The sequence below is a fragment of the Dipodomys merriami genome, unplaced genomic scaffold, assembly GCF_024711535.1.
Source record: "Dipodomys merriami isolate MVZ:Mamm:240054 unplaced genomic scaffold, mDipMer1.0.p SCAF_26, whole genome shotgun sequence".
In the NCBI taxonomy this organism is placed as follows: Eukaryota; Metazoa; Chordata; class Mammalia; order Rodentia; family Heteromyidae; genus Dipodomys; species Dipodomys merriami.
Window position 1 is genome coordinate 3,515,762 of NW_027204048.1, and position 72,089 is coordinate 3,587,850.

At 40.4% G+C, this 72,089-nt stretch overlaps 1 protein-coding gene and 1 pseudogene across 1 annotated transcript; one reads left to right on the top strand and one right to left on the bottom strand.

The window, feature by feature from the left end:
- Nucleotides 1-17,506: 17,506 nt before the first annotated feature.
- On the top strand, nt 17,507-44,166 carry LOC138836792 (spermatogenesis-associated protein 31D1-like). Its single transcript, XM_070035427.1, has 11 exons — nt 17,507-17,712; nt 18,421-18,457; nt 19,032-19,092; nt 19,356-23,388; nt 26,614-26,751; nt 29,605-29,716; nt 31,791-31,862; nt 38,578-38,648; nt 38,854-38,885; nt 40,183-40,249; nt 40,733-44,166. Exons 1-11 carry the CDS (start codon nt 17,515-17,517, stop codon nt 43,901-43,903), a joined length of 7,992 nt encoding a protein of 2,663 aa, XP_069891528.1. The 5' UTR covers nt 17,507-17,514; the 3' UTR covers nt 43,904-44,166.
- On the bottom strand, nt 26,047-26,936 carry LOC138836879 (proteasome activator complex subunit 3-like; annotated as a pseudogene).
- Nucleotides 44,167-72,089: the final 27,923 nt, after the last annotated feature.

Sequence of the window (72,089 nt, forward strand, 5' to 3'; positions counted from 1 at the left end):
CTCTGGGCCTGGGCTCTGTCCCTGCGCTCTTCAGCTCAAGGCGAGCGCTCTACCACTTGAGCCACAGCGCCTTTTCTGTTTTTTTTTCTAAGTGGTTTATTGGAGATAAGAATCTCAGGGAGTTTTCCTGCCAGGGCTGGCTTTGAACCTTGATCCTTAGATCTCAGCCTCCTGAGTAGTTAGGATTATAGGTGTGAGCCACCTGCGCTGGCTTTGCATTTCTTTTATGACCAGAAATACTGAGCATTTCTTCATGTGTCTGTTGGCCATTCTTTTTTTTTTTATAATTTTATTTTAGAAAATTTTATTTTATTTGTGAACATACTGTACAGAGGGGTTACAATTACATGGGCAGGATAATGCATACATTTCTTACCAAGCATTGCAGCCTCCTCCTTTGTTTACCCTTCACCTCCCTTCCCAGCCTCCCCCCTCCCCCCCACCCAATCATACCCCCCTCCCCCCCCCCCACACCGACATTGTAAAGCTGGTTTTGACATGACATTTTGTACTCATTGTTGCAACAGGTCCACCTGAATCCTTAAACGACTTGTTTGTCCCCATCTCCTCCACATGTTATACTGACATCAAATATAGTGAAAGCGGGGGTTACACTGTGGGGGAGGGACATACAAAGCAACAAAGAAATAATCTTATAAATGCGTTAGAGACACATGCATGAAAGAAACGAAAACATTAAAATACATATTTAAGGGTTCATTTTCCTAACATCACATTATCTGACCTTTTCTGCTTGACTCATACCTATACTAGATATTGCAAATAAGGGAAACCATGGGACCTATGTTTCTTTGGGCCTGGCTTACTTCACTTAATATAATTTTTTCCAAGCCTTTCCATTTCCTAACAAATGGGGAAATGTCATTCTTTCTGATGGAGGCATAGAATTCCATTGTGTATATATACCACATTTTCTTGATCCATTCATCTACTGAGGGGCATCTGGGTTGGTTCCATATCTTAGCTATGGTAAATAATCTGTTGGCCATTCTTATTTCCTCTTCAAAGAAGTCTCTCTTTAAGTCTTTAGCCCACTTATTGATGGGGTGGTTGTTTCTTTGAGGATTTGTTTTTGGAGGATTTAGTTTTTTGAGTTCTAAGTATAGTTTAGATATGAGACCCTTGTCTGTTGTGGGCTAGTGAAGATCTTCTCCCAATCCGCTTTCTATTGACCTTGCTATGTCCTTTGCTGTGCAGAAGTTCTGCAGTTTAATGCAATCTCATTTGTCCAACCTTTCTTTGATTTGTTGTGTTTCTTGGTCTCTATCAAGAAAATTTCAGCTTGTGCCAAGAGCCCTAGAGTTTCTCCTATTCCTTCATGTAATCTTTTCTGGGTGTCTGCTTTTCCCCTGAAGTCTTTGATCCATTTGGAGTTGATTCTGGTGCAGGGTGATATATAAGGATCTAACTTTAGTTTTCTACAGGTGTTTAACCAATTTTTCCAGCACCAGTTACTGAAGAGGCTTTTTTTTTTTTTTTTTTTTTTTGGCCGGTTGTGGGGCTTCAACTCTGGGCATGGGCACTCTCCCTGCACTCTTCAGCTCAAGGCAAGCACTCTAGTGTTTGAGCTACAGTGCCACTTCCGGTTTTCAAGTGGTTTATTGGAGATACGAGTCTCATGGACTTCCTGCCAGGGCTGGCTTTGAACTGCTACCCTCAGATCTCAGCCTCCTGAGTAGCTGGGATTACAGGTGTGAGCCACCAGCACCCAGCTCTGAAGAGGCTTTCTATACCCTATTTTTTTGTTCCCTTATCAAAGATTAGGTGGCTATAGTTGTGCAGGTTTGTTTATGGGTCTTCAGTTCTATTCCATTGGTCCCCAAGTCGGATCTTGTGTCAGTACCAAGTTGTTTTGATTAGTATAGCTTTGTAATAGAGTTTGGTATTAATATTCCTCCAGTACTGTTCTTTCTGCTAATGATGGGTATTGCATTGAATTTGTGATAGCCTTTGGCAGTTTTGCCATTTTCACAATGTTAATCCTCCCAATTCAGGAGCTTGGGAAGTTTTTCCACTTCCTTAACTCTACTTTAATTTCCTTCTTCAGGTTTTTAAAGTTTTCATCATAGAGGTCCTTCACTTTTTAGTTAATTCCTAGACATTTTTTCAGGGAGGCTATTACAAAGGGAGTTGCTTTCCTGATTTCAGCTGCACTGTTCTTCATATTGGCATACAGAAAAGCCATTGATTTTTTTTTTTTTTTTTTGGGTCCGGTCGTGGGGCCTGAACTCTGGGCCTGGGCGCTGTCCCTCAGCTCTTCAGCTCAAGGCTAGCGCTCTACCACTTGAGCCACAGCGCCACTTCCGGCTTTTTTCTTTTTGCTTATGTGGTGCTGAGGAATCGAACCCAGGGCCTCGAGCATGCAAGGCAAGCGCTCTACCACTGAGCCACCTTCCCAGCCCCAAGCCATTGATTTTTGAGGGTTAATTTTATTTCATTTTATTTTATTTTCAGTCATGGGGCCTGAACTCTGGGTCTGGGCACTGTTCCTCAGCTCTTCAGCTCAAGGGTAGTGCTCTACCACTTGAGCCACAGCGCCACTTCCAGCTTTTTCTGCTTATGTGGTGATGAGGAATCCAACCCAGGGTCTCACGTATGAAAGGCAAGTAACTCTACCACTGAGCCACCTTCCCAGCCCTGAGGGTTAATTTTAAACCCTGCTACTTTGCCAAAGTTTCGAGTCAGCTTGAGTAACTTGGGAGTGGAGTCCATGGGGTTCTTTAAGTACAAGATCATGTCATCTGCAAAGAGAGAGTTTTATTTCATCTTTCCCTATTTGGATCCCCTCTGTTTGCATCTTGCCTTATTGCTCTAGCTAGACATTCTACCACTCAATTCAAGAGGAGTGGAGAGAGCAGACACCCTTGTTTCATTCCTGAATTTAGAGGAAATGGCTTTAGCTTTTTGCCATTAAGTATAATGCTAGCTGTAGTTTTGTTATACACAACCTTTATTATATTGAAGAATGTTCCATGATTCCTAGTTTCTCCAGAGCTTTCATCATAAAGGGGTGTTGGATCTTGTCAAATGCTTTTTTTGGCATCTATTGAGATAACCATGTGGTTCTTGTCCTTGCTTTTGTTGATGTGATGAATTATATTAATTTACTTGTGTATATTGAACCAGCTTTGCATCCCTGGAATGAATCCTGTTTGATCATAGTGTATGATTTTTTTTGAATTGTTATACTCAATTGGCCAGAATTTTATTGAGAAGTTTTGCATTGATGGGTCTATAGTTCTCTTTCTTTGATGAATACCTATCTAGCTTTGGAATGAGGGTTATGCTGGTTTCCTAGAATGAGTTTAGTAGTGAACTTCCACTTTCTATTTCATTGAAAACTTGGAGGACTATTGTTGTGAGTTCTGCTTTGAAGGCTTTGTTGAATTCAGCAGTGAACCCATCTGGTCCTGGGCTTTTCTTGGTGGGAGGTCTTTTAATTGCTGTTTCTATTTCAAGGCTTGATATGGGTCTATTTAGTTGGTTTAAATCTTCTTGGTTTAGTTTGGGCATATCAATATTTGTTAGAAATTCTTCCATTTCTTCCAGATTCTCAAATTTGTTAGCATAAAGTTTTGAGAAGTATTCCTTTTTTTAATTTATTTTATTTTATTTTATTTATTTTATTTTATTTTATTTTATTTGAGAACATACTGTACAGAGGGGCTACAATTACATGGGCAGGATAATGCATACATTTCTTACCAAGCATTGCAGCCTCCTCCTTTGTTTACCCTTCACCTCCCTTCCCAGCCTCCCCCCTCCCCCCCACCCAATCATACCCCCCTCCCCCCCCCATACCGACATTGTAAAGCTTGCTTTGACATGACATTTTGTAATTCTCCTTGTTGCAACAGGTCCACCTGAATCCTTAAACGACTTGTTTGTCCCCATCTCCTCCACATGTTATACTGACATCAAATAAAGTGAAAGCGGGGGTTACACTGTGGGGGAGGGACATACAAAGCAACAAAGAAATAATCTTATAAATGCGTTAGAAACACATGCATGAAAGAAACGAAAACATTAAAATACATATTTAAGGGTTCGTTTTCCTAACATCACATTATCTGACCTTTTCGGCTTGACTCATACCTATACTAGATATTGCAAATAAGGGAAACCATGGGACCTATGTTTCTTTGGGCCTGGCTTACTTCACTTAATATAATTTTTTCCAAGCCTTTCCATTTCCTAACAAATGGGGAAATGTCATTCTTTCTGATGGAGGCATAGAATTCCATTGTGTATATATACCACATTTTCTTGATCCATTCATCTACTGAGGGGCATCTGGGTTGGTTCCATATCTTAGCTATGGTAAATAATGCTGCAATAAACATAGTTGTGCTGGTAGCTTTAGTGTGGTCTTGTTTGTATGCATTTGGGTAAGTGCCCAAAAGTGGGATTGCTGGATCATAGGGGAGATCTATGTGAAGTCTTTTGAGGAACCTCCATACTGCTTTCCAAAGTGGTTGAACAAGTTTACATTCCCACCAACAATGAAGTAAGGTTCCTTTCTGTCCACATCCCCTCCAGCATCTGTTGTTGTTAGAGTTCTTGATTTTTGCTATTCTAACTGGAGTGAGGTGATATCTCAATGTTGTTTTGATTTGCATTTCTTTTATGGCTAGGGATGTTGAACATTTCTTCATGTGTCTATTGGCCATCCTTCTTTCTTCTTCAGAGAAGCTTCTCTTTAAGTCTTTCGCCCACTTATTTATTGGGCAGTTGTTTCTTTGAGGATTTGTTGTTGGGTGGTTTAATTTTTTGAGTTCCAAGTATATTTTAGATATGAGACCCTTGTCCGTTGTATGGCTAGTAAAGATCTTCTCCCAATCGGTGGGCTTTCTATTGATCTTGCTAGCTATGTCATTTGCCCTGCAGAAGCTCTGCAACCTTATGCAATCCCATTTGTCCAACCTTTCTTTGATTTGTTGTGTTTGCGGGTCTCTATTCAGAAAATTTCGGCCTGAGCCAAGGAGACCTAGGGTTTCTCCTATTCCATGAAGTATTCCCTTATAATGTTCTGAATCTCGGTTGTTTCTGTGGTGATGTTTCCATTCTCATATATGACTTTACTTGGGTGTGTGCTCTTCCTTTTTTGGTAAGATTTGCTAAGGGTCTGTCAATTTTGTTAATTTTTTTTCGAAGAACCAACTCTTTGTTGATTCTTTCTATGGTTTTTTTGGACTCTAATTCATTTAATTTTAATTTTTTGTTTCCATCTACTAGATTGGGGTTTGGCTTATTGCTCTTTTTCAAGGAGTTTCAGGAATATCATTAAATTATTGGTTTGGGATCTTTCTAATTTGTTGATGTAGGAACTCAGAGCTTTAAATTTTCCTCTGAATACTGCATTTACTGTGTCCCAGAGGAGCTGGTAATTTGTATGTTCATTTTTGTTAAATATCATGAATATTTGAGTTTCCCTTTTAATCACCCACTGGTGGTTTCAACAGTGTGTTATGCAGTCTCCATGTGTTACAGGATTTTTTTTGTGGCTTTTGGTGTTGAGCCCTTGTGGTCTGAGAAAATGCAGGGAACAAATTCAATGTTTATGAATTTGGACAGATTTGCTTTGTGACCTAAAATGTCTATTTTGGAGAATGTTCCATATACTGCTGAGAAGAATATGTATTCTGATGCTATTGGGTGAAATATTCTGTAGATGTCTGTTAAATCTAGTTGGTCTATGAAGTTATTTAGATCTGTGGTTTCTTTGTTGAGTTTTTGCCAGGTTGATCTATCCAGTGGGGAGAGAGGTATGTTAAAGTCCCCAACAATCAATGTCTTTGACTCTATGTGTGATTTAGGGAAAGTAGTATTTCTTGAATAAATTTGGGTGCTCTATTTGCTGCATAGATATTTAGAATTTTCATATCCTCCTGTAAGAAAGATCCCTTTATTATTATAAAAGTATTTTTTTCAAAAAGAAAACAAATTGAAAAAAAATTAAATTTAAATTTAAAAAAATCTTCAATTTGTTTGGGAGATCTTGTGTCTTCCCCCACCCCATGTCTGCTATCCAGTCTTGATGAAGCCTTTGATTTCCTTGTGGTGGTCAGTTTTCCTTGTGGCTTAGTTGGCTTCTCAAATCAGTGTTTGAGAGGGTAGAAAAAAGTTCTTCCTTACAAACTGGGGTGTCTTTGTGTCCCTCTTCCCAGCCTAACTTAGTGGGAGAGGAGATTTGTATTGTGTGGTAGCACAGGAGGAGGTAGCTGCTTTCTGTAGGTTGGAGTCTCTGCAAGTAAGCTTGAGTGTGTGTGGGATTGTGGCATGTCTGGAATCAGTGGGTTTTCCCAGAGGAACTAGCGCTTGAGACTCACTTTTGGCTCAGCTTAGAGCCACTCTCAGTTTTTATGGCCTATCCAGTTTTTTTTTTTTTTCCAGTGATATTTTACAGACTTTTGGTTTTGTGATTCCTGCAGCCAGTTAAGCTACAGGTTGAGCTGCTATATGACTGGATTGTCTTTGTTTGATACAGAGGGGTGGGGCCACCTCTCTTGTGCCTGCCCTAGTAGTTGTTCCTCCCTGGGAGGAACTTCCTCTTCCTGGGTGGGTCTACCTTCTCCTCTCACTGGTCAGATTCCTTTGCCCTGTTGAAAAGTAGTGCCGCAGCTGCTGCTTCTTAGGCCTGTGTTCCCTACTAGCTGCTGTGGCTGGCTCTATGGTAGTATCAAACATGGTGTTCTTTTTAGGTGTTGGGAGAGTTTCTTGCCAGAAACTGTTCTCTGGGTGGGAGTGAGGATGGCTGTTGTGGGTACTCACACTTTCCTTGATGTTTTGGACCAGCTAAGATCTGCATCCATCTGTGGCCAGCAGGATATGTTTTTCCACTCTTAGTCATCCAGTTCCTGCTGCAAGTATGTGAAAAGCCGTGTGCACTCTGACTGGTGCCTTTATCCTGGCTCTCTCTGGCTGCCACCATGGTCATGGCTACTGACACTTCAAATCTGTCTTCTTAAGCAGGCTGTCTGTAACTTTCCCCTCTGACAAGATTCCCTAAAATTATGGCTCACTGGTGTGACTCTCTTTGTGGCTCTCTAAGGCTCTGGAATCTTGGAGAGAGCCATATAGACTCTGTTGTCCCTCTGCCATTTTCCTTCTACCTCTATGTTTTTTCTTGTCTATGCATCTTGTGTGTATGTGTGTGTGTGTGTGTGTGTGTGTGTGTGTGTGTGTGTGTGTGTGTGAGAGAGAGAGAGAGAGAGAGAGAGAGAGAGAGAGAGAATGAGAGAGAGAGAGAGAGAGAACATGAATGTGTACTAGAACTGAGGCTTGAACTCAGAACTTAGGTGCTATCTCTTGTCACTCCAGGTTGGTGCTCTATCATTTATCATTTATACCTTCACTTTCAGCTTTTTGCTGGTAAACTGAAAATAAGATTTTCTTGGATTTGTCTGTCTGGGCTGGTTTGAACCATGAGCAAATATCAATCTACTGAGTAGCTGGGCTTACAGGCATGAGTCACCCATGCCTATACTCATCACCATCAAACACTCAGATAACCATGAAAACTAAGTAAGTTCTCCCCAATCCTAGTACTTACTCTGGGTACTTTGGCTGTATGAAACAAGATCTGGTTCTAAATACTAGCCCTATCACTTCCTGGCTAAGAAGCTTAGATGTGGTATTCTGAGTAATTTTGTTCATGTCAGTCTTTTCATCTACAAAATGAGGATAAGCAATATCTGTCTCTGAAAGTGGTAGTGAGGAGCTGGATAATAGGCACACATACCTGTATTCCTAGCTTCTCAGAAAGCTGAGATCTGAAGATTGTAGATTGAAGCCAGCAGAGGTAGAATTTATCTCCAATTAAGTACCAAAAAGTCAAAAGCGTAGCTGTGATACAAGAGCATCCGCCTTAAGTGAAAAAAGCTAAAGGACCTGAGTTCAAACCTGTTTCAACATACAAAAAAAGGTGGTGGTGAGAGTAAAATGAACAAAAGAACATTAAGAAACTACACATAAACATCGATACATTCATTCTCCCTGCCTGCTCAATATTTTATCCTTTCTCTTTCTAAAGATCACTCTCATCTTCCCCTGGATATGTAAATCTGTTTTTCCCATTGGAAAACCAGAAGTGCCTGACAACCTGTATCACTTTGCCTTATAGAAACTTCCAGGAGAGGTCACAGGTGTTCTAGGTTAAAAGTTTGCCAAAATATGGTCACCAGGTCATTGTTAGAAGAAATATTCCAAAAAAAAAGAAGAAATATTCCATAAGAATAAATGTGAGAAATACTGCATATTATAACCTTAATCTGACATACACATTAATTTGCCAAAATATCTAAACAAGTATCTCAATAGACAAGTACATTTACCCAAGTGCTGTGCGCAGTTACTTAACAGTACATCCCTTTCTTATGGAAAACAACTTTTATTATCTCAAATAACATATTGTGATCTACTTATTTGGTCATTTCTCAGTCCTCTAACTTCTAGTTAGCAATAAAACTTGTTGAAATTTGGAACTGAAAGAAGTGCATTTTTGGCTAATATAAAAGACTAATTTTGCTTATGATATGCTATGCATGTAAGAAAACAGAAGTCAGCTCTATGAACAAATTATTAAAATTCATGAATGCATACATTACTAGAGACCAAAGATTGTCCCATTCTGGTGAGCAGAGATTTCCCTATGTCTCCAAGAGGGGCTGTGAAAATATTATAGGTGTTGATTTTATGGTCATGTGGTCATAGTGTAGAGGGGTCCAACCTCAGTCTCATAATGCCTCCTGAAGTAGGCAGATACAGTTTGTGAGGCCCCTCAGAACCTGGCCAATGCCCAGCCTTGTCTGTCCAGAAAGATTCCAGGTCTCTACATCAATCCTGAAATCCCACAAGATCATCCAGTAACAGATAAGGCTCACAGGACTGAGCACTGTACACATATTATTTTTCATAAAAAGTGTTGCTTTCCAAGAGTGGGTTCTTTATTCTGAACCTTAACTGTGAAGAAGTTGTTGGGGCTAAGAGCTACTTTCATGTAAAGCCCTTGGCTCTTCTATTCACCTATTCCTCCTAAAAAGCCATTTCTGTCTCCATGCAATTCCACTTTCAGGACATGCTTAAACTAACCAGGTGAAACAAAATTAACTAGATTCCATATCAAGCGCTACTCCTCTGGAATGATTTGGAACAAAAGACAAGGCTGTCCCCTAGTGGAAAACTGTCAAATAGCATGAACACTCCCAAGGAACTGAATTGGGAAGGACATTTCCACTTTAAATGCCACCCATACATCACCTTGACAATAAAATTTAAAATAAATAAATACCACTCATTCTATCCCTTCAGCCACTGGAGAGAGAATAAAGACTGAAAAGCATGGATCGCATTTACTGGTGTCAGCTGCTGCTTGCATTGTGGAACTGAGTAAAACAAATAATTAGATCTAGGGCCTAGTCAGAACCTTCAAGATCTATAAAGGAACCTCCAGGACTTATAAAGACCCTCTTGTTAAATCCAGATTTTCTGGTCAGAATCTATTTTGAGTTGGGAGGCCTAAAGTTGGAAACTGGAGTGGCTCTGAGTTTCTAACTAGGGTGATTCTGATCACCTGACAAATTTGCATATTCTTGGGATGTAAAGCCCATCCAATTTTTCCTTCCCTGGATCCCAAGTGAGGCTCTAGAGCTTATGAATTAAGTGACCAGGGAGAAGACTCTATGCCAGATGCTCCTTCCTGTAGCCTCTGCTAGTCCGAGTTTCCCCCCAGCCATGGCCCCCACCATCCTCAACCCCTTCTTCCACAGTAATCTGGGCTTCCTTGATTCCCCCAACCCTAATATCACTCTCTGTGTCCTCCAAGTACTGGCAAGGGCCACCTACCTTCTCTAGTATTCACTGTCCATTTTGGAATGGTGAATTCTCCATCAGAACTGTCAGGCCAAAAGGATCTTTACTGATGGTATTATAATGTCTTTTCTTATTAGTTTGAATACTGTTAGCATTCATTATTTTATTTTGTTGGTCATGGTACTCAAACTCAATGCCTAGGTGCTGCCCCTCAGTTTTGTGTTTTTGTTTTTTTTCTTTGCTCAAGGCTAGCAGCTCCACTTCCAGTTTTTAGGTGGTTAACTGGAGATAAAAGTCTCGCAACTTTTCTTCCCAGGCTGGCTTTGAACTGCAATCCTCAGATCTCAGCCTCCTGAGTAGCTAGGATTATTGGCATGAGCTACCAGAGCCCAGCTTAGCATTCCTTATTTTAAAAAGAAGCTTTAAATGCTTTTTTGGTTTGGCTATTTTTGAGTGGAGGGGAATATAGGTGACAAGTCTTTCTAGTGCTTTTTCTTAACCTTTCATCTTCAGATTCAAATGCTTTGGACAGAGAGGCCCTTCCTGGGAGAAGCCATGGCATCATCTACTTGTTTAGCATTTGATCTGCACATGCTCCTTAGGTGGGAACTATGACAGTCAGGTATGCAGCTTATGTAACTGGTCGAATGGAGGTGGTTGCCAGGCCATGCACTTTCTGGCCCTCTCTCGACTGTCCAGTCCTGCCTTTCTCCCCAAGGGTCAGTGCCTCAGCTTAGCCCAGACAAAGAAGAATGGTAAGAATGCAAAGTTGTGTGCTCAGATGAGTGAACATGGTGCTCAGACTTCCAAGAATTGTACGGAATAACCTTAGAACAGATTAATCAGAGAATCACCTGAATACAGCTTTTATGTTTCTCATTCCTCCACCCAAAGCCAGTGCTCTTTGGATGCATTTGACCTAATGATCAACAGGAAATCTCTTGAGAAAATACTACTAGGTAGTTTTAAAGGATAATCAATGTCATATGAACAATTCCAACACTAAATAAAAATAAATAAACCATCTATTTTGTACAATGTACTTATGCATTTGTATTTATGCACTTTGACAAATGATTTCTGAAGGTATCATGTTTGTCCTGGCAATAACAGATATTTGCACAATAGAGTTTTTTAGGGAAAAGGGAAAATCCCTTGTCTTGTAATACAAGGCAGAGATCATAAATTACAAAGAAAAAAGGAGGTAGTTAGGACTGAAATCGGCAGCATTCAGAGGCAGCATTCAGAGAGACTGACAGAGAGAAGGAAGATAAATGATCATTGAATTCAAGAATCAAGGACAGAAGTATAACCACCTTCCATTAAGGACTGATCACCAAGACAGTATATGAACAAGAACCTGAAGATAGAGGGCTTACTGAAAACTACCCATATATGTGGTGGTAAATCATTTGAACATAAAACAGATTCTAGGAAGATAAGTTAGGAAGCAAGGGAGTCTTTGTAATGGAACCTATTCCACTACAAACCCTTTTTCTCTCAATCAAGCAGAACCCATTGCTCTGTTTCTGAACCTACTCTTCTGTTTCTGGTGCTTGCATGGTACCTTCTCAGTTTAAAATTCCAACATAAAAACACTTCTAGTCCATGAGACAGGTGTATGAAGGGAATGACTGATGGACAGTCTCCTCATTCTCCCAGTTCCTAACTTAATGTGGATGTGTCAAAGTCCCTATGCTTCATTTAGAAAAGACGGAAGAGAACAGTCTTCTCTTAGTAAGGACCTCTCTCTCCAGTCTTGGTGCTTTCATATTATTTATGCACTTTTCGGCTCTTATTTCTTTCCTAGCATGACACACCAAATGCACAATTTTTGACTATCTAAAGGAGAACACAAGCCAGGCCCAAAGAAGCATAGGCCCCATGGTTTCCCTTATTTGTAATAACTAGTATATGTCTGAGACAAGCAGAAAAGGTCAGATAAGGTGATGTTAGGGAAATGAACCCCAAGATAAGTATTCAATTTTTTTTTACTTTCATGCGATTGTTTCTAACATATTTATAAGATGATTTCTTTGTTGCTGTGTATGTCCCTCCCCCTCGATATAACCCCTGCTTTCACTGTATTTGATGTTGGTATAATTTGTGGAGGGGAAGGGAAAAAAACAAACTGTTTAAATAAGGATACAGGTGGACCCATTGCAACAATGAGATGTACAAGTTGTTATGCCAAAAAATGAACTTCACAGCTTTGGGGGGGGGAAGGGGAGGATATGGAGGGGGTAGGCAGGATATAAGAAGGGATGGGAAGGGGAAACAAAGGAGGAAGCTACAATGCTTGATAAGAAGTGTACTCATTATCTTGCCCATGTCATTGTAACTCCTCTGTACGGTATTTTCATAATAAGTTTTTTTTTTTTTAAAAGGAGAGCACAATTGTTACAACCAAATATTTACCCTTGAAAAGGGAATATCTTTTTTAGATATGAGACCCTTGTCCATTGTATGGCTAGTAAAGATCTTCTCCCAATCCGTGGGCTTTCTATTGATCTTGCTAGCTATGTCCTTTGCCATGCAGAAGCTCTGCAACTTTATGCAATCCCATTTGTCCAACCTTTCTTTGATTTGTTGTGTTTCCAGAAAATTCAGAAAATTTCGACCTGAGCCAAGGAGACCCAGGATTTCTCCCATTCCATCCTGTAATGTTTTCAGAGTGTCTGCTTGGACTTCAAGGTCTTTGATCCATTTGGAGTTGATTCTGGTGCAGGGTGATATATAAGGATCTAGCTGTAGTTTTCTACATGTAGTTAACCAATTTTGCCAGCACCATTTACTGAAGAGGCTGTCTTTCTTCCATTCTATTGTTTTAGCTCCCTTATCGAAGATTAGATGGCTATAGGTCTGTGGGTTCATTTCTGGGTTTTCAATTCTATTCCATTGGTCCTGAGGTCTGTTCTTATGCCAATACCAGGCTGTTTTGATTACTATGGCTTTATACTAGAGTTTGAAATTTGGTATTGATATTCCTCCAGAAATCAAAGCAACATTGAGATACCACCTCACTCCAGTTAGAATGGCAAAAATCAAGAACTCTAACAACAAAGGATGCTGGAGGGGATGTGGACAGAAGGGAACCTTACTTCATTGTTGGTGGGAATGTAAACTTGTTCAACCACTTTGGAAAGCAGTATGGAGGTTCCTCAAAAGACTTCACATAGAGCTCCCCTATGACCCAGCAATCCCACTTTTGGGCATTTACCCAAATGTTTACAAACAAGACCACACTAAAGCTACCAGCACAACTATGTTTATTGAAGCATTATTTACCATAGCTAAGATATGGAACCAACCCAGATGCCCTTCAGTAGATGAATGGATCAAGAAAATGTGGTATATATTCACAATGGAATTCTATGCCTCCATCAGAAAGAATGACATTGCCCCATTTGTTAGGAAATGGAAAAACTTGGAAAAAATTATATTAAGTGAAATAAGCCAGGCACAAAGAAACACAGGTTCCATGGTTTCCCTTATTTGCAATATCTATAGTATATGTATGAGTCAAGTGGAAAAAGTCAGATAATGTGATGTTAGGGAAATGAACCCTTAGATAGGTATTTTAATGTTTTTTTCTTTCATGCATGTGTTTCTAACGCATTTATAAGATTATTTCTTTGTTGCTTTGTATGTCCCTCCCCCACAGTGTAACCCCCGCTTTCACTATATTTGATGTCAGTATAACATGTGGAGGAGATGGGGACAAACAAGTCGTTTAAGGATTCAGGTGGACCTGTTGCAACAATGAGAAGTACAAAATGTCATGTCAAAACCAACTTTACAATGTCGGTGTGGGGGGGAGAGGGGGGTATAATTGGGTGGGTGGAGGGAGGAGGCTGGGAAGGGAGGTGAAGGGTAAACAAAGGAGGAGGCTGCAATGCTTGGTAAGAAATGTATGCATTATCCTGCCCATGTAATTGTAGCCCCTCTGTACAGTATGTTCTCAAATAAAATAAAATTAAATTAAAAAAAAATGAGCTTTACAATGTCGGGGGGGGAGGGAGGGAAGGATTGGGTGGGGGGGAGGGGGGAGGCTGGGAAGGGAGGTGAAGGGTAAACAAAGGAGGAGGCTGCAATGCTTGGTAAGAAATGTATGCATTATCCCGCCCATGTAATTGTAACCCCTCTGTATAGTATGTTCACAAATAAAATAAAATAATAAAAAAGAGAATATCTTCATCCCCTGGCCCCTGCTTCACCTTTCTGTATGCTCCAAAATGTGCCATGCTGACATGATGTGTGAATCAGACAAACCATCTTGGGTTCAAGTTTCAGATCCACCACAAGCTGTCACAGTGTCTTTACATGAGGGATTTAATCTTAGTTTCCACAGTTGTAAATGAGAAAAAAAAGATGGGATAGCATGGTGCCACATACCTGTAACCATAGCACTTCTGAGCCAGAGACAAGAAGATCACAGGGTTGAAGAAAGGCCAACCTGGACCACAATGCAATGCCCCCCGACACACACACGATTAGAATTACACTATCTTCCTACCATGATATAGAGCAAAGGTGGATAAAATACCTTGGATTCCCGGCCCCAAAAGAGAAATGCTAGTTATAGATGATGGTGGCACATGCCTGCAATTGTTGGCTACTTGGCAGGCTAAGATCAGAGGATCACAGTTTGAAGCTGACCTGGGCAGAAAAGTCTGTGAGACTCTTTTTCTCCAATTAACCATCAAAAAGTCAGAAGTAGAGTTCTTAAGCAAAAAAGCTAAGGGACGGTCCCAGGTCTGGAATTCAAGCCCCAGAACACTCTCTCTCTCTCTCTCTCTCTCTCTCTCTCTCTCTCTCTCTCTCTCTCTCTCTCTCTCTCTCTCTCTCTCTCTCTCTCTCTCTCTCTCTCACACACACACACACACACATACACACACACACACACACACACACATAAACACATACAGACACAAAATCATAAATGTAGTCATGTATCCTCTTAATTTATAGGAATAGGCAAAAATTAGTAAGTATTTCCTGTTCTTTTTTCATGCACCAGTTTCCTAGGAGTCTTCTGTGTGCCACACAAGAAACTCCTTTCAAAAATGCGCCTCTTTTAGGATTTTTTTTACATTTTTTTAAATTGTAAAGATACTGTACAGAGGGATTACAGTTATACGAGTAAGGTAATGAGTTCATTTCCTATCAAGATTGTTACCCTCTCCTTTGTCTTTCCCCTACTATCCCTTCCCTCTCTACCTCCCCAACTCCTCCCTACCCCCCACGTTGTAAATTTCCTAGTGTCTTGTACTTCTCATTGTTACAATGGGTCAATCTGTAGCCTTGTTTCAGCATTTTGTTATTTCCTTTCCCCTCCCCAAATTAGAAAAAATGTATATACAAGATACAGGACTTTTCTGTAACTCATCCTCAAGCACATATTCTATGCTTAGGCACACACTCTTCAAAATTTTATAGGTTTGCTGTGTTCACTCTGCCTACGTTGTGCCTCTTCTTGCCACATCCTTTTCTGAATTATTACAAATCAAACCTTGAATATGTAGAGAACCTATCATTCTCAATGTTAAGCATTATGCATTGCAATCATCACTGCTGATTCCTAAAAACATCACACTAAGGAAAAAGGACAAGTGTCCCTTTTAGCTCTACAACTGTTTAGGATTAGAATGGATTTACTATTAAGAAATCATTAACATTGTTTCAAATGGGTGCACTGAGACATTTGGGGATTTATTAGTCAGGATTTGCTAGTTACTATGTCATTTACCAAGTAATTTACCATCCCTGAGCTGTCATTTTTTTTCTACTGAGAAAATGAGCATGATACCTGCTTGCCTTTGTGAAAGTCCATGGAAATTACTGGGAGTACAGTGCTTTGTATGTACATTATGCACAGTTGATGTTAATGTAGAGAGGACAAGTCCTATGCAGCTGTTACTATCAATGGAGTTTATTGGTAGTGTTACCCCCAAAATGTCTTAGTTAACTTCCTTTAAGCTTTTGAAGAAGCTTCTACCAAGGAACCATATTAACATTCTAGGAAAAACCTTTTCATTGACACTTCTGGTAGGTTTCAGTCTAAGTACACATAAGGATATTCAGTCAATTATGCCATTTTACAAAGAGGATAGCTGTTCTTTGGCCCTGTTCCCAAAGACTGCTCATTCATAAAGAAAATAGTAGAGACAGGCAGGGAAGCCTTGTTAAAAGCTTGTTGTGTTTCAGCAGTTCTGACCCCCTGGCTCTGCCCCTTCCCTTGTTGTTCTCCCTTCCCTCCCCTACCTCATTCCCTAATTTCTGATACTCTTGGGTCAGAGGGCATTTATCGCTTATGCTATGAGTTAAGTCCACTTCCCATTCATGTACCAACATCCCTGAGATAATCAACTTAATAAAGAGTTGATTCTGGCCCACAGCTTTGGAGGATTTGGCCTCAATCCTTTTGGGCCTGTGGAGAGTGAGTACATCATGTGGCAGAACCAACTCCTCACCTCTTGCCTTCAGAAAGTAAAAGGACTACCTCTATAGGAAAGAGCAGGGTTATACTATCCCCTTTTAAGCATAAGTCCTCAATGACTGGAAGGTCTTCCTCAAAGTCTGACTTCTTAAAAGATTCCAACACTTCCCAATAGCACTATTCTGAGGAGATATTCCAGATGTGAACTAGCATGCTGTAATCCCTCTTAAGTTACAGCTTTCTCTAACACCCAGATTTGTGGGAGTCATATAACTGATTCAAAATTGCTGGATTGGGTAAGACCATTTGCAAAACTTTTTAGGTAGAGTTAGGAGATATAGGATCAAAAAATGGGTAAAATGTACTCATTATCTTGCCCATGTAATTGTAACCCCTCTGTACAGTACGTTCACAATAAAAAAAAATAATTTAAAAAAAGAGAAAAAATGGGTAAAAGATTGAAATAAAAGGAAGAAATTGATCCTGATTTGAAAACACTAAGAAGCTTTGTCAAAGGATGTATGGTGTATGTCATTAGTTTGTTATTGAAAATAATTTATATTTAGTTTAAATTATTTAAAATAAGTCCTATAATATGACCACTAAAATAAACTGGGGTGTTATGTAAGTTTTTATACTTACTTTGGTTTTACAAGTGCTGAAAAATGAATTTTTAGCCTTAATTAGTTGTTAGTCCACCGGGAGGCAGTACAGGCTAAAAGAAACAAAATGAGTATTCAGTATTCTCAAAACTAAATAGAAATGTAAAAGAACTATTCTCCAGGATAGTTCTAGAGAATAGATAAGTATTTTCTAGAAGAGACAGAGCTGGGACGTTTGTCTCTTGAGAGTGAAAATGTCTGAGCGAAAGCAAAATTTTCAAGCAGTGTGTCAGACTTCGAAGATAGTAGGATATGTGGAGTAAAAGTCAAGGCTACAAACAGTAAAAAGGGCTCAGGTAATAACTTGATCATAGAGGAACAAACAGGAAAGTTCCCTGAGTAAATACACAACAGGAGGAAATACACATCATGCATGGGAAATGAAGCAACAATGTGGGCAGGGAGCTTGGCAGGCCTGGCAAGTGAGGGTGGGGCTCTGGGCAAGCCCTCTTCAGACAGCCCCTCCCCCACCCTCAGAAACCTTCTGTGACTCTTCCTTGCACTGTGATGCAGGCCAGGGGTTATAGATGAGCCCTGCACTTTCAGAACCCAGTTGCCTCAGGCAGCCGTAAGATCCAGACTATGGAGAATGGTTTCTCCATAGAATGGTTTCTGAATAGTCATATTGTGCCATGGTTGAGCTTTGGCTTACAAACCCTCTTAAACGTAGACCCCAGGTTCACCTTTCTAAGTGCCTTGGGGTTGCTATTCCTATGTCTGTGTTACTGGTTGTTGAAAACATCATCACTAAAACTCCAGAAAAAGAAGTACATCCAACAGGTAAGGAATTTCAGGAGAATCCCCAAAAGAGATTCTTTCTTAGAATTTTCCATCTCTATTCTCACATCAATGAATGACTGAGGCAGTCTGACTCTCAGAGACATAGAAAATCTGAAAAGCAGACAAAGCATCTGTTATAGGGCATGCGCCTTGGAGGGGAGGAGTCCATGGAGGACTAAGGTTTCCATCTGACGTCCAGAGACCACATTTCTGTGTTGGAGGATCTTAGAGGAAGAGGTCACAGAGTGACACTATGGTTCTGATTGGTTTAGTGTTCGGAAGCACAGTGGCTCCTGACACTCAATCTCTCCTGAGTCAGGTGTACCATTACCAGGCTTTTCTTCCTGTTGGGATGGTCATGAGAACAGTGCTTGACCTCTGAGGTCCTCTGAGCAGAGCCTGGTGTCTCAGTTTTGTCCACAATACAGAATCCTCCAGGGAGCACACCTGTGGCAGTTGACTGCAGATTCTATGCCCTCCTCTAGCAGAGGACCTCTGGGAACCCTAGTATGGAACTCACTTTAAATTTTTCCAAGGAGAAAAACTGAAAATATTTGATCATCTTTAAAATCTAATAAAAAGAATCAAATCTGAATTTAATGTAGAGACATCTTATTATTAGATAATGCTTATTAGAACTTACTACAAAGAGGAGCAATATAAATGAGTCCCAGGACCTCATTCTTTTCTTTTTTATCTCTATGACAGGGAAGAATCAGGAGGAAGAGGAGAAGAGCATTTAGAGGTATGTTTCTTCCTATCTGATCTGAGCTCACCAAGAATGACTTCTGTCATTCTTGTCATCCTCTTGTCCCATCCACAGTTTCCGAGGATTTCAGCTACTACACTTGGTTTCTCTCATAGAATGAGCCTTCAGAGGACAGGTTCACAGAAAAATAGACCCAAGATATGTCAGAGTCCATGGTCTGCCAGTCATCAACATGAGGTTAGCGACAGACTCAGGTAGTGACTTCTGCTCACTAGGGGAGCAGATGAGATGTCAAGTTACAACTTCAATATCCAGGCATTGTGTAGAGCTTTATTCTTGGGAGCTCAGATTTACATCTGAAGTAACCACTGACTTCAAGGCTTCACATGGTAGGTTTAGGCATCACATGAGATGATGCAGAAAAAGTATTTTATAAATGATGCCAACTACATATGAGCATTCTTAATGAAGGAAACTGATCATTTGACTCTGTCTACTGATATTTGGGGCCGTTAGCATTTATACCCCAAGTGTTTCACATAGAGGGACACTGATATGATCTGTATGTTCCTACTCTTGTTACATGTAACCCATTGTCCTGGTTTTCCAGGTTGGAGAAGTCACCGAGAAGAAGCAGAGGAGGGGAGGAAGCTTCTTTCTATTCTGAAAAGGTGATTATTATTTCCCATTCTATCCTGGTCCCGTTTTAAGTAATGTATCCTGGGGATGACGTGCTGTCTGTCCCTGTCATGGGATGGATAGCCACAGAAAAGGCACATGAAGGAAGGTTCTGGGGAGAAGCTCTAGACTGTGTTGTGATGTCAGGGGTGTTAGAAAACATAAAGTAGCAGGCAGCCTGACAACCACTGGGCCAGTAGGCCCTCTCTTCCTTGTGCTAATCACAGATACAGCTTTGTCCTTCTGTCTCCGGCAGCCCCCTGAACCTACAGCATGACACCACCTACTTTCGGCAACTGCTCTGTCCAGACCCCTTCTGTGAGGTATGCAACAGAACAACTGCTGAGGTCAGTCATCTGCTTTCTCAGGCATACCTGAAGGAAACTGCATGTGCTCTGTCTCCATTAGCTTCCACAACTACCATGAAAAAGTCATCAGCTCTGACCACTGCTCTTTCAGCAATTCCTCCAGAGCAATCAATTCAAGCCCCTACTTCTGAACTTTCTTCATCCACCTTCTCTGTGCTCTCACCAAACCAAGATACTCCCTTGAAGGACTTAAATTCACCCTCACCACTGGATGATTCTGGGCTCTCAGAATCAATTTCTCCTTTGGATATCAAATTCCCAGAGGACCCATCACCAGCTGAACAACTTGCCTCAATTCCTCCGCCCTTAGCGCCTCATACTCAGGGAAAAGAACTTGTTCTCCAACAAAATTGCCTTTTGTCTCCTGTGGACAGTCCTGATAGATTATCTACTTATGACCCAAAAACCAGAGGCACTAACTCTTCCAGCTTAACAATGTCAGGATTCTCTTGTAGGGAGCCTATTGTGAAAAACACACACCTTTCTGATTTGGTAGAATGTGAGGCCAGGAAGGATTCCCTTGACCTTCATTCTTCTGAGGGCTCTATAGGAGGTATCCCTGCTACCTACTCTGTAGAACCTTGTAACCTCTCGTTTGTCAAACTTGATGACCTCAAATTCCCGGAAACACAAATTAAGAAGCCAGAAGCGTTCTTGATGTGGAAAGAAAAGGAAAAAAATCCTGCTTCCTTTTCAAACCAAGACATGCTACTGAATTCCGTAGGAAAAGTATTAGAGTCTGTTGCTGAGCAGCAGGACTTGGCAGTTTCCCTTCCATTTGGGAGCTTCAATGGCAAGCAAGGGGGGCTACACAAGTACATGCAGGCCCCAGGTCCAAATCCCTATGAGGACCATTCTCAGCAAAAATCATCTACCAAGTACTTCTGGGGTCTCCCATCTCTACACAGTGAGTCCTTAAGCTCTACTGTCTCTGCCTTAAGTGACTATACTTTGAAACTTGTCTGCTTCAATATAATCTCCAATGTCTCCACAGCCCATGAATCCCCCATCATCCCTAATCCTAAACCTCTGCCATTATCTGAGATCCAATCTCAAGTCTTGCCTGAGAACTTGCATCAATATCTTCCAAGGGCCCAGGCCCAGCTTGAATCTGCACTCCTAGTCCTTCCTGCTTCTCCCATACCCCAGGTTAGGACCTGTGGAGTCTGTTTTTATGGACCACAGAAGGAGGCACAGCTTCTTATGCCATCTGAAATTCGTCTTCTAGAAAATAATATATTGCAGAAAAAGCAGGATAGTGTATGGGGTTTACCCTCTGTGGTCCAGAGATCTCGGGAAGATTTTTGTCCACCAGCTCCAAAACTTCCATTGGTCAGACAGTATTCCAAGGCTAATGTTACAGTCTCCATCCTTCCTGGTGATTTCCCCCTAACCAGTGGCCTGCGGCAAAAACTAGAGCATCACCTTCGAAAGAGGCTCATACAGCACCACTGGGGCCTGCCCCGCAGGATCCAAGAGTCTCTGTCACTGATAAGTCCTAGGACAGAAATTCCCCAGAGCTCTGAGTCTAAGAGGAATCAGGAGCTCTCATGCATTTCCTCCTTGAAATGTCAGAGCAGTAAACATCCAAACTTTGAATTGAGCCAACTTGAAAGCTCTGATGAGAAGAGCTATGAGATACCTTTGCGAGAAGAAGAAATGGGGAAAGAACAAGGACATAGTCCAGAGATTGGCTCCACAGACCATCTGTCTAGTGACTCAGAGGGGGTTCCACATACTAGTTCAGAGTCTGACTCTGAGTCAAGCCCAGAAAGTTACACAGGGAGTGTATCAAAGAATAATTTAAGTACCTCACTGAGTCAGAAACAACTCAAAGATGCCCTGGAAAAACAGTGGAACAAGAAATTTGCAGAAATCAATGAAGATCAGACTGCTGGTTCACATCATTCCAACAACATGCACTTGCCCTCATGTGAAAAATTCCCTAGCCAAATGAAACAGAGAACACTGGAACCATTGATGGGGAAGGACAGCAGCTTGAACACATCCCATGATATTTCCTTCCGTGATTCCAGCAAACAAAATATTTTGGCAGACCGTATTAAGTTTTTCCATATGAAGATGATGCATGGCCTTCTCCAGAAAGTCCAAGAATCCATAGAAATTGTTAATGAAAAAGAAAGTACATCCCAGGCCTATTCCAACTTTAAACTTCCTTCCCCATCCAACTCCATTTCTGGAGTGGATTCTACATTTAGTGTTTCTCAGCCTTTTGGAGAAAATTCTAATAGTGAAGACAAGATAAGAACGACAAATTCACCCTTCATCGTAGATTGTCCTGATCCTGCTGCCTTACCTGTGAGCAAGGAAGGGCAGGGATCCCAGAGACAATCATCCCCTGATATGAAGCATGAGCATGTAGATCTTCACAAAATGAAGGATAGAAATTGTCCTTCGCTTTGCCAGACACAAAGTGTCAGCAACAAAGCCATTCTGAAACAGCCTGGAGCCAGCAATAATCATGTGCCCAAACTAAGCACAAGGCCACCCGGAGCTGTATCTGACCCACCGAGTAAGAGAAAAATTTCTGACAAAAGTGTAAAACAACCTCAGGGAAAAAGCACGATGCTGAGAAATACCATGGTTAGCACAGAAAAATCCAGAGAGAGATCTAAGGTTGAGGATCTCTGTAATCTTCAATCACAACCTAGTACCACCTTAAAAACCAGCAAGTGCAAGAGCTCCCTAGTGACAGATGTAGTTACCAGTAAAGTAGAAACTACATTGACTACTCAAAGTCCCTTTATGGGGATATCAGGTCCCCATGGTCCTGAAATATCAGCCTTAAAATACAAACTTTTTGATGAGTTGAAATTGAAAATGGAGAGCAAAAAGACAGGAAAGGCCCAGGGTTTTCAGGATGACCTGCCTGTGAAGTCAGACAGGTTGAAAAACATGATTTTACGTACTTTAAACTCTAGTGTCACCAGTGGGGATACAGCAGTTTCCCATGTGCTGTGTGCACAACTGGACAAGACAAAGACCAGCAGGGAACAGGGACAGGATGACCTCCATAACGGTCAAGGCAAAAATTTGCCACAAGGAAACAAGGCCATGAGCCATCCAACATCAAAAGCAGGTGAGCTTGGTAGAGAAGATGCAGTGCTCTCTGTATCCCAACTCACAAAGAGGAGCCACCATCCTCAAAATAAAACATTAAAGGAGATGGCTGGGACCAAATCCTCCCCGCTGCTGTCACGGAAGGAACAGCCTCCTCATGAGAACCGTTTCAGAAACCACATAAAACAATTTTTTCAGTGGCTTAGTTCAGGTAAAAATGGCAAAGGACAAGAAAGTTCCCAGGGAAACAACAGTTCTCCATCATCATCTGTGCAGGCCAGAAGCCCAGGTAAAGGGAGAGCTGCTTTTTCTGGGAGCACTAAAAATCAGAAAGTCACCAGAACCACTGGGAAAGTCCCAACAGTGAAACGAGGGCAGAGGCATGGAGTAGATGCCACATGCCCCCAGGAACCCCCTTTGTCTCCCATGAAGTCTGGGAAAACTCAACAGAAGGCAGAAATGCAGACCCAGACAGATTGTATCCAGGGCCAGCATGTCAGCTACAAAGCTTCCTGCTCTAGAGTGTCATGTGTCAAGTCCAGGATGCAAGAGACTGTTTGTCCTGGCCAGAGTTACCTTGAGAAAAATAGGCAGGGCACAGGCTGGCATGGAGAGCCAACAAATGTTGTGCTGTTTACTGAGCACAGGTATCCCACAGCCACGGCACACAGGGAGCCAGTGCTCCACAGCAGACCCATCTGCAGACATCAAGTGCATCGGGTGCCTCTGGCTGCCCCTATCATTCCTAATGGCAGTGTGTTGGAAAATGTTTCCCTCTTGAAAGAGAGAATCTTCATCATTCCCAGAGACAAAAGTTTCCTTCCTCAAAATAATTCATTCCTTTCCCCCCAATAAACCTTCAACACATTGCCTGCAATAAATATTCTGACAGTAGTTCTATCTTTTGCATACTGTTTTGTGCATATGAGTTCGGGGTAATGCATGGCTGGTACCTAGGGATAGGGAGCAATCAGCAATTTCCTCTTTTTTTTTATAAGATGAGTTTGTTGGAGCACTTGTTGAAAATTGAATGGCTATAATCCCAAATCCCTTTCCCTACCTAATGAAGCTGAGCTATTATAACACTATATGACAACTGGAAGATCTCAGCTCATTGATTGCTTTCCATCCTCCAAAACAGTAGTGAAGAACTAGTGTATCTGTACAAGGGATTAAAGGCAAGTATATGTTTCAGAATAACGTGTGTGTGTGGGGGGCTCCTGGGGCTTGAACTCAGGGTGCTGCACTGAATTTAAGCTCCATGGCCGAAAAAAAAAGTCTCATGTACTTTCCTGCCCAGACTGGCTTTGGACTGCAGTCCTCAGATCTTAGCCTCCTGAGTAACTAGAATTACAAGTGTGAACCACTGACACCCAATGCACAGCTTGACTTTTTAAAGAAAGATGTAGATATTTATAAGATTATGTCTTTGTTGCCTTATATGTCCCTCCCCCATGGTACAACCCCTGCTTTCACTATACATGATGTTGGTATATGTAGAGGGGAAGGGAAAAAACAAATTGTTAAAACAGGAATACAAGAGGACCCATTGCAACAATGAGATGTACAAGTCGTTACGTCGAAAAACGAACTTTACAACCTTGGTGGGGGGGGATGGGGGGAGGATACGAAGGGATGGGAAGGGGAAACAAAGCAGGAGGCTACAATGCTTGATAAGAAATGTGCTCATTATCTTACCCATGTAATTGTAACCCCTCTGTACAGTATTTTCACACAACAAAAGTATTTTTAAAAAAAGAAAGATGTAGAAATACCTGCATTTAAAACAATTTCTTGACATTGTAAAATAATTTTATATTATGATGTATGGGTGGTAGGGTAATCTATAGGGCAATCTATAGGTAGAGCTATAGAGCAGTAGAACAAACAAAAGGAACCTGAAGCAACATAATGGGAATGGGGAAGAATATACAAAGAAACAAACAATCACATAGTACATTATAAGTACATTAAAAAGAACAGCAACAAAGATAAGATTTCTTGTGTCTCTATCTTGGGGCTCATTTTGCTTAGCATCAGGTTATATGGTCATATGTACATAGCTTTTGACCTCTTCTGCTTGTCCTAAGGGAAACCGTGGGGTGTATGTTTCTTTGCGTCTGGCTTACTTCACTTAATTCCTTTTCTATAGAATACTGGGAGCAAAAATGCAGCCTGGGTGGAAATATGATTGAAGGTTGAAAGACAAAAATGAGGAAGAGTAAAACTCATAAGTAGACACTGGCAGGCTGACCACAGACATCAAGGTTCATGAAGGGGGAAAAAAAAAAAGCTGATGAGAGAACATGAAAGCTTTAACAATAAGTGATATCTCTGGAAGATTTGAGAGGAGTCAACTTTCCTATAGTTTTACATCCATAAACACACTCACACACGTGTGTGTGTATGTGCATGCACATACATATACAATAATTACTGCTTTCCCTGGAATCACAATACTATAAGAAAAATATTTCCCAAAGGGAAAGCCTGATGGGAGCAGCACCATCTGAACCTCACTCCTATGTTCACCTGCCCCACTATTCACCTTGAAGAAGGCAAGCAGGAGTCAAAAGGAACTTGTCTGGGAGGAAAAGGTCTTCCCTAGCCCTCTGCTGTCAGCTACTGGTTCTCCTTCAATTTATCCTTGGCACCAAGTGATTACAATATCAGGAGGAAGGATGAGACCTGGACTTTTGCCTGGGTAGATGAGAACTAAGACAACTATCACCTGCCAAAAGCTGTGTGACAGGAACAGGGGCAAAGGAATGGTGGTGAGGAAAGAGAGTAGGTTAGATAATAGAGTAGGATGGTGTATATTCATCTGTATGTGTATTATATGTTGACCCATGTATATGTGAAAACCCTTGTTATAGAATGAACTAGGGACAGAACTGAAGGCCTTCCATGTTCCTTGTTAGATCAGGTTCAAGGTGGGATTAAAATAGATTGGACACCCTATATTATCACCAGGGAGGACCACCCACACAGACTCAAGAGACTCAGCCTGGTAGGAAACAAGACAATCTTTCCCACCCCCACCATCCCAGTTCCTCAACTTTTAAACAACCAATAATCAAAAGGAAGAAAACACAAAGCCTAAGACAAAGGAGGAGGGAAGGTGAGAGAGGAAAACAAGTACTGTCACGCTAATATCCTACACACACCACACACACACACACACACACACACACACACACACACACACACACACACACACACACACACACACACACACACACACACACACACACACACACAATTCTGGAATTCTCCAAAAATTAGGGCAGGCTGGGTGTGAGGCATTAAGGAAGGAGATAGAAGAGTTCCTGTAGCCCAAAAAAGAGGTGACACATCACAGAACTAGATAAGAGTTTAATTAGACTCTAAAAACAGAGGTGTGATTACTATTTCCAGTTTCCCCAACACAGTACTAATATAACAAACTAAGGCAATGTTGGCTTTGCACCAGACTCACTGAGTCTCCTGGCTCTGGGCTCAGTACAATGTATCTGTGTTACTACTTCTGGGCCATTTGATCTTCTTGATATTTTTTAAGATCATGTCATACAGAGTTAAATACTGATTACTCAGCTTTGCATATGATAAACTGAAGACTGACAATTTTTTTCTCATCAAACTGTCACAGAGAGGGGATAGTCCTCCACATGGGGATGTTTAGCTGTTATAGAAGCCAATTTGGCTCTTGAAATCTGGTCCAGAAACAGGGCTTTACTCTCAACAGTTTTTAGCTTTGTAACTGTCTCTTTCTGAATAGGTATCAAGTTGTTCCCATTGTCTATCCTGAGAATCAAGAGCTGTAACCACATTTAGACTGTGTTACATTTCTGGGTCAGCAGCCAGATCTCAGGTTTCATTTTCTGGGGGTGGGAGGGAAGGAGGAGGGGGATTGGGTTGGGGGCGGGCTGGGGGGGGGAGGATGGGAAGGTATGGGAAGTGGAAACAAAGGAGGAAGCTACAATAATAAGAAATGGACTCATTATCTTGCCCATATAATTGTAACGCCTTTGTACACTATTTTCACTATTAAAAAATGTCCACTAGCTGCTGGATGCTTTTTTGCTTCCCATTGGGCATCACAAACATCTTGGTTCCTTGGAAGGTCTCTTCACATTCATCCAACCTTCACTTCTTATAAGTGAGGCCATCCAGACCATCGTGGATATTGGTGGGAAGATTGGGGTCAGGGGCAGGGAGAACCATGTCTAAGTAGATGAGTTTGGTCATGGATGTCTAGAATTGATTCCTTAAACCATCAGGTTCTAACAGTTTTTTTGGGGGGGGAAATTGTCATGTCTTGTGATAAACTCTCTGAAACAATCAACCTTGAGCTTCACTTCCTGATCCATCTTCAGCAATGAGGCCATGGCCCAGCTGGGCAGTGTTCGCTCTGCTGGAGACCAGAGGCTCTAGGGAAGAGGACCAGAGGGACCTGAGGAATCTCAACTGCCCTCAGGACCTAGACACCCTAACTGGCTTTCTCAATGCTTGTTCTTTCCTTGCCTCCATCAGCCTGATCCTCCTGTACCCAAATCTGTCCATCTGGCTGCCTACTGGCTGCCCACTCCTGGCTTTTGCCCCTCATGCTGGAAGCTGCATCACCACAGCTAGACTTAAAAAATATCCAGCTAGCTAGAGGATGTCACATAGGTGGTGACTCTATTATGTGTGTTTGAGGGACAAAAGTTTCCTCCCTCAATTCATTCTTTTCCCCAATAAATGTGCACAGAACTGAGAGGGGGCAGAGTCTAGGAATGGAATGAGTACTGCTAAAGAATGTGTCCTATGTTATATACTGAGTTTCAGAAGCATTCTTTGATCTGGAAAATCATCCATGGATGATCTTGCCTCCTAATTATAGGTGTGTCAAAATAAAAGATTTCTGCTACTTCCTGTAAATATATCATTTTATCTCCAGAGTTTTACCATTGCCACTGTCATGTCTGACTCTTAGGGCTTCAGGAAAAATGCAGATTATATGAATATATATTCTCATTGAGAAAAAGAAAATGTAGGGATACTTTAGAGTACCTCAATATCCATTGTAGAGTCAATTTCAGTAAGACTTAAAAGATTTAAAAAGTAGAAGTGCTTAGCTGGACGCCGGTGGTTCATGCCTGTAATACTAGCTACTCAGGAGGCTGAGATCTGAGGATCATGGTTCAAAGCCAGCCTAGGCAGCAAACTCCGTGAGACTCTTTTCTCCAATAAACCAATAGAAAACTGGAAGTGGTGCTGTGGCTCAAGTGGTAGAGTGCTCGCCTTGAGCTGAAGAGCTGAGGGATAGCGCCCAGGCCCAGAGTTCAAGCTCCACGACCGACCCCCCCCAAAAAAAAAAAAAGTAGAAGTGCTTAAAAAGTATGAACGGTAGGAATGGGAGAAGATATTACAGAAAAGGTCAATATATTTTTGAAATCTAGAGGAGAGGTAAATGACTTAGCAAAACAGAAAATCATCCACAAAACAACTTCTCCCACAAAACCCTACAAGACAGATGACTCAGTAGGAACCAATAAGAAAGAAATCTAGAGTTATGTGTTATGAACATGATTCCTTGAAATTTTGGTTTCAGGGAATCAAGTTTTTCCTTGGGATAACCATTTCAGAGATGGCATTGAGTATAACTAGGGTCTGGCTGTGGTGTGAGGAAGAAGTAGGAATCAAAGCCAAAAATTTTGTTAAGTAAAACTCAGTACAATGTAGTCAATGGTTGAATTAAAAATATAGTTGTTTAAAGCTGGATATGGTGGCTCACTCCTGTAATCCTAGCTACTCACCTAGGGTGAGATCTGAGGATTGCAGTTCGAAGCTAGTTTGGGCAGGAAAGTTCATGAAACTTTTCAGTTAATCACAGAAAAAGCTGTAAGTGGCATTGTGGCGCAACTGGTAGTGCTAGCCTTGAGCAAAAGGAGCTCAGGGACAGCATTGAGGCCCAGGGTTTAAGACCCAGGACAGGCACCCCAAAGAGTTGTTTAAAGTGAAGGATGTGGCTCAAGTAGTAGAGCACCTGCTTATTGAGTAAAGGCCCTCAGATCAAACCCCAGGACCACCAAAAAAAAGTATTTAAAACAAACTTGCAAAAAGTTAAATGAATGATAAATAACAATACACACTAATCAGATTCACTTTTTGCTAATGTTTAACCCACTTGCTGGTTTTCCTCTCTTCTATTTAATGCATATGTGTATATGACATATACATTCTCTCTATATATGTATTTATGTATCCACACATATATAGCCAAGCACACACACAACAAATAAATGTACATAATATTTGAGAAGACATTTCATACATTATGGATGGATATTTCATTTCATGTATCAAAAGAATACTTAATAACCTTCATACTTAATACTCAATTATCTTTCAGTAACTAATGTAGTTATATTTTTATTATCTTTAAGTAGTTGTACAGTTATAAATGTTAAATCATTCATCCATATTGTATATATATGTTATGCTTTTCTTTTCTTTTTTGTCAGTTGTGGGGTTCAAATTCAGGGCCTGGACACTATCCCTGAGCCTCTTTGTTCTCAAGGCCAGTGCTCTACCACTTGAGCCACAGCGTGAGCCACTGACACTCAGCTCCTTTCTTTCTTTCTTTTTTTTTTTGTCAGTCCTGGGGCTTGAACTCTGGGCCTGGGCGCTGTCCCTCAGCTCTTCAACTCAAGGCAAGCGCTCTACTGCTTGAGCCACAGCATCACTTCCAGTTTCTAGTGGTTTATTGGAGAAAAGAGTCTCATGGAGTTTGCTGCCTGGGCTCGCTTTGAACCATGATCCTCAGATCTCAGCCTCCTCAGTAACTAGGATTATAGGCATGAGCCACCAGTGCCTGGCTTGCTTTTCTTTTATTTTTTACATCTTCATTACAAGAACAGTCTAGAATTTCCTATTGTGTTTGGCTATGTGCCTTCAGTCTTTCTTAATTTGGAATAGTATTTCATCTTTCCCCTTTATATGGCCTGGCCTCATTTGAAGAATACACCTATTGTTCACTGCTTTCATTTTTCTGATGAGGTTTCTCTTGCTCAGATATTAAAGGATGTTTTTTCATTTGTGAGTCCTAGAGACCTCAGGGTTGTCAAGACCAGTTTGTTACAAACAACTACAAAGCAATACCAGGAATGCAAGGTTAAGCAGAAAGGTATTTCTGAACAGACAGAGAGGAGAAGTTGGCTTGAAGTAGAGCTTGTTTGGGATTGTCAAAAGAGAAGCTGTGCTCACGCCTGTAATTCTAGCCACTTAGGAGGCTGAGATCTGAGGATTGCAGTTCAAAGCCAGCCTGGGCAGGAAAGTCCAGGAGACTGTTATCTCCAATAAACCATGAAAAACTGGAAGTGGTGCTGTGGTTCAAGTAGAAGAGTGCTTGCCTTGAGCTGAAGAGCTAAGGGACAGCCCAGAATTCAATCCCTATGACCAACCAAAAGAGAGAGAACGAGAAAGAGAGGGGGGGAGGGACAGAGAAAGAGAGAGAGAGAGAGAGACAGACAGACAGAGACAGAGACAGGCAGAGACAGACAGAGACAGAGGGAGGAAGGGAGAGAGAGAGAAACTGTGTGCAAGAGTCTCGTATTTCTGGTAAGCTTTCATCATATGGAAAAGCAAGGACTGGGAGTTTGGAATGAAGGTGGATTCATCAAATTCAATGGGTAAACAAAGGTAACAATGTGGGGTAATGACACAGGGCCTAACTAGTTTATAATCTCTGGAAGCTAAAAAAATTCTTTTTTGGTGGTACTGGAGTCTCAGGTTTGCTAGGCTGGTACAGTACTGCTGAGCCATACCTGTAACCCTGTTTTTAAATGGGTTTTGTTTGTTTGTTTTTTGAGATATGGTCTTACTTCCTGCCTAGGTATGCATTGATCTGCCTACATTACTGGATCACAAGAGTATGCCACTGTCCAGTTTCCTTCCATGGAGGCAGAGTCTCATGGATTTTCCTTACCTGTTGTCCTGGCACAGTAATCCTCCCTATCTCAGCCTTCCTTGTAGTTTAGGATAAGAGACATGAAGGAATCTTACAAACTTTTCTGTCCTGGCTTGATTTGAACTGCAGTACTCTGGTCTTCAGTATCCCATGTAGCTAGGATTACAGGTTTGAACCATCAGAGCAGGCCACTAACTAAAGAAGTTTTAAGGGTTTTAATGGTTAAGTGAGTAGATAATGTGAAAGGATAAAACAGATATTCTGTACAATAGCCACCAAAATAACATCTTATTTAAAAAATATATATATATATATAGGAACCAATGGGAATTTTGGTGAAAAAATGTAGATGGGGGGAAAAAAGCTCATAAAATCTTTCATGGATGAAGTAACCAATAAATGTGATTCAAAGCAAAAGGCTTTGCCAAATGAAAATTCAATCATCCTAATTAGAAGACCCATGATGCTATGGCGAAGCCTACTCTTCAAATCAGGATGGATCTGGTTGTGTAGGCTGTGGTCATGCACAACTGTTCTCTAAAACAGATGCAAAACTAAAAACTGTTGAGGTACATGAGACACAAGAGGAAGAATGAGGAGGCAGCAGGGTTGGACACTAGAGAGGGTTTGTTTTGAAAGCAAGATTGGGGGCAGAAGGATGTTTGATGTGGAAGTGTCTTGTCTCTGTTTTTCTTGGATTCTGTTTGTTGGTATAAACTACTGTGCTCTCTACAGGTTTTTGGAAAGCATGGAACCTTTTGAGGAATGTGAGGGGGTCTTGTGCTCTAGGTTTCTGTTTTTGTGCAGGTAAAAAGCACTGTGTATTTGGGAAGCTGTAGTTGAGAGCAGAGTAGAACTTGTGAGTCCCTGAGCATGCAAGACTTTCAAAGATTATATGTTATCAAAAGGGAGACCACCATGCAATAAAAGGATCTCTTATAATATCTAGGAAGTAGGTAGAATGATTAAAATACTGAGGTAAATATACAATAGTGAAAGGATGCAGTGAAGGGATCCTAAGGACACCAGAGGGATGGACAGATGAGCATATCTGAGTGATAGGGAATGTTTTGGGTTCAATTCCCTTATGTTCCCTCCTCCACCAGCCTTAAGAATCTTTGTTGTCTGCTAAGGCTCTGTGATGTGGGCTTGGAATTGTCTGTAATTTAGAATGTGTGCTCAGTGTCCAGATTCTGACATGGATCTTCTTCTTTGACCTCAGAGCCATACCACAGCATGACAACTCTAACTTGACTTCTTGAGTATTCCTATCGCTGACTTCCTATATGGGTTTCTCCTGTCTCTGTGCTAACAGAAGAATCTATATTTCCCAATATTCTAGAAACAGAGAAAGATCAAACAGGTAGTAAAACTAGAGTTGCTCAGAGAGTATAGGTCTTCGTGCGTAATATATGTATTTAGTGTCATAAATTGTGCTTAAACACTACTTTTGCTGCATCCAACACATTTTTGTAAGTTGTATTTTCATTTAATTTTTTCATATTTTAAACCTGTAGAAATCTTTTTGATTAATGATGTAATAATCTTTGTTTAATCTCAAAACATTCTGGAATTTTCTAACTACCTTTCTATTACTGATTTCTATTTTAACCCCTTTTTGATCCCAAAGCATATTTTATTTGGCTACTGCTCTTTCATATTTGTTAAGGTATAGCTTATGGCCCAAAATGTGTTATATCCTGGAGAATGTGCCACTTGAGCTTGGGGAAATTATTGTATATTTTACTCTGCTTGGATGGACAATATTAATGATATCCAAATGATTAAATGTGCTGTTTCAGGCTATGTCCTCTTGGTTTTCAGTCTGATGGATCTGTCAATTTCTGATAGAAAGCTTGTTGAATGGATTAATGTGGATTAATCTATTTCCTTTCATATTTCTACCAGCTTATATATATTCACAAAGATTTTCATGTATTTTTGGAAAACTGAACCTTTAGGTGATGCTTCTTTTATCCCTGATAACTTCTTCTATTCCTAAGTTTGCTTTGTTTGAAATTAATACTATTTCTCTTTTCTTCTGATTCATGGCAATATTTCTTCATTCTTTTTCTATTATTTGTCTCTATATTTAAAATGCGTGTCTTCTAAATAGCACATGCATGGGTTCCTTCTTCCCTTCTTTATTTTGGTTGTGGTTTCAGGCGGGACCCCAATCTTTTTTTGCTTTTTTGGATATAGTCCCATACAGTTGCCTCGGCTGGCCCTTGGACTGAGGCCCGCCTACCTCCACATCTTATGTAGCTACAATTACAAGTGTGTTCCATCCTGCCGTGCCTGTCTTGTTTTTTGAGATAAGGTCTTCCCCAACCTCAAGTTAGCATCTGTGATTCTCCTATCTCTAGCTCCCAGTAGCTGGGATTATATGCATGAGTCACTGCACATAGGCTATAGGTCCTATATATGTATATCCACTCTGACATACTTTTAATTAGTAAATTCAAACCATTCACATTTAAAACAATAAATACAATATATTGTTTTATATGTAGGTCTTATATATTAGGAATATTATCGCATATCTTCAACTTCAATATTCATTGTACCCATTCTTCCTTTATGTCTTCCCCTTTTTCTCCCTTATGTTATCTTAAACAGGAATTTTGTTTTATTTTATTGGGATAATTTTTTTCTTTTTTCTTTTTTGGATAACTTTCTCTAGGTTCTAACTGTATATGTTTCGGGTATATAGCATGATGCTGAGTACCCTTTTCTATTTATCTTCACATTTCCTTTTCCCATACCCTTGGTGACCACTCTTCCAGTCCTACTCTCTATTTATATGTATTCAGTGTTTTTAAAATAATTCCTGCTGGGCACTAGTGGCTCACATCTACAATCCTAGCTACTCAGGAGCCTGAGACCTAAGGATCATAGTTCAAAGCCAGCCAGGACAGGTCTGTGAGACCCTTATCTCCAATTGGCCACCAGAAAATTGTAAGTGGCACTGTTGCTGAAAGTGGTAAAGTACCAGCCTTCAGCAAAAGAGCTCAGGGACAGCCCCCAGGCCCTGACATCAAGTCTCATGACCAACCACAACAACCACAAAAATTCCTTATAAAATCATATATAGCACTTTTTCCCTGACTGGCTTATTCATTTAGCACAATTATCCATCTTGCTACAGATGCATGATCTCTTTAATTTTTAAACTGATTTAACTAGGCTGGGTGCTTATAATCCTAGCAGGAAGTAGAGCTATGGCTCAAGTGGTAAAGTGAGTAAAAGAGCTTGAGTAAAAGAGCTCAGAGACAGTGGCCAGGCCTATAGTTCAAGCTCCAGTACCAGCACATATACACACAAATACCTGATATAACTAGGCAGATGAGTAATTAAGTATGTAGACAGACGAATAGGTGCTACAGTTCATTTATCAACTCATCTGTGAACACGTGGGATATTTTTGTGATTTGGTCTTTGTGAATAATGCTACAATGAACTCTACAGTAGGCTGATTTCATTCACTTTGAGTATACATCAAGCCTGTCACAAATACAGCCATCCCCATTCCATTTTGGTTACTATTTGCATGGAGGCTTTTTGTACTTATTTTGGAGCTAGAGTCTCCCAGACTTTTTTTTCTTTTTTTTTAAATAAATTTTTTATTGTGAAAATACTGTACAGAGGGGCTACAGTTACATGAGCAAGGTAATGAGTACATTTCTTATCAAGCATTGTTGCCTCCTCCTTTGTTTTTCCCCTACCATCCCTCTCCTCCCACCTCCACAACTACACTCCCTCCAACCCCCTGCTGCCTAAATTATAAAGTTCATTTTTCAATATAGTGTCTTTGACATCTCATTGTTGCAATGGTTCCACCTGTATCCCTATTTAAACATTTTGTTTTTTCCCTTCCCCTCTCCAAATTATACCAACATCAAATACAGTGAAAACAGGGGTTATACCATGGGGGAGGGACATACAAAGCAACAAAAAATCACATGGTACCTTATAAATATGTTAGAACAATAGCAAGCAAGAAAAAAACAACTTGTGTCCCTATCTTGGGGTTCATTTTGCTTAACTTCATTTTATCTGGTCGTATGTATATAGCTTTTGACCTTTTCTACTTGTCCCAGACATATACTAGTTATTGCAAATAAAGGAAACCATAGGACCTATGTTTCTTTGGGCCTGGCTTACTTCATTTAATATAATTTTTTCCAGGTCTCCCATTTCCTAACAAGTGGGGCAATGTCATTCTTTCTGATGAAGGCATAGAATTCCATTGCATATATATATATATATATATATATATATATATATATATATATATATTATAATGCTGCATTAAACATAGTTGTGCTGGTAGCTTTCGTATGGCCTTGTTTGTGATCATTTGGGTAAATGCCCAAAAGTGGGATTGCTGGGTCATAGGGGAGCTCTATGTGGAGTCTTTTGAGGAACCTCTAGACTGCTTTCCAAAGTGGTTGAACAAGTTTACACTCCCACCAACAATGCAGTAAGGTTCCCTTCTGTCCACATCCCCTCCAGCATCTGTTGTTATTAGAGTTCTTGATTACAGCCATTATAACTGGGGTGAGGTAGAATTTCAATGTTGTTTTGATTAGCATTTCTTTTATGGCTAGAGAGGTTGAGCATTTCTTCATGTGTCTATTGGCCATTCTTATTTCCTCTTCAGAGAAGTTTCTCTTTAAATCTTTAGCCCACTTATTTATTGGGCAGTTGTTTCTTTGATGATTTGTTGTTGGGGGATTTAATTTTTTGAATTATTAAGTATATTTTAGATATGAGACCCTTGTCCATTGTATGGCTAGTGAATATCTTCTCCCAATCTGTGGGCTTTCTATTGATCTTGCTAGCTATGCCCTTTGCCATGCAGAAGTTTTGCAGCTTCATGCAATACCATTTGTCCAACCTTTCTTTGATTTGTTGTGATTCTGGGTCTTTAAGAAAATTTTGGCCTGTTCCAAGGAGACCTATGGTTTCTCCTATTCCATCCTGTAATGTTTTCAGGGTGTCTGCTTTGACTCCAAGGTCTTTGATCCATTTGGTGTTGATTCTGGTGCAGGGTGATATATAAGGATCTAGCCTTAGTTTTCTACAGGTGATTAACCAATTTTGCCAGCACCATTTACTGAAGAGGCTGTCTTTCTTCCATTCTATTTTTTTAGCTCCCTTATGGAAGATTAGGTGGCTTTAGGTCTGTGGGTTCATTTCTGGGTTTTCAATTCTATTCCATTGGTCCTGAAGCCTTTTCTTGTGCCAGTACCCAGCTGTTTTGATTACTATGGCTTTGTAATAGGATTTTGAAATTTGGTATTGATATTCCTTCAGCACTGTTCTTTCTGTTAAAGATCATTTTTGCTATTTAGGGTCTTTTGTTGTTCCATATGAATTTTTGGATTTCTTCTTCTATTTCCTTGAAGAATGAGGTTGGAATATTGATAGGTATCACATTGAATTTTTAGATAGCCTTTCTCCCAGACTTTTCTATTTGGGCTGGCTTCAAACAAAAATCCTTCACATTTCAACTTGCTTCACTGTCTTCATGATTTGATTTTTTTTTTGGTTTTTTGTTTTTGTTGGTCGTGCAGCTTGAACTCTGGGCCTGGGCACTGTCCCTGCGCTCTTCAGCTCAAGGCGAGTGCTCTACTGCTTGAGCCACAGCACCACTTCCGGTTTTCTAGTGGTTAATTGGAGATAAGGGTCTCATGGACTTTCCTGCCCCAGCTGGCTTTGAAATGTGATCCTCAGATCTCAGCCTCCTGAGTAGCTAGGATTACAGGTGTGAGCCACTGGCATGCAGCTATGGATTTGATTTTTGTAAATAGCACTATACTTAAGGTTCCTAATAGAGGTTTCTTAATTCATCACCCCTGAACCTTTAATATTGCTGCCATTCATTCATTTATCCATATATGACAAATACCCAATATGTTGTTGCTACTATTATGCCAACTAAAGGTAGTTAATAGTATCATTTTACCTTCACTGATTCCTTGACTAGTGCCTGTATATTCTTTGCATAGATCTGAGCTACTGTTTTTCTTCTGCCTGTAGAGCTGCTTTTAATTCTTTCAGGGTAGATCTGCTGGCGATGAATTCTTCTGTGTTTCAGAAAGTTTTTACATTTCCTGCACTTTGTGTGGGTGTGGAGGTTGTCTCTATATGTGTGCACACTCACGCCTACACGCATGTGCCAGTACAGTACTAAGACTTGAACTCGGGGCTTGGGAACTGTCCCTTATCTTAGTTGCTCAAGACCTGCACTCCACTACTTGAGCTTTTTTGGTGATTAATTTCATATTAACTACCTGGAGCTGGCTTCGAACTAGGATCCTCAAATCTAAGCCTCCTGAATAACTAGGATCATAGCTGTGAGCCCAGACACCTAGCAAAGCTCCTCTTTTTCAATCTTAAGAGGTCTTGGTTCCAATGATAAAACATGTGGTCATCCTACTTTGTAGAATACCAGGAGGTAGCCTTGGGCATGTTGTGAGGTTTTTTGGCTGTTTCTTTTTTTTTTGTGGGGGGGGGGTCCAGTCATGGGGCCTGAACTCTGGGCCTGGGCGCTGTCCCTCAGCTCTTCAGTATAAGGCTAGCACTCTACCACTTGAGCCACAGTACCACTTCTGGCTTTTTTCTTTTTTGGTTATGTAGTGCTGAGGAATCGAACCCAGGGCCTCGTGCATGCAAGGCAAGCGCTCTACCACTGAGCCACGTTCCCAGCCCATCTTTTTTGTTTTTTTGAAAGCCATTAGTAGTGTTCAGTAATAAGAACTATTAGTGGTAGAATTTATGTTAGTTTCCCTAAAAACTAGGTTGTGTTTAATGTTTGCTATAGTTACAACCATCTGTTTCAAATTTCTTCTACTACCTAGGTTTTTGTATCTTCTAGTGCTTCAGTTTTTCATAAGGTTACTTCCTTAGTAGAGCATTCTTATAGAAGCTTGTGCTGTGTTCAAATCTCCCACTTCTAATGGTCCTGTGTCCCTGGACTATGGTGTTCATCTGTTTCTTTAGATTTTTTTTTTGGTCGGTCCTGGGGCTTGAACTCTGGGCCTGGGTGCTGTCCCTCAGCTCTTCAGCTCAAGGCAAGCGCTCGACAACTTGAGCTACAGCATCACTTCCGGTTTTCTGGTGGTTTATTGGAGAAGGAGTCTCACAGTCTCTCCTGCCCGGGCTGGCTTTGAACTGCAATCCTCAGATCTCAGCCTCCTGAGTAGCTAGGATTACAAGCGTGAGCCACCAGCGCCCGGCTTGTCTTTAGATTTTTTTCCTGAATCTTAGGTAAAACAGGATGGGTATAAGAGTCTGGAGAGAGATGTTTCCTTCTCCTATATGACATAATACCTAGTCTTCTTCTAAGGAGTCTTCTGTTACAGAGAATAATTGGGTTCTATTTGAAAATGGTTCCTTTTCTTCTCTTCCTGATAGAAATGTGAAGGTTTTCCCCATGAGTCTTCACTCTAAGAGCCTGAAGGGGAGCTTGTAGGAAAAAAATCATAAAATGTAGGAAACTGAAGATTGTAACCCACAGGATATTCTCACTCTAATGATAGTTCACAACATCCTTTAGCAATTCATCAAATTGCTCTTCCAGTTTACAATTCCACAGGATTCTTGATTATACCTCTGTGAAGATGTTGGAGTTGGTTTTACCAGTGAGCTCCATTCTCTGATGGCACTAAAAAAGTAATGGGTAACTTATTCAGTTACCCAAAACTCCTTAATGCCATAATTGAAGCAAGAACTCTCTTTCACAGGATGATTCTTTAGTTCCCTGTTTGTTTTCACACATTACTAGATGACTTCTGGTTGGCTCAGAGAGACATCAGAGATAAGAAGGCTAGGATAGGAAAAACCAGGAGATCACTCTTCTAGAGCAAGAGATCAGGAAGGGCTAGAGAGTTAGGTAGAACTTATGTTTACATCTGAAGCTCAAAGCCAACCAATCTAGGTATGGGAGGTTCCAGGGTGAAATTCCAAGCATCAATTCTATGATTCTGAATTAGTTTGGTTACAGATTACAAGTGTTCTAAATGGGAACAGACTCTTCCTAACACTTGATCCGATGTTCTACTCTATGTCAGGTATCCTTTCACCAAAACTTCCTTCATGCTGGGAAAAATCTAGAAAGGAGAGACTTCTGACTAAACTTCAAGTATGAACTCAAGTCCTTCTTTTGGATTCTCAAAGAAAGAGAAATTGAAAATATCTGATCATCTTCTAAAATTAATCAAAGAAAGTAGTAAGCTTAATATTTAAATGGGGAATAATATTATTCTTAGATAATGGATGTCTGTATTTCCTAAGAGTAGCTAGAGAAGTGAGTCCTGTCAACATTCTTTTCTTTTTTTCCCCCTCAGCATCATGGAAGAGCCAAGAAAAGAAAAGAAAGGTAAGGTGCAGCTTGTTTGACCTAGCACCTTAAAGGTGACCTGCCTATCATTCTATGAGTTAATAGGTTGGGTCTCCAAGGATATCAATTTTTGGGGGGTTTTGTTTTGTTTTGTCTGTTGTTCGGCTTGAACTTAGGGCCTGGGTGCGATCTTTGAACTTTTTTGCTGACGATGAGCTCTCTACCAAGTTGAGCCACAACACCACTTTTGGTATTCTTTAATTGGAGATAAGAGTCTTTGCGGACTTTCCTGCCTAGGCTGGCTTTGAACTGCAATCCTCAGATCTCAGCCTCCTGAGCAGCTAGGATTACAGCCACTAGTGCCCAGCTAAAGATACCCGTTTTTAATCAGTGTCTCTCAGAAAATAAAGCCTGTAGAAGAGAAGTAAGGAGGAAAGACAGTCCAACTAGAGACACGTCTCAATCTGGGTTCTGCCCAGCCACGGCATGAGGCAGTGATGGACCTGGACAGTGGATGCTGGTCAAGAGAACACATGACCTGGCAAGGAAAGTTTAGTGGTTACTTTGGAGTCACAACTCCTGTGCTGTATGTTTCATTTCAGAGTGCTCAGACTCATCTCTGAGATAATCATTGATGTTCAGGAAGGTCACAGTTTTAGGTCATCCTGGGCCAAAAAAAAAAAAAAAAAAAGCTGGGTGTGGTGGCACTCTTCTGTCATCATAGCTATGTGGGAAATATATATTGAATAATCACTGACTAGGCCTCCACTGGCCAGAACATATGACTCTATTTAAAAAAAAACAAAGCCAAAAAGCTTTAGATATGACTCAAGTGATGCTCTTGCCTAGCAAGCACAAAGCTTGTGAGTTCAAAATCACCAAAAGAATTGTTAATCAAGTAATCTTGTCCCCTGATTCTTGGTGCTTTTAGATTTAAATATCCCATGGGATTCCCATCAGTGGACTCATGTATGTTTCTACTTGCATTATGTATGTCACTCTCCTGGTTGTCTAGGTCAGAGAACTTGCCAGAAAGACAAGGAGAGGAAGCTTCTTTGTGTTTTGAAAAGGTGATTCATTTTTTTCATCTTTCCTAGCCCTTTATTTGACATGTTCTATGTATCCTAAGGATTCAGTGCTGCTTGTCCTACTTATGGGTAGGGCAGCCATAGGAAAAGATATTTGAAGGAAGGTCTTGGAGAGAGGCTATAGAAAATTGAGAGATAATGAATATGGGAAAAAGTAAAGAAGGTCTCAGGCTTCCCTCTGCTAGGCTACCGTGCCCTCCATTCTTGGTGCACTATTTGGCTACAGCTTTGTATTTTCTCTTTTGCAGCCCTCTAAGCCAGTATCATGCTATCACCTTCTTTCAGCAACTACTATGTGAAGACCCTATTCATGAGGTATGTAATAAAACAACTGCTGAGGTCAGTCATTTGCTTTCATAAACATTCCTAAATGTTGTATCCTCTTTGTTCCCTTTGGCTCCCACAGCTCTTTACTTTCTTCTGTGACTGAGTCATCACCTCCTGTGACCTCTGATTACTCAGAAATCCTGGAAACCTAATGCCATCTTCTCAGCCTGAGCTTTCTCTACTTGTCTCACTTAACCATATCACACTTGGCTGAACTTCTTCTTTCACCTTCATTATTGGATAACTAACTCTCTACCACAAGAACTTATCCTTCTCCTTGATTCCAGATTTCCCACTCCAACTGCATGCATCTCCCTTTTTCAACATGTCACACTCAAGAGAGCAGATTATTCTCTAACCACAGGCCATTTTGTTTCTGGTAGGCAGACCTACTGGATGTTCATTTATGTCCCAACGATCAAAGGCAAGGAATATTAAAACATGGAAATTTCTCAATTCTCTTGGTGGCAGGCTCCGAACAAGAACACATTCCTCCCAAGATTACCGCACTATGATTTTCAGCAAGAAAATGTTTCCCTTCATCTACCAGATTCCTATTTCTGGGGATACTCTAATGCATCACACATGGAGAACAGACATATTCCCGTGCTTGGCCTTAACATACAGGAACTCTTAGAGAGACAAATAAAGAAGAAAATGGTTTTTGAAACTTTGGAAAAGGCAAAAAAGGAGGATGGACCGGTTTTAGAACAAAAGTGGTCAGAATATCAATTGACATCTTCATGGAATTCCTTGCATTCTCTTGTTGATGAGCAGGATAGCACAATCCCCCAAACTGACTGGGACTTTAAAGGCAAAGCAGAGCAGCTAGGAATTCATAAGCAGCTCCTATATATGAAGACTATGGGGAAAAACTTAGAACAGAAAGACAGCCAACTTTTCTGGGGTCTCCCATCTCTGCACAGTGAGTCAATAGTGGCTACCTTCTTGATGTCTAGGAAAGGTAGCTCAGTAGAACCTCATCTTGTCTTATTCAATGAAATCTGTAAAGATCCTGTAGTCCAAATGCAGGATAAACAAACGTTACCACTTACTCAATCCCTCCCCCTCCCTCTGACCAATGTGCATACCCAACCCATGACTCAATCTCAAACTCTACCTTTCACTCAGATCCATTTCCATACCTGTATGAACCCTCCTCCGCTTCCTACTATACAACTATCTTTTCCATCCTGTGGAAATACTTCCAACAGTTCACAGAACAGGGATAACTTTGATATCTTAAATGGAAATCAACACGTGGAATGTCATATGTTACAGAAACATCAAGATGGTTTAGGGGGTTCAGTTTCTGAGGTCCAAAATCATCAAGAATCTGTTTGTCCTCCAGCTCCCAACTTAAAACTTGTGAGGAAAGCCTCACAGTATTATGTCCCAGTATCTGCCTTTTCTGGACATTTTTGTAACATCAGTGAACGCCAGAACCTGCAGCTCCATGTGCCAAACAGGCAAACCCCACCCTGGTGCTTCCAGGACTGTCTCAATCCAGAAACTCTGGTACTGATGGAACCTCAGTGCAATTCAATGGAGATATCTCACTACAACTGCAATCAAGCTTACTTGCAACCCTTTGAGTACCATGGCCATAGGTACAATGACCTAAGGAAGAGAAAAGTAAGTCAACCAGGAACCTTCTATAATAGTGTTGCAACAAACTCTCAGCTGACAGGGGATACACTGAGAGTAGATACGGCACAGAATCTTGGACACATCCTAGGGAAATACTCATTAAACAATCTGCCAATGGATTCAAAATGTTATGCATTGAACTGTCCAAGGGCTACACCTGAGACACAAAATAAATGGGTATATGATTCAAGGAACAGTTCAGGTAATAAATTACTAACTATCTCAATTAATAACTTGAATGAGATTCAAATGAGAAGCTTTCTTAGATTACATGTGATCAGAAAATTTTGGCAGATCAGTGTAGGTCGGATTCCTTTAATGGTATGTCGTTCTTGGCTGGTTGATGGCCATACAGTACCTTGTTCTGGGAGTTCTCATATAAATATGGAAAAAACAAATTTGCTACCACTATTAAGCAGAAGCTACTGTTCAATTACTACACTGGAACTTGACTTTCTTGATCAAAAAACGCAACAGATGCTAGAAGCCCATATTATAAGGTTTCAGATGAGTCAGAGGTGGGGCCTCCCCCTCAAGGTCCTTGAATCTATAAAATTCTATACATTGAGAGAAGCAAAAACATGGCCCCTTCCCCAATTTGACTTTCTCTCATCTTCTAGGAACCTGACACACAGCTCTACATCTTTTCAAGAAGAGATGGTAGGAACAACAAATTCAATCCCCATCTTGTGCCATCCTCTTTCTGCCAACTTACATGTAGAACAGGAAGGACATGGGCTCTTGAGGCGATCACCTTCAAATATTGATCATGAGCTTATAGATCATACTGTTTTGGTCTGCACACACAATATCATAGAAGAAGTGAATAAGAATAAAATTATATTAGAAAACAGATACAGTCCAGGGCAGTTGACAAAGCAAGATATGGCTGGGCCTAAACCAAGAGATGAAAGGGTAAGTTTTAGCCCTACAGAAAAACTGCTTCAGGACAAAAGGATGAGGAGAAAAGTAGAACATTTCCCAACATCCAATATGGACAGAGTTAGTGAGAAAAAGACTACACTAGCCAACAGATACAGCTCAGAGTCTATGAAGCAAAATGGAGAGAAACATAAATTAGAGGCTGAGAATTCCCACTGCAGAAGAGGAGTGCATCAGAAAAAAAAGATGGTATATGAGAATCTAGAACATTTTGCAAGATCCAACATGTCCAACAAGTTGGGAAGTTCACAAAGGACAAATAAAAATTTAAGTAAAGTAGAAACTAACCTGACCACTGAATATGACCCAACAAGCCCATCAATTCTGAAAGATCCTACACTAAAGTCTAAGTTGAACACTGGGTCACATAGCCAGGATGAGGTTTCTTCCAGTGACATGTCCTTTCCTTCAGGCAGCTTTACTTCTGAATCTTCACTGCCATATGACAACAGTATCTCCAGTGGGAACATGGAAGCTTCCCAGGAGCTACATAACTACCTGGATGGCATAAGGAACAATACAGAGCAGTGGGAAGACACTGCTAACTTCCAGTATATGACTTGCACACCAACTGAGAGATTGATTTCACCGAAATCCAAAAGAGAATTTATAAATGAGGACTCAGGATTAGAGATATCCAGAGCAACAAGAAAGAGCCATCCTGCTAAGGAAAGGAAGTTGGAGAATCCTTCTGAAAGCTATTTCAGAAAAAAAATAAGGCATTTTTTTGAGTGGATTGGTGTCAGGAAGAAAAGCACAGGAGAGGAAATGTCTGAGAAAGATAAAGCTCTCTTTATGAGTTGTGGGCCTCCTGAAGCCCACGAGCTCATGGCAAGCCTTGGAAAGCTTCTGGAGAAGAAACTGGCATGTAGAGAGGTACCTCAGAATATGGGGTTGAATCAGGAGAAAGAAGAACTGCAGGACTGGACAAAGCCCAACAACGAACAACCTTCTAACTCTGATGTGACCTCTGATCCACAGCAAGAAGCTATCTCTTCTGGCCTGAGTTACTGTTCAACTGTTGAATGGACCTGTGACAGACCTCCTTAAAAGATTATAGCCTTTAAAGAAGAGTCATGAGTCCAGAAACTTCTTCCTTTCCTGCACCCTCCACAATGCCAAAGTCCCATCCAAGCTTTACCTGCAACCAAGCATGTCAGGTGTTTGCACATGCGCTCATATTTTTTGAACACCTTGAGAGCTAACTCATCTTTGAAAACAACAAATGCTTCTGTAGCACTTACAGCAAGGAAAAACTGCATAAAGAAATATTCTCATCTCTCTTTAATAAAAAATTTCAGTATTACAATGGGAATAATCTCTCTAATAGCAAATCAAGAATAAATGTTTCTTTTAATAAAATGGGTTCCTCTGTGGTCTGCACTAGGGTTTGGGGATCCTGGACGTATGTTTAGGGACAGAAAGGTATTACATTGGCTGGTCATGATATTTGTCTTATTTGACTTCTAAAATGGATGACCAGTTCCATTTGAGGAGCCTGACAATGGCTTTCTCAGCTTTATCCTGGTGTCTTTGATTTCACCTTTTTCAAATATCTTTCATATAAAACATTTTTTTTGTGCTAGGTACTGTTGGCTCACCCTTGTAATTTTAGCTAGTCAGGAGGCTGAGATCTGAAGATTATTTTTCAAAGCCAGAGGAGCAGAAAAGTCTATAAGACTCCAATTAAGCACCAAAATGGAAGTGGAACTGTGGCTCAACACGTAGAGCACTAACTAGCCTTGAGCCAAAGAATAACTCAGAGATAAGACCTAGATCCTGAGTTCTAGTCCCAGAACTGGTGCATGTGCCCGCGTGTGTGCACATACACACACATTTTTTCATAAAAAGAAAAAATAAACACTCAAAGTGTTCACGCATTTCCAAAATGAGAAATTAAGAATGTGGTTCCAAACACCTTTTTACGTACTTCTCAGTACCCCAAACTACAAACAACTGTGGAGTAGGATTAGTTATTCTACAATAGAGCCATAAATTCCCCTTGTTTCCTCCAGGAAGTTTTGGAACTGTAAATATGGCACTGGTTAGACATTAAGCCCAACCTGAAGTAGTGGCAAGAAGAAAGTGTCCTCATGGATACCTTAGGGAGGGATAATGGGTTACAAGTCACCCATTCCATTTCATCTACACTTTTCATAGCAGTACAAAGAATGGAGCTCTGAAAATGGCTAGGCATAAGAATGTTTTTCCAGAAATTGGGTCATTCCTATTCCTAAAAAAGTAATAGATCTGAGCTGGCACTAAGTGACTTACATCTGTAGTCCTAGCTACTTGGGGGTCTGTGATCAGGGGATCATGATTTGAGGCTAGCCAAGGCAGAGACTTCTTCTCAATCAATGCTAGCAACAGTGGTATGCTCCTGTCCTCCTAAGCTATCCTAGAGCCAGTAATTGAGATGATTGTTGTTTAGCCCAGCCCAAGCAGAAAAGTCCATGAGACTCCATCTCCAGAGAGGGAAGCTGGAAGCAGTGATGGGAAGCCTAAAGTAGGCAGACACTGGTTTAGGTGCCTACGTGAGTAGGAGGCAAGATCCTCTCAAAAATAATTAGGCCTTGTTTTTACAAGGACTGAAGGTGTGGCTGAAATGGTAGAGCACCAACAGAGCAAGGCAAGGAGAGTTCAAACTCTCTTTGTAAGGCCAAAAAGAAAAAAAGCAACCCTAGATTTGAGTATTACCCAGCTAAATGCTCATTATGTGGGGTGTGTGCTAAGTGTTGGTATTAAGGACCCTGCACAGATGCCATAAAAATATATATGTTATGCTATCTTGAATTCACACTATTCATATTTCTAACTCAACAATTCTCTATGCACATGAGGGTACCTTGAAGAAAGATGAGCTTCTTCCCTGTGAACCTCTTTAGGATGTCTGGCTTGATTACATCATTGGAAGACCCAGAGATCACATGGTAATCCCTCATTGGAATTGTCATTAGACAGAGCTTGAGAACAAAAGAGACAAAGAGGAAGTTAAATATAATAGAATAAGAATAGAAAACAATGAGGATCAGAAACAATGAACCCATTATCCTTACTTATATGACCTCATGTTGGTCATTCTTTCTACCATCAGTCCCTTACCTATCCTCACTTAACCTCTGGAAGCTAGAACTTTCCAGAGCAAAATACTACCATTTCACTATAGATAATACAAAGATACCATGTGCAAAGATATCAGATTCTCTATCATCCTCTTTGAAATTCTTGGTCTCGATCTGCCAGCAAAAATATTTTTCATATGAAGCTTACAATAACTTAGGGCAGGTTATCTATTATGTCATAGAAACTAAAATTTAGCCATTTAACAACTACTAATTTTTGTGGATCAGGAATCCAGGCATGGTCAATCTGGGTATACTGCACCAAGATTCTTCCCAAGACACTAATCAAGCTGTTGACTGGGTCTGGTGTCTCATCTCATGAAATCTTGACTAGAGAAGTGATACATTTCCTATGTTCACTAGGTAGCTGCTGACAGAATTCAGTTCTTCCATCCTGTTGAGCTGAGGGTCTCAATTTCTTGCTAGCTATTGGCTGGAGTTGTTTGGAGGCCTTGCTCAGTTCCTTGTGAACTTCTCCAATGTGGCAGCAGCTTGTTTCATCAAATCCAGGAAAGCAGAAATGCTGATACCAAGACAAAAGTTACAATTGGTTGCAAACTGAAAATGGAAGTAACATCTCATCACTTTTCCCTTCCCTTACTGGTCAAATATCTAAGTTCAAATATGTAAGCAAATATGTTCACTTTGACCACACATTCAAGAGGAAATGAAATTACACAAATGTGTGAATACAAGGAAGTAGAGCGAGTAAGAGACTCTCAGAAGTCTTTCTAACTTTGAACTCTCTTCTTGGAAAGAACATCTGCATCTGAACACAAGTCAACATCAAAAACATCTTGGTCACTAGCTCCAGAGCTAGAACTAGCCTAGGCATCCTAGCTATACCTTGTGCTGTCATCTGCCTTTTCCTCCAAAGCCTTGTGTTTGGCTCCCTAGTATTATTTCTTGTGTATGTTTTATTTTAAACACAATTCTTTTAAAGAAAATATAGGGCTTCTCCTCTTTTATCATTTTTAGTGACTATAAGGTATTCTCAGGGTTCTACAGACATCATTATTGTCTAGTTTAAGAGATTTTCTCTAATTCTGTGCTTCTAAACAGTCTCTTCATCCTTCTTCTCATAGTCCCTGGCAGCCTGAACCTTCTTGTCTGATTTCCCTGTTTCAGATTTTTCATATCACTCCTCAAACTACTAGAAGGAACTGATTAATTTTGCCTTTTGTTATAAAGGGAAATCCCAGAGAAAACCAAGTTCATATGAAGAAAAGAAAGGCTCATAGTCTATATTTTCATCTTCATAGGATAGAAAGGGTTTTCCTGCAACAGTCTCTGTGTTCTATATATTGTGTGGAACAGGGCTCATATAATACATCCAAGAATCTCTGGAACCTGTATAATAACAATAAAGTAAATTAATTTTTTAAAATAAAGAATCCTTTGAAAACCCTCTGGTCATGGACTTAGTGGGACAGACAAGGAAATACCTCCATCATGATAGCTCCAACAACACATTTCCTTCTTTGATTCTCTATCATAACAGTATAAAATAGGATATGACTAGTGGAAAATCAGAACACCAAGTCTGAAATGAGAGGTGATACCTTGCCAAACCACCCCCAGGCTCCTCTAATGGAAATCCCCACTGCCACCCCTAAGCCTAAAAACACTATCTACAGGGAAAGAAGGTGGCTCAGTGGTAGAGGCCCTGGGTTCAATTCCTCAGCACCACATAAGCAGAAAAAGCCAGAAGTGGCACTGTGGCTCAAGTGGTAGAGAGTTAGCCTTGAGCTGAAGAGCTCAGGGACAGTGCCCAGGCTCAGAGTTCAGGCCCCACAACAGACAAAAAAACCCAGAAAAATGTTAGAGAATTTGTTTATATGAAATCTCCACTTTTTAAACTGGAACAAGGAAACCTGTTGGGAATGCAATTTCTTAAAGGAAAGTGTGCAGGAAGTATGACAAAGGAGGTGAAACAGATTGAAATACAATATAAATATATGGCAATGTAACACCACCACATAACTGACATAAGCCAATTTTTTAAAGGCAAAACTAAAGAAGAAAAAGGAAAGAAATCTCCAGAATATACCAATTGAAAGATCTAATCTGTGTGAGATGACCCATGTGTACAATCCTAACACTGAGTCAGGAAAATTACAAGTTTGAGGCTAGCCTGAACTACAGAGCTTGATCATGATCTTTTAGAATTGAAACAAGTTTTCTCACTTGGATTTTTCACTCAAGGTTTGCACTCTTCCATCTGAACTTCTACTTTTTCTAGTTAATTGGAGGTAAGATCTCATGAACTTTCCCTCCAGGTCTGTCTTCAAACCCTAATCCTTAGATCTCAGCCTGCTGAGTAGCTAGGACTATAGGCATGAGCCATCAGCACCCAGTTCTGAGCTCAATTTTTATACATGCTTAAAACATCTAATCTAAAACTTATTGTGTATGTATTGGTAGGTATATAAAACTATTTTCAAAATGATGTTTTCAATACATAAAACTTGCTATCCTAAAAGTTATTACTTTAAAAGATAATTATCTTATTTGAATCATGCATAACTAAAACACAGGCATTCAGGCATTAACTCTGGATCAAGCAAAAGTGAATTTTAACAAATGTGTTTAATAATTATTTCCTAGAAAAACAGTTTAGGATTGCTTTACTTCCCCAACACAGAAAGGATTTTATCTATATTGAAAATATTGGTTATATGGCCAAGACATGTCTAGGGATGTCAAATTTGCTGATAATGTTCATTAAATTAGATATAAACAGGCACTTCTGAAGATTCAAGATGCAGGAACTTTTCAAGATCCAGGATAACTTAATGGAGCCAATATTTTTGGGTTTTTTCAAGAACTTACTTTTATTTATTTTAAAATAAACATTGAAGATTCCCCCATTACCCACAACCCTACAAAACTTTTGAATGTGGAATGCTCAACAGCCTATCCATTTTAGTAGGTTACAAAACCAGCAAAAATAAAAATAAAAAAACCTCCAGTTCTCTAATGATGAATGTTTGAGAATAACTGTTTTGTTTTTAAGGAATTGAATACCTATTGGAAAAATTCCTTAGCTAAAGGCTAAAAATAAAATTTAATTTCTGCACAGAAAATACCATTAACTTAGTAGCCTTTGCTTAATAGGTGGGCGTAATTCTCCATAAAGTCAAAGTGGAACGAAACAACAAGCAGCATTAAGTTCTTAGGCACACAGATCTAGTGCTCAAACTGCTAGCACAAATTCTAACACAGTATGTATGACTAAGCCACTACTAAACTCTCCATCTCTATCAAACTCAAGACTTTCCCTATGCATCTAAGAGTAAGAATTACCACTCTCACATAAATGCCTCCATGAGACAAGAAGAATTCAATTAAAGTTCAATTAGACAAAAGTTAAGTGTGTATAATACAGCTGCTGGAGATAACCATTAAAATTTGTGACACTAGCAATGAGTGGGGTGAATCACACAAGCTGCTAGCTGTTGAACTCCAGTGTTTCAAAATACAACTTTTATAAACACGTTTTATTTGTTTTATTACCATGAGAACTGAAGTTATTGACTGTCATTTCCCTAAAACAGTTTTTGGTTTTTTTTTTAAGCCCTCAAAAAAATTGATCTTTTATCTATCTCACAGCAGTCCCACTCTTAAAAGATAAAAATATTACTTCTTAACTTCCTTAACCCAGACAATGTATGATACTTTAGGGACCCTCGCTCCCAGAATGTATTTAAAATCTGTAGGTGCTGAAGTAAAATTTGCTTATCAGTTCTTCATTTGTTGCTGGTGAAGGCTTTAACAGTTTAATCTAATAATCACTACAAATAAATTTGTAGTGTAGGAAAATTTGTAAAATACACTGGAAAAATAATTTTAACAATTTCATTTTGTTCTTGTATTTATATTTAATGGAGGTTTAACATTTACAACACATGTTTACTAATGAATATATTTAAATATATATTAATATTTAATGGGCCAATATAAATTGTTCTCCTAACTTTCTAGAAATACCATGATAGAGACCACAGAAATAGTCTAACTTAACCATTAAATAAATATTTTGAAATAAACACTTCACCTCCAGAAAACTGGTTTGATCTATACATTTTTCTAAAAATATATTTAGTAGGAAATTTTCTCAGGGAGAACAAAACATCCTAAAAATAAAATAATCAGTTGGGCACCGGTAGCTCATGCCTGTAATCCTAGCTACTCAGGAGGCTGAGATCTGAGGACCGTGGTTCAAAGCCAGCCCAAGCAGGAAAGTCCGTGAGACTCTTATCTCCAAAAAACCACTAGAAAACCTGAAGTGGCAATGTGGCTCAAGCGGTGGAGTGCTTGCCTTGAGCTGAAGAGTTCAGGGACAGTACCCAAGCTCAGAGTTCAAACCCCACGACCCATAAAAAAATAAAAAATACAAATAAATAAATAAAATAATCAATAATCTAGGTAACATGCAGAAAATGCTTTTCATAGTCATTGATCAGGATGTGAAAACAATTTCAATAAATAAAAATATTAAAATATTTAAAGTTAACAAAAAATTAAAGCATAAAGTTTTAATTATGTCCTTAGTCCAACTTACATTTTCATATTATTTTTTTCATAATATGAACTTTATACCAATAAAATAGATGTCTATTTAATATACTTTGTATATGGATTTATGTGTTATAGTAACTCACATATTTCTTTCAGCCAAAATTAAATTTTAGAACATTTAATCTGACTTACTTATAAGCAAAAATGCTACCTAAATTCAAAAGTTTTATTTCAAAATACAAACTTTAAAAAAAGACAAAAAATCAGCAAATAAAAACATGGGAAGGAATGAGGACTTGTTTAAAAAAAGCAAGTAGATTTCCAAGCACTGTTGGCTCATACCTGTAATCCTGTTCAGGAGGTTGAGGTCCAAGGATCGCTGTTTGAAGAGAGCTAGGGCAAAGAAAGTTCATGAAAACTAAGAGTAGATCTGTGGCTCAAGTGGTAGAGCACTAGTCCTGGAGCAAAAAAGCGTAGAGACAGCTCCTAGGTTCTGAGTTCAATCCTTAAGACTGGGCCCCCCCCCAAAAAAAAGCTTAAAAATGCTATAAGATAAAAAGAACTTTTAAAGAGTAAGCATTGTCCTTAAGTGGTTGTTAAAATGTTGACAAAGTGCTCACAAAGCAGAGAGTATATATAGTTTAGAGATAAAGAACGTATATATGCATGTGTCTACATATGTGTAAGTATATACATATATGTATATATGCATAATATATCATAAAAATTTTAAAATATTTTACATGGTTAGGTTGGCTGTAATTTAAAAGCTTATCTAATAATTTTTCTAAGGTCAAGATTAATGCACTCAGCCAGGTGCTGGTGGCTCATGCCTGTAATCCTAGCTACTCAGGAGGCTGAGATCTGAGTATCATAGTTCAAAGCCAGCCTGGGCAGGAAAGCCCATAAGACTCTTGTTTCCAATAAACCACCAGAAAACCCGAAGTGGTCTGTGCTTCAAGTGGTAGAGCACTCGCCTTGAGCTGAAGAGCTGAGGGACAAAATTGAGGCCCAGAGTTCAAGCCCCATGGCTGACCAAAAAAAAAAAAAAGATTAATGCACTTATGTAAAACTAGTACTCTCTACCAAAGTAATTGCTTGTCAAGCAATTGACTTTAAAACAATAATAAACAACCTCAATGGTAATTAAGTCAAAGTTCATTTGTCTGTTTATGACAAGATACCTTTAATGGTCACCTTTAAGTGACTAAACATGTAAAACTATAATTCTAATTGTTACTGTTTAATAGTTCTGCTCTCCAGGTATGTAAGCGGCCTCAGACACAAATCGAAGGAAAAGCTGTATGCCTATAATCCTACCTAATCAGGAGTCTGAGATCTGATGATCATGGTTCAAAGCCAACCCAGTCAAGAAAGTTCATAAGATTTGTATCTCCAATTAATGACCAAAGTTCTGGAAGTAGAACTGTGGCTCAAGTAGTAGAGTGATAGCTTTGAGCAAAAATGATCAAGTACAGCACCCAGGCCCTGCGTTCAAGCTCCAGTACCATAACAACAACAACAACAAAAACAAGCCAGGCGCTGGTGGCTCATGCCTGTAATCCTAGCTAATCTGAAGGCTGAGATCTGAAGATCGAGGTTCAAAGCCAGTGGGCAGGAAAGACCATGAGACTCCTATCTCCAATAAACCACTAGAAAACCAGAAGTGGCGCTGTAGAGTTCAAGCCTCACACCCGACCAAAAAAAAAAAAAAAAAGACATTACCACATCAAACAGGTACCCTCTAAATTAATGATACCATACCAAACAAGATTGAGTCCACATGTTCCTCATTGTAATAAAAAAGAATTAGTGACATATACAATGCTGTCAATCTTAATTAGTATCCTAAAATTCTATATACAAGGGAAATAACTAGATTGCTTAATTAGTTACTGTTTTGAATTTTCATTATGGCTAGTCTAAAGACTTTTGCCATTGTAGTTTTTTTTTTTTTTTTTTTTTTTTTTTTGGTCAAGCTTGAACTCTGGGCCTGGGCACTGTCCCTCAGCCTCCCATTTCATTCTCGGCCTCAAGATCAAAAAGGGCACCAGTGGCTCATGCCTGTAATCCTAGCTACTCAGGAGGCTGAGATCCGAGGATCACAGTTCAAAGCCAACCCAGGCAGGAAAGTCCATGAGACTCTTATCTCCAACTTAGCCACAAAAAAAGGCTGGAAGTGGGGCGATGGCTCAAGTGGTAGAGCACTAGCTTTGAGAAAAAAAAAGCTCAGGGACAGTGCATAGTCCCTGAGTTCAAGCCCCCAAATAAAGGAGGGGAGGAGGCAATATTTTAGAACACAGAGCAAGATTTAACAAAATTGAAATAGCATCCTGTATTCTATCAGATCATAACTGCATAAAATTCAAACTCAATAGAAAAAACTGCATAAAATTCAAACTCAATAGAAAAAACTACAGAAAATATACAAACACAGGGAGACTAAACATGCATTGTTGAATGATAAGTGGGTCATTCAAAAAGAAGGGGAATCTAAAGTTCCTAGAAACGAATAAAAATTTAAATACAACCAGCCAAAACCTTTGGGATACCGCAAAGGCAATCCTATGAAGAAAGTTTATGAGTGTCTACATTCAAAAAAAATAAGGGGAAACAAAGGAGGAGGCAACAATGCTTGATAAGAAATGTATCCATTATCTTGCTCATGTAATTGTAACCCCTCTATATGGTATTTTCACAATTAAAAACATACAAACTCCTTGAAAAATAAGAACTCAACCCCAATATTAGCAGATAGAAAAATAATAATAAAAATATAATGGAGAAATTTATAATAATGCACTAAAAAAAGCCAGGCACTGGTGGCTCACACCTGTAATCCTAGCTACTCAGAAGGCTGAGATCTGAGGATTACAGTTCAAAGCCAGTCAGGGCAGAAAAGTCTGTGAGACTCTTGTCTTCAATAAACCAATAGAAGACCAGAAGTGGCGCTGTGGCTCAAGTGGTAGAGCACTAGCCTTGAGCTGAAGAGTTTAGGGACAGAGCCCAGGGACAGAGTTCAAGCCCCACTACCAACAAAAAAGAAATAATAATAAAAATAAATAAATAGCTGTGATAACCCCTTAGCCAATTAGATCAAAATAAAGGAAAGTTCCAAATTCATAAAATTAGAAATAAAAAGGGAATTTCACATTACCTACTTATAAAATACAGACGATCATGTGGAATACTTGAACACCTATAGTCAAATAAACCAGAAGATGTAGAAGAAATGGACATAGTTCAGGATGCTTTCACCTACTAAACATGAACCAAGAGAATATAAATCTCTTACTTAGAACTATAGTGAAGCAATAAATAAAGAGGCTCCCAAGCAAAGGGGCTTTTCTGATAAATTCATTGCCAAATTCTACCTGATTTTTTAAAAGAAGAACTAACACTAATACTCCTCAACTTTCTCCATGTTAACTTTAAATCTATTCTCTCACTTGCACAAAGGCTTTTGGGGGAAGAAGGGATAGTGGTTTGAATTCAGGGCTTTAGCACTTGGTAGGCTGGAATTCTACCACTTGAGCTACATTAAATTCTGATTTTCGTTGTTTATTTTGGAGTCATCATCTAACAAACTTTTTTGCTCTGGCTGTCCTCAAACCCTGAACTTATAGGTATCAGTCTCCTGAGTACCTAGTATTCCAGGCATAAGCAACTAGCACTAGGCTTTACAAAGGCTTTTTTCTTAAGAGTGGGGTGTATATGAGAATGATGAACTGATGCTAATTAAGCTTATCAACTGGGGTAAAAAATCTGTTGGAAACAAGACCACACTAAAGCTACCAGCACAACAATGTTTATTGCAGCATTATTTACCATAGCTAAGCTATGGAACCAACCCAGATGCCCCTCAGTAGATGAATGGATCAAGAAAATGTGGTATATATACACAATGGAATTCTATGCCTCCATCAGAAAGAATGACATTGCCCCATTTGTTAGGAAATGGAAAAACTTGGAAAAAATTATATTAAGTGAAGTAAGCCAAGCCCAAAGAAACATAGGTCCCATGGTTTCCCTTATTTGCAATATCTAGTATATGTATGAGTCAAGCGGAAAAGGTTAGATAATGTGATGTCAGGAAAATGAACCCTTAGATATGTATTTTAATGTTTTTTCTTTCATGCATGTGTTTCTAACACATTTATAAGATTATCGCTTTGTATGTCCCTCCCCCACAGTATAACCCCTGCTTTCACTATATTTGATGTCAGTATAACTTGTGGAGGAGATGGGGAAAAACCAGTTGTTTAAGGATACAGGTGAACCTGTTGCAACAATGAGAAGTACAAGTTGTCATGTCCAAAACGAGCTTTACAACGTCGGTGGGGGGAAGGGGAGGAAGGAGAAGGATTGGGATTGGGGGGGAGGGGGGAGGCTGGGAAGGGATGTGAAGGGTAAACCAAAGGAGGAGGCTGCAATGCTTGGTAAGAAATGTACGCATTATCCTGCCCATGTAATTGTAACCCCTCTGTACAGTATGTTCACAAATAAAATAAAATAAAATTTTAAAAAAATCTGTTGGAAGTCAGGGGGATCTTGTGCTGTGTAAGAAACACAGGGAAAGAGAAAGAGGGTCAAGGTCAGCTTCTGAAGGGAGGGAACTGAGACTCATGAACCAGAGGCAGCCTACCAGTGCTCAGAAGTTTTGATATTTATGCTCTGAAGCAGGGGATCCAATAAAAACGCTCACAGGAACTCCTAAACATTATACCTATCAATCTTGGAAAGACAGGACTATGCTTGAGATATGACTTGGAAAGGGGATAAAAATATAAGAAGAGGCTGGGAATGTGGATTAGTGGTAGAGTGCTTGCCTAGCATGCATGAAGCCCTGGATTTGATTCCTGAGTAGCACATAAACAGAAGAGGCTGGAAGTGGTGCTGAGGCTCAAGTGGTAGTGTTAGCCTTGAGCAAAAGAAGTTCAGGGACAGTGCCCAGGTTCTGAGTTCAAACCCCAGGACTGGAAAGAAAAAAATACACAGACACACACACAGACACACACACAGACACACACAGACACACAGACACACAGACACACAGACACACACACACACAGACACACACACACACACACACACACTCACACACACACACAGAGAAACCTGGAAAGATATTACCAGTCTACTAACTCTGGGACCTGTCTGTTACTTTCTCTTCCCCCTATCGCCCCTGGCAATAACCTTTTACTTCCATATGTTGTATTTGGCATGGTATTCTGTTCTTTAAACATTTACTTTCAATTATCAGACCTCATATAGGGTAAGATGACCCAGTGCAGGTCTGGCCAGCGGATTATACTGACCTACCAGTCACCAAGTGGTAAACCGTCTGGGATTTTTCTCCTTGCTGAACTTTTCTCCTTTCAAAACTCCAAACTTGTCTTCCTGCCTTTTAATTCTTCAAAATTGGTAGAGAAGGCGGGCGCTGGTGGCTCACGACTGTAATCCTAGCTACTCAGGAGGCTGAGATCTGTGGATCACAGTTCAAAGCCAGTCCGGGCAGGAAACTTCGTGAGACTCTTACCTCCAATAAACCACTAGAAAACTGGAAATGGTGCTGTGGCTCAAGCGGTAGAGAAATTGCCTTGAGCTGAAGAGCTAAGGGACAGCACCCAGGCCCAGAGTTCAAGACCCACGACTGACAAAAAAAAAAAAAGTGAAGAACCCATTCCCTAGAAAGCAACAGAACCACGTGGAGGTGGTGGTTGTGCAGCCTATCAAGTGCTAGAGAAAGGGCAATTTAGAAGGGCTGTTCAGCCTCCTCTCATTCACATCTTCGACAGCATCATGGACCACTTTGAATCTTAGGCCACGGCTCAGATACCTCAGATCGCCTCCCAGACACAGGATGTGCACTCTTTAAGGTCGGGAACCCTACCACCTTGGCCCCGCCCCTTCCGCTCTGCTCCAGCCACCCACATCGCTGACTCCATTGGGCAGGCCCCTTGAATGACAGGCATGAATGGGCGTTGATTTGCCACATGGAGGGCTACCTGGCTTCTGGTAGGTGACTGCTACAGAAGTGGGTCCTGGCCAGGAGCTAGAAGATGGTCAGCTCCAATGGAGGACCCTATGGAGCAAACCTGGGGTCAAGTAACGACCTTCCCGAATTCTAAGCGCCTTGTCTTACCATCTGTTTGCTGTTTGAAATCTCTGATCCGATGAGGAGGCAAGTGAGATGTTGCCATCGGTGGATAGGTGGAAGTTTCTAATAAAAATCTCATTTTTGAGCCTTCATAAAATTCCATCGGTTACTAAAGGATCTTTCCAAATGGTTTTGATGATCACTGTGTGTTTTTTTTGTCACATAATTAAGAATGAATTAAAATAACCAAGTAGCCTTTTGTAATAATACATATTCCCCTTTCAAACTCTTCAAAGCATTTCTGTTACCTTTAAATTGCATTTAAAGATTATCAGGCTCAGCTTCAGGTCTTGCACGCATGAAGCCCTGGGTTTGATTCCTCAGTACCACATAAGCAGAAAAAGCTGGAAGTGGCACTGTGGCTCAAGTGGCTAACCTTAAGCTGAAGAGCTGAGGGACAGTGCCCAGGCCCCATGACCAACAACAAAAAAGAAAAAAAAAAGAATATCAGGGTTCAAAGTTTACCAAACAAAGAGACAAAACTATGTGGAATTGAAATGATACGGAACTTCCACTAGTGTAGTAAGTGATGATGAGCCAACCCCATTTACCTTAACATATAAAAACCATTTTCAGTAAACAAACATAAAAGTAACTTCTAATGAAAATTTCTACATTTGATCATACACTCTAATAATTTTTTGTTGTTGTTTCCTTTTTGGTCAGTCGTGGGGCTTGAACTCTGGGCTTGGGTGCTATCCCTGCGCTCTTCACCTCAAGGCAAGTGCTCTACTGCTTGAGCCACAGTGCCACTTTCGTTTTTCTAGTGGTTTATTGGAGATAAGAGTCTCACGGACTTTCCTGCCTGAGCTGGCTTGGAACCGAGATCCTCAGATCTCAGCCTCCTGAGTAGCTAGGATTACTAAGCGTGAGCCACCAGCGCCCGGCCCCACTCTAATAATTTTGAACACTCAGTTGATGAGATGTTTTCGTAACTTAAGATTTAATTAAAAAATACTGTTCAAATCCATTTTATGTTTTCTGCAGTCATTACAAAAAACTGTAAAAAATTCATACATCAAAGAAATAACTGCCTACCTCTAGTTAGGTCACTGCATACACTTGTTCTAATTCATCTTGGTAATGGCAAAATTTAAGACTATATTATGCTATAGATGCTATTCATTTTTCTCCTGTTAGCAGCATTCAATGTAGTTATAACACAACACTCCTTACTCTAGTGTATTCTGGGGTTTTTCAGGGTATGATCACAGTGCCCTTGCCTGTGACAGGCTGACGAGGGAGATCAGGGAAGATCTCTCCTTACTGTAAATTTAGGTTATCTGCCATGGAAATACAATGGCTATTCTTCCACATTTGAACAACACAAAGGGACAACTAACTGCCTCACTCTGTACCTAACACAGCATTCTCAACTCTAGAGTCAAATGCTTGTTGCTCTTAGCAATAAGATGCACTCATGCATAGAAGATGAGCATTGGCTATAGTAATCCCCTCATACCCTTGGACGTGTGTTCTAAGACCCTCAGGGGCTGGCTAAAAGGGCAACTACTACTGCAACCTGCACACAGTTTTCATAATCCATACCTATGATAAAATTTAATTTATAGAGATTAAAACTAAGGAAAGAATAATTACAGCAGTATGTTGTAATAAGGATTATGTGAATGAAGTCTCTAAATATCACATTGTATTTTAGTATCCTTGCAGATGCCGGTTGAAATACAGGAAGTGAAACCATGGGTGAGACATTGTAGGTGGGTTGTTTTATATGACATTCAAGTCAGGTTATTCCAGTGATGTTTGAAGATTTAAAAAAAGAAAACTAGACATATGAACTAAATAGTGATTTAAAAAGGATTATTCATACTCAGTTGAGGAAGTGGCTCTTATAGTAGAAACAGCAGGATTAGACAGTAAAGACACTGATAAAGAGTACAAGGCCTGGGGACCACTACTGCAAGGCCATTTACATAAGCCACATGCCTGAGTATCTTGGTTGCCCAGGACACTCATTTGATAAGCCCAGGTCATTTGATAAGCAGATAGACCTCACTGCTGTTAGGAAAATGGAGGAGAATGAACAGGCCAGATGATCCCAACAGGAGAGGACTGTTTATTTATTTATTTATTTATTTATTTATTTATTGCACACTCAGACTGTTTTATTTTTATTTCTGGCATGTGAGATACAGAATTTGTGCCTTTATGGCCCTGGCTTATTTCACTTAACATAATGTCCTCCATTTCTTTTGGGGGAGCTTCAAATGACAAGGTTTCATTTTTCTTTTTTTAAAATTTTTTTAAATACAAATTTTTATTTTTTGTGAACATACTGTACAGAGGGGTTACAATTACATGAGCAAGATAATGAGTACATTTCTTATCAAGCATTGCAGCCTTCTCCTTTGTTTACCCTTCACATCCCTTCCCACCTTCCCCCCTCCCGTCCCCCCCAATCCCCCTACCCCCCTCCCTGCTCCCCTGCACCAAAGTTGTAAAGTTCGTTTTCGACATGACAACTTGTACTTCTCATAGTTGCAACGGGTCCATCTGTATCCTTAAACGACTTGTTTTCCCCCATCTCCTCCACAAATTATACCGACATCAAATATAGTGAAAGCAGGGGTTATACTGTGGGGGAGGGACATACAAAGCTACAAAGAAATAATCTTATAAATGCATTAGAAACAAATGCATGAAAGAAAAAACATTTAAATACATATCTAAGGGTTCATTTTCCTAACATCACCTTATCTGACCTTTTCTGCTTGACTCATACATATACTAGATATTGCAAATAAGAGAAACCATGGGACCTATGTTTCTTTGGGCTTGGCTTACTTTGCTTAATATAATTTTTTCCAAGTCTTTCCATTCTGATGGAGACATAGAATTCCATTGTGTATGTACACCACATTTTATTGATCCATTCATCTACTGAGGGGCATCTGGGTTGGTTCCATATCTTAGCTATGGTAAATAATGCTGCAATAAAATAGTTGTGCTGGTAGCTTTAGTGTGGTCTTGTTTGTAAACATTTGGGTAAATGCCCAAAAGTGGAATTGCTGGGTCGTAGGGGAGCTCTATGTGAAGTCTTTTCAGGAATAGAGGACTGTTTATTAAGGCACAGCATTCTCTGTAGCAAAGCTCTCCTAGGGCTGAATGTCATGACATCTGCAATTCAAAGAACGGCATATCTGACCTCGAGGCTTTTCAGAGCTGGGGTGAAAAGCCTCCGCCACCTATGAGGTGCCAGGATGGTAGTGAGAACAAAACACTGTTATTTAGACCTAAAGATATAACACTCTATTACTCTCTATAATAAAAACAAGAAACCTTTCAACTGTCTTTTTAGTAATAAATACCAAATATCTTTAAGTAAGCAAAGGAATTATAGCAAAATTATTCTCAGCTATAGAAAAAGGTTTTATTGCCTGACTGTCAGGGCCCTCTTAGCTTCATCATTTAGTGGATTATTGGATGGGATTTGGGATTTAGAAACAAGCACCGTCTCTGGCCGGAGCCTGAGGAACCATGAGTCTTACCTGCCCACTTGAGGTGCAATGTGGTGTTAAGATAGGATTATTCTATACTCATAGGCTTTGTCATAGCCTAGTCCTCCCTGATCAGAAAATCCAGACCTCTAATATTTTCCCAGCCCCTCTTAGGGTTGGGAGAAGCTGTGCTCACTAGAATGACTGGATCTATGGTCTTCAATATCTTAGTGCATTGACCAGGCCTTATTCTGATAACCTGTTTACAGAGCTGACTTCTCTGTTAATGAATGGCATATCATAAGCAAAGTCAGTCCAATTTATGTTAGCCTTGGATGCACTTATAATTCAAACTTCCAAATCATGAACTATTATTTAAGAGAGATGAGTGGGCTAAGAGATTAGTACCAGCTGAATATACCACAATATGTCCCTTGAGATTATAAATTTTCCACAAGTGACACACTTTCAAATAAGTGTATATAATTCTTGATTTGATACATTTGTCTATCTTCTTTAGAAACTAGTATGTTAATGTATGTGTGTATCAGATTAAAGTTACAGCCTGCATTATTTTTCACATTTATTCTCATGAAATCTCTCTTCTAACAGTGACTTGTAAACCAATGCTTTAGTAGACCATGCAATGGAAAACCCTGACCTGGACTATCAGTGAGCTTGCCAGAAGGCCCTGTAATGTAGGGTGATAGGAGCTATGGGACATTCTTAATTTTGAATGATGTTATAACATATTTGTGCTGTCTTCTTTAGCATGGAGCTGTTGTAAGGAAATTCAGTTGCAAGAAGAGAATCCACATTTTGAGAGGTCAGGGAGTCTTTATTGTGGAGCCAGCAATTGTAAGTAGACTCCTGTCTCAAAGACCTGCAACCCAGAATGGAGCTTGAACAAAGCCTTTAAAGACAAAAATCACAAGTTTGGGGTGGATATCCAAATTCAACAGAAACAGGCTATATAGGGAAATGCTCAGGTGCCAGCAGAACTTTCATCTAGGGAAGTAGCTCAGAGGTTAGCTTAAACTTTCCATGTTGGGGCGTCGGGAAGGATACACTTCAAACTTTCCATATAGGAAGATATTCAGAGGCAAGCAAATCAAACTAGGGAGATAATCAAGGACAAACATTGTAGCAAAAGTTCTCCTAAGGCTAAACAGCATGACATCTGCAATTCCATGAATGGCCTCTCTCACCTCTAGGCTTTTCAGTGCTGAGGGAAAGCCCCCTCCACCCAGCAAGGCTGGGTGAGAACAAGGCGATATTACTTAGACCCAGTCTCCTTATTTCTGAGCAAGGGGTGACTGGTACAATGTTTTTGGACTAGAAGAAAACACCGATCTAGTTTCAGGTTCATGACATTCTAGGTTCATGACATTCTTTCACTTATGTAATTCTCACAAGTACTCTCTAACATAGGTATCAGCTATAGTGGGGAGGGGCAGAGAGACCACTCAGTCTGCAGTGAAAATGTAAAAGATTTTATTGACGCACCAGGAACACAACTGGAGTTGGGATCCCAGGAAACGGCCCTGACGGCCAGCCCACATGGCTTTGAAGCATTTTGTGCTAGGGTGGGGAAAGGGGGAGGCTGGGTGTTGGTTTTAGCCAATGATTGTTACAAGAAATGCACACCTTAAGTTTAAATTTCCCACCAAGATTTTGCTGGTGGGAAGCAGGGGAATGGAACAAAGGTTGGTAATGGTTCTGCTGGGTTAGGGCTCACATTGCTCAGAAAACACCAGAAGCAGAGTTACAGAGTTACAGGGTTACAATTACAGTTACTAGCTAAAGTAACAAGTTACCAGGGAAGTCTTATCCACAGCACACTTACTTTTATATCTTAAAATCCTTCATTATCCATTTTACACAATCCAAGTCAAATATCATATTCCATCTTTACGTCCTCCACCATATCACAGGAAACAGTCCCTGGTTTGAGAAGCAGGAGGCACATAGTAAATGTCTCATTGTGAAGGCAGAAGTAGATAGATGTCCTAGTTCCTATATGGAGACAGAATAAGAGAGTAAGTTTTCTTTCTGCTACTTTTTCTTTTATTTAGTTGTTTAGGGACTGACAATGGGAAGGACTATCCTCTTTACTGAGTCACTGACTTAAATGCCAATTTCATTTAGAAACATCTGCCCAGACACATTCAGAAGTACTCCTCATTTTACACCTATAGTCATTGGTCAGAACAAGGCTGCACAGTACGTCTTGGTATTAGATTAGAAACTTCTGGCAAGGGACTAGTTTGCACTCTCTCCAATGTTTCATAATGTGTAATAAAAATAAACTACTGAAAAAATGTCACAGAAACCAAAGACATAATCAATACAAAACAATTTTTATTTTCATTTAATTTTTCTTTTTTTATTTGTTTTTGTTCTTCTTTACTATTTTATGTTCAGGATCAAACCTAGGGCTAGACAGTTGTCCTATGACTGAACTACATTCCAAGAATGAACTTAGGTTTCTAATTAGACTAACTTACCCTGTCAAAATACAAATTAAAGTTAAGCTCTTTTTTTTTTTTTTTTGGTCGTGGGCCTTGAACTCTGGGCTTAGACACTGTCCTTCAGCTCAAGGCAAGTGCTCTTCCACTGAGCCACTAAAAGGGATTTTTTTTTGTCAGGTCATGGGGCCTGAACTCTGGGCCTGGGCGCAGAGGAAGGGAGGGGGGTGAGTGAGTGGGGGGGTGCAGATGGGAGGACAGGGATGGTAAGGGGAAACAAAGGAGAAGGCAACAATGCTTGATAAAAAATGTACTCATTACCTTGCTCATGTAATTGTAACCCCTCTGTATGGTATTTTCACAATAAAAATACTAATTGAAAATATACAAATTAAACTTTTAATTTCATTCTATTATTCTTTTGTCTTAATGGCTTCTATCTCTGTGGTTTCAAACAATATGGTTCAAAATTATTCAGAAAAGATGGTTTTAGCACTATAAATATTGACATTTTTTTAGCTATGGTAACATTTTCTTCTTGGTGCTTGAATTCAGTGTGTGAACACCAGAGCTCTCTCTACATCCAGTTTCCTGCTGGAGTTCAGGGACTTTCCCCCCTACCTGGGCTGGCTGGAACTGCAGTCCTAAAATCTCAGCTTTTTGAGAAGCTAGGATTATAGGAATGAGCCACCAATGCCCGGCCTTTTCTTGATTCCTTAAACAATATTGTTTAACAGGTATTTAACCATGTTTACACTGTATTAGGTGTAAGTAATCTACAGATGACTTAAAGCACATAGGAGAATGTAGGCAGGTCATATGAGAATAACAGGCCTTTTTATGTGAATGACTGGAATATCATTGGATTTTGGCATTCTTAAGAATTGTTGGTCCCCTGTGGAAAGTGAAGGACTTTACCTTGTTCTAGATGGATTTAAATACACGTGGAAAAGCTCTGAATTATGAATCACAATGTCTCAGGGATGTGACCTAACTGGCTCCAGGCACATGATTATTAGGAATGCTTTGACAAAACTCTCCCCCCTACGCACCCCCCTACCCTGCATCCCCCTGCACACCTCCCAGATTCTATCTTGGATCAGAATCGACCTGGCATGAGAAGGGGTAACCATCAAAGAACCAAAAAACCATGAGTAAGAAGCTGCATTTGCTCTGTTCTGTGGAGAAATCTAGGCAGGTAAACACAGAATTCAGCTGATTTTCTAACAGGTGAATGTCCTGTGTGATATTGTGGTTAATTTGTATACATTCCCTATGAATTCTCATCAGTGTCTGTTAGCCAATTAACTTTCCAAAATAACAGTCTGGGTATGGTGTTTGATCTGGTTATGAAATACATGGCTTTCAACAGATCACTCCTGCAACAGTCAGTATTCAGTGTTGTTTCTTTAGATTGGGGATTGAATTTAGGCCTCATCCTTGCTACACAGGAGCTCTATCACATACTTTAGCCATGTCTCAAGCGTTTTTCACTTTTGGTGTTTTTCATAGGGTTTTTGCATTTATGCCTAGGATTAGCTTTACGCTACAATACTCCTACCTGTACCTTCCATGTAACTGGGAATGAAGGTATTAACCACCAAGCTCAGTTTTTTTAAGATGGAGTTTCACTTTTTGTATGAACTGTGCTTAAATGTTCTCATTTTCAATTGCTGCCTCCCGAGTAGCTGGTATCAGAGATATCATCATGCCTGATTGGAATGGAGGTTTTTAGTTTAGATGATAGATACTGCATTCTGCTTTCAAAATGAAGGATATAAAATAGTAGATCAAATAGGAGTGGAAAAATTGTTGAAAAATTTTAACATTGACAATTTATTGTCAAACATGAAAAGTTGACAATTTGGGCATTTACAGGAATGGTAGAATGTGGAATGTAAATTTGTTTTGGTTCATTTGGCAGATATTTTCCTGGTAATAAGTTCAACAACTGAAGAGGAATAGGGGTAAAGGATCCTAATGTAGTGTGAAGGAATTTAAAGTTTGGTTTGTTCGTCCTCATGCATACACAGTTACTATACTGATTCTGTACTTTCTGTTCTTCCCAGGGCCTCCACACAATCTTTATTCTTTCAGTGGCCCTAAGATTTAAGTACTGTAGAGCAATGATGTAGCTTGGACAAAGAGTTGGAAACATGGAATGAGACCATCATAGTGGACATCTGTTTAAGTGCTATTTTGATGCAGAGAAGGCACAAATTTTTCTGAAGAGAGGACCACAAATACCCTATAGGAAACCCCTTGCAGTTTTGGGTCTTCATCTGTAGAAGAAGTTATATTCCATACAGCCAACTTTTTTCAGGATGAGTATGTGCACAGATTTGAACAATGAAAGTATTCTGTACAAGTCCATAGTGAACCCTAGTGGCACCTCTACTAGAATTTACTTTTATTTTTCTGTCGGTCATGGGGCTTGAACTCTGGGCCAGAGTGCTGTCCCTCAGCACTTCAGCTCAAGGTGGCACTCTACTGCTTGAGCCATAGCGTCACTTCCAGTTTTCTGGTAGTTAATTGGAAATAAGAGTCTCACAGGGGCTGGGAAGGTGGCTCAGTGGTAGAGCCCTTGCCTTGCATGCTCGAGGCCCTGGGTTCAATTCCTCAGCACCACATAAGCAAAAAGAAAAAAGCTGGAAGTAGCGCTGTGGCTCAAGTGGTAGAGCGCTAGCCTTGAGCTGAAGAGCTGAGGGACAGCGCCCAGGCCCAGAGTTCAGGCCCCATGACTGGACCCCCCCCCCAAAAAAAAAAGGGGATGATGGGAGAAGATTCATCTTCTGTAACTTCTTCAAGCTGACTCAGGGGTGCTGAGTTCAGGCCCCACGACCAGACTCCCCCCCCAAAAAAAAGAGTCTCACAGACTTTCCTGTCTGGGCTGGCTCTGAACTGCGATCCTCAGATCTCAGCCTCCTGACTAGCTAGGATTTCAGGCATGAGCCACTGGCACCCAGCTAGAATTTACATTTGGATCATCAGATGCAGATGATGTGAAAGAGGTCTACCCTAGCTCCACCAAGCCCATAGAGATCAAGGATGGCACCTTCGTCTTGAAAAGGGTAGATTTTGAATGTTGTTCTTGAGTATGGATGGAAGGCATCAGTTACCTTCCCAAAAGAAAGGAATTTCATGCCTGATGATTTCCCTGTAGATGTTCAGTGCTCAGAGAGCTTTGTATATATAGTATACTTCATCCCCTATGAGATCATTTAGCCCTTTGGTATCCTCATCAACCTTGAAGAAGGGCTGACAGGATCATACTGGAAAAGGGAAGGATGAGGAGATAAGACATAAACTTTTGTTAAACTGGTCATTTTTCCTTTATAATTTTATTTTTCACTCTAACACATCATTCTCATGCTCACCTTTATTTTACCTTGTATGGCATTCTGATCCCTAATGGCTTGCATTTTTTTTTGCTCTAAAACATGTTAACAGTCCAAGTATAGTGAAGAAATATCCATGGGAGAAAATCACTTCTCATTAGTAGTAGATAGATCTCGATGACAGATCAAAGCTCCTAAAACACAACATGCCCCAAATGATTCTTCAGCAGGACCCTTTCATTCTTGGATTCCACACCACCCCAGCAATGCCATCAAACACTACCATGGCAGGGTCATCACTTAGGGGAATTAGTTAATTGCTAAGTTTTATTAAGAAATTGATAAGTCTGTGCATTCTGAAAAACTTACTCACCTTCACTCCTCTGTGCAGAGAAAGATTTCCCTACAGTTTGTATGCCGAGGAAATTGTGGGATGCTATGCAATTGGCAAAATGCTAAGCTAGGAAGTAGAAGACCCACCTTCTCCTACTTTACTGGGTAGGAAAAGGGATTCGGAAGTAGGGCCATCCACTCCTCAATAAGAGCTTCAGCAGATATGTCATCTTATAGAGACAATAGTGGCAATAGGGAAGAGCTAACCTAATTTGCTTTTCCCTCAGGCACTAGAATGGATTATCCAAACTCATACCCTACAAACACTACAAAATAGTATGCAGACAACAAGACTGCTATAAGGACATTTATTCAAGATCGACTGAAGGTTTACTGGGAGAAAGGAATGAGATTTTTTCCTTTTTATTTATTTATTTTTATTGTGAAAATACTGTACAGAGGGGTTACAATTACATGGGCCAGATAATGAGTACATTTCTTATCAAGCATTGTAGCCTCCTCCTTTGTTTCCCCTTCCCATCCCTTCCCATCCTCCCCCCGCCCCCCCACCCAATCTTTCCCCCACCTCCCGCACCAAAGTTGTAAAGTTCGTTTTCGACATAACAACTTGTATATCTCATTGATGCAATGGGTCCACCTGTATCCCTATTTAAAAGATTTCTTTTTCCCCTTCCCCTCCACAAATTATATCGAAATCAAATACAGTGAAAGCAGGGGTTATACAATGGGGGAGGGACATACAAAGCAACAAAGAAATAATCTTATAAAGTGTTAGAAACAATCGCATGAAAGTAAAAAAAACATTTGAATACATATTTTAGGGTTCATTTCCCTAACATCACCTTATTTGACCTTTTCTGCTTGACTCAGACATATACTAGATATTGCAAATAAGGGAAACCATGGGACCTATGTTTCTTTGGGCCTGGCTTATTTCACTTAATATAATTTTTCCAAGCCTTTCCATTTCCTAACAAATGGGGCAATATCATTCTTTCTGATGGAGGCATAGAATTCCATTGTGTATATATACCACATTTTCTTAATCCATTCATCTACTGAGGGCCATCTGGGTTGGTTCCATATCTTACCTATATAGTAAATAATGCTGCAATAAACATAGTCATACTGTAGCTTTAGTGTGGTCTTGTTTGTGAACATTTGGGTAAATGTCCAAAAGTGGGATTGCTGGGTCATAGGGGATCTCTATGTGGAGTCTTTTGAGGAACCTCCATACTGCTTTCCAAAGTGGTTGAACAAGCTTAGACTCCCACCAACAATGCAGTAAGGTTCCCTTCTGTCCACATCCCTTCCAGCATCTGTTATTGTTAGAGTTCTTGATGTTTGCCATTCTAACTGGGGTGAGGTGGTATCTCAATGTTGTTTTGACTTGCATTTCTTTTATGGCTAGGGAGGTTGAGCATTTCTTCATGTGTCTATTGGCCACCCTTCTTTCTTCTTCAGAGAAGTGGGCTGTTGTTTCTTTGAGGATTTGTTGTTGGGGGATTTAATTTTTTGAGTTCCAGGTATATTTTAGATATGAGACCCTTGTTCATTGTATGGCTAGTGAAGATCTTCTCGCAATCTGTGGGCTTCCTATTAATCTTGCTAGCTATGTCCTTTGCCATGCAGAAGCTCTGCAATTTCATGCAATCCCATTTGTCCAACCTTTCTTTGATTTGTTGTGTTTCTGGGTCTCTATTAAGAAAATTTCGGCCTGTGCCAAGGAGACCTATGGTTTCTCCTATTCCATCCTGTAATGTTTTCAGAGTGTCTGCTTTGACTCTGAGGTCTTTGATCCATTTGGAGTTGATTCTGGTGCAGGGTGATATATAAGAATCTAGCTTTAGGGGCTGGGAAGGTGGCTCAGTGATAGAGCGCTTGCCTTGCATGCATGAGGCCCTGGGTACGATTCCTCAGCACCACATAAGCAAAAAGAAAAGAGTCGGAGGTGGCGCTATGGCTCAAGTCGTAGAGCACTAGCCTTGAGCTGAAGAGCTGAGGGACAGCACCCAGGCCCAGAGTTCAGGCCCCACGACTGGATCCAAAAAAGAAAAAAAAAAAAGAATCTAGCTTTAGTTTTCTACAAGTAGTTAACCAATTTTGCCAGCACCATTTACTGAAGAGGCTTTCTTTCTTCCATTCTATTTTTTTTAGCTCCCTTATCGAAGATTAGATGGCTATATGTCTGTAGGTTCATTTCTGGGTTTTCAATTCTAAGGAATGAGATATTTTGAGGGAGGAAATTTTTGTTGCTGGGAATGGTGGATGAAAAGTCTCCCTTTCAATACTGAACCACTCCCAACACACTGCCATTAGGAATTTGGGGTGGACAGAGGCAAGTTATGCACTTGATGTGCAGATGGGTCTGCTGTGGAGCACTGGCTCCTTGTGTGCTATGGCTGTGGCAAGCCTGTGGTCAGCAAACAGCACAACATTTATTGGTTCTCAGTGCCAGGCTGTGCCCTGCCTGTTCTTCTCAAGGTAACTCTAGCCAGGACAAGCAGTCTTTTGCATCCTGGATACATGTCACTATAGAGCAGGAAGCTTTGTAGCTGACATGCTGGCCCTGGATACAATATGTCTAGGTCTGCAGTTCTGCCTTCTGTCGAGTTTTCCCAGACTTCATGGGAGACGAAAGGGGCTCCAGGGGGCATGTGACATCTACTCCATGCCTACTTCCTCATTTTATCACTGGGACTCCCTCAGTGTCTCTGGTGACTTTCTGGTTTTTAATGTTCCCAGGAAAAGGAGTTCTCCCTTTACCTAGGGTTCTGGCCTGCACAGATGATCATGGAGAACTGACTTTTCCCAGGGAACTTTCTTGTCTTTTGCCACCTGTACTAAGCCACTGAAAAAATTGTTTCATGTGGTTTCTGAAATGGTTTTCCTGAGGCGGCTGTCCCTTCTCTGACAGCAGATGGGAGGATTTCGTCCCATCTCCTTTATGTTTTTTCTTGAGGATAGTGGTTCCTCTTTGTGAGTTGGGATTCAGGGAACCCTTCATTCCCTGTACCAACCTCCTCTGATTTTGGTGCTGGAGGGCTGCTGCCCTTGTTGCCTAGTGGCAAACTCTTGCCTTGGCCCTTGTGGAAGTCACTAGTGGTGCAGGGTTCCTGTCTCTGCTGATCTTTGTCTTGTTCAGTTGTGCATGCAGCCCATGGGAAGCTGCCATGTTCCCACTGGTGAAACCAAAGTTAAAAGTAAGTAAAGGCATGTTTTCCAAGTTATTTGACTTTGGGGGCAGGTCACCCTGAAGACCTTGGGCCTTTCCCGAATCTCCAGTTTTAGTGTCAACTCATTGATAAGTCCATTTCCTAGGTCTAATAATTCAGGACCTTGGGGAGCCAATGTGTCTGTTGGGGTCTCTTTAGTGAACAGGGTCCTTTCTGCTTTACTTTGTTTCACATGTGTCAGTAGGGAGGTTTTACAGTGTTATCATGATGGTACTAGCTTGTGATTGAAGATCACAGAGTCCCTTGATCCTGAATCTGTCCCTAGAATTATTGTATAAGGAAATTTTCTTGGAATGCAGCCTGAATTATTATATAGGGAAATTTTCTTGGAATGCATCCTTTTCCCCTTGGGGAAATATCTGGACTGCACATATTGCCTACCACTAACTGTGTCAGACTGACTTTTTCTAGGATACCATATGTTTGGTGTAGAAAAGGCCATCTGCAGTCCTTTGAAGAATGAACATTCCATGTAGGTTCTCAATGTACTCCTTGTTGGTGTCAGAGAGTGATTGTCTCTGAAACCCTTGTCCTTTCTTACTCACAGATGAGGCACCAGGAACAAGACAATCTATGATGGGGGCTGAGTTTGTTGTTTCCATTTTCTTTTGGCTATTAGCAAAAGAATTTTGTGTAAGGGGCTGGGAGATCCCAAGTTTAGAATCCACTCCAGAAATGGAGGTGTATGGGAGGAAATTTTACAGAGTTTTAACAGACCTGGGATAGACCTTCCTTTACATGAACAGTTTCTATGGATTCCTGGGCCTTCTGAAGAAGGCTACGCATTGTCTTCTTTTGAAAAAAATTAATTCTGTATGCCATATTTGGCATGCTGGAATCAGGGGAGGAAATGTCATAGGGTGGTTCAAGCTGCTGTGCTTCCCTGCCAAAGATGCCAAATCTTTATGTTTCATTTGTCTAGGGAATTTTTCACCCAGAGGGAGTGCATGTTGTTGGATTGGCATGAAACATGCACAGTGACAGGGATCTGAACTTCACTGATTTCTGCAAATGTCTTGTTCCAATGTACTTCCAGAGCATTCTTGTTTCTGATGTAGACTCACCAACTGAGGTACTTAAATCATTCCTGACACATTGCCTGTGTAACTTTCTGAATGGGCTCAGAGTGAAACCCTGAATTAGTAGTATATGGAACCCCCTCCAAGTCACTGGACAGATGGTCTGTGGGGCCAGTTTCTGGACTGTGCCCTGGTCCTTCCCCACTTTCTCTTCTAGCAAAGATAGCTCTCAGCTCTTTTCATCAGAGCTTTCAGATTAGCTTGACTCAAAGTTTGGATGTGTACTACTCTGACATTTCAAGGAAGAGGAAATCCATGAGAATTCTTGACTGTTCTTAGACTCAAAACTCTAGAGAATTTCTACCCTAGGACTTATCAGTGACAGAGACTCCTGAATCCTGTGCTGCTGGGTGAGCCTTTTTCAAAGGTGATGCTCTAGTTTTTGCCACAGATCACTGGAAGGATGGAGACTGTAACATTAGCCTTGGAATACTGTCTGACCAATGGAAGTTTTGGAGCTGATATACAAAACTCTTCCTGAGATTTCTGGACCCCAGAGGGTAAACCCCACACACTCTCCTACTTTTTCTGTAATACGTTATGTTCGAGGTGATTAATTTCAGATGGTATAAGCTTTCTTATACTCAGTGGTCCATGAAAACAGACTCCACTGGTCCTACCCTGGGGTATGGGAGAAGCAGGCGGAACTGGAAGTGGAGAATGAAGTTTTGCCAGGGCTCCTGGAAGATCTTGGTGCAAGGTTTTAGGCAAGACTTGAGATTGGATCTCAGGCAATGGCAGAGGCTTAGGGTTATGGCTCACTGGGGATTTATGGTCTGTGAAGACACTGGAGATTGTGTTGAAGAAGACCAATTTCATGGAACAATCACCTAAGACAGGGTTCAGAGGACTGCGTGTAGGGATGGAAGACCCCAGAAAAGCTGGATAGACTTTTGCTGAGAATGGTTCTCATAGGGATTTGGGGACCTGCATGTACTTGTACAGCTCCCTTGCTTGTCTTTGGAGCTCCCAAATGGAAAAGAAACTGCCCAGCTCAGCAACAGACTCTAACACTTTCCCTACAGAATTCAGTCAGCACCCTTGTTTATCTTGTTGGGCACAAGAACCAGTTTTGCTTTCCATTTCTTTCCCCATCAAGCAGCCACCTCTCTTCTTAATTTGGGTCACCAAGAATGCTAGAACATTAAGTCTGACAAATGAGAGGTTGCCCGGCTTGATGTGATAGGATACAGTGACACCTCCAGAAGAGGTCTCAGAAGAATGGAGGGCTAGGGATTCCTGCTTGGCCTGCCATTCTACTAACCCCTAAGGGAGCCAGTTCCTCACACCCAGCTCCCTGCAGGACAATGCTGACATTGCGAAGCTGGAAGGGCCAATGTCTCTGGTTAGTGAGTCATGAGTGGACAAGCCAGAAGGGCTGCCGGTCATTCCATAAGGGAATCATGTTGGAGAACAGGTGCTGTTCCCCAAGTATGATGTTCTAGGGGAGGAATAAAATGAGGCAAGTTGTTGGGATGGTAGTGGTCTACTGGAAATTTA

Bases quoted from the DNA above. Each gene is read 5' to 3' on its own strand.
- LOC138836792 (XM_070035427.1), top strand. From the start codon at position 17,515: ATGGAGAATGGTTTCTCCATAGAATGGTTTCTGAATAGTCATATTGTG. The intron at 31,863-38,577 runs GTAGTAAAACTA...ACTCTATGTCAG, and splicing joins AACAGAGAAAGATCAAACAG to GTATCCTTTCACCAAAACTT. The intron at 38,649-38,853 runs GTATGAACTCAA...TTTCCCCCTCAG, and splicing joins GACTTCTGACTAAACTTCAA to CATCATGGAAGAGCCAAGAA.